The sequence below is a fragment of the Pistacia vera genome, unplaced genomic scaffold, assembly GCF_008641045.1.
Source record: "Pistacia vera cultivar Batoury unplaced genomic scaffold, PisVer_v2 Contig154, whole genome shotgun sequence".
Lineage (NCBI taxonomy): Eukaryota > Viridiplantae > Streptophyta > Magnoliopsida > Sapindales > Anacardiaceae > Pistacia > Pistacia vera.
The window spans coordinates 265965-338053 of NW_022195619.1; the positions used below are offsets into that span (position 1 = coordinate 265965).

General features: G+C 37.1%; 4 protein-coding genes across 7 annotated transcripts; 3 read left to right on the plus strand and 1 right to left on the minus strand.

Annotated features, from left to right (window-relative positions):
* Positions 1-2386: 2386 nt before the first annotated feature.
* Positions 2387-4969, plus strand: LOC116124636 (protein trichome birefringence-like 9). Its single transcript, XM_031410359.1, has 4 exons — positions 2387-2822; positions 3760-4149; positions 4231-4389; positions 4586-4969. Exons 1-4 carry the CDS (start codon positions 2422-2424, stop codon positions 4911-4913), a joined length of 1278 nt encoding a protein of 425 aa, XP_031266219.1. The 5' UTR covers positions 2387-2421; the 3' UTR covers positions 4914-4969.
* LOC116124635 lies at positions 4461-16956 on the minus strand. Of its 2 annotated transcripts, XM_031410357.1 has the most exons (19): positions 16719-16956; positions 15379-15871; positions 14153-14244; positions 13431-13595; positions 12936-13329; positions 12094-12212; positions 11927-11999; positions 11625-11845; positions 11489-11533; positions 10893-10965; positions 9613-9804; positions 9016-9119; positions 8827-8908; positions 7657-7806; positions 6562-6687; positions 5911-6081; positions 5207-5266; positions 4937-5110; positions 4461-4842 (listed from the first exon to the last, which is right to left on the minus strand). In XM_031410357.1, exons 1-18 carry the CDS (start codon positions 16757-16759, stop codon positions 5003-5005), a joined length of 2709 nt encoding a protein of 902 aa, XP_031266217.1. In that variant the 5' UTR covers positions 16760-16956; the 3' UTR covers positions 4461-4842; positions 4937-5002. The 2 variants fall into 2 exon arrangements, with proteins under 2 accessions (XP_031266217.1, XP_031266218.1); XM_031410358.1 differs by lacking the exon at positions 11489-11533.
* Positions 16957-18769: 1813 nt separating this feature from the next.
* Positions 18770-21783, plus strand: LOC116124649 (small RNA-binding protein 11, chloroplastic-like). Of its 3 annotated transcripts, none has more exons than XR_004127239.1 (5): positions 18770-18979; positions 19204-19272; positions 19794-19900; positions 19992-20216; positions 21507-21783. XR_004127239.1 is itself a non-coding variant. In XM_031410371.1 (4 exons), the coding sequence occupies exons 1-4, from the start codon at positions 18865-18867 to the stop codon at positions 20139-20141; spliced, it is 441 nt and encodes a 146-aa protein (XP_031266231.1). In that variant the 5' UTR covers positions 18770-18864; the 3' UTR covers positions 20142-20545. The 3 variants fall into 3 exon arrangements, 1 of the variants encoding a protein (XP_031266231.1); XR_004127238.1 differs by having other exon boundaries at positions 21510-21783; XM_031410371.1 differs by lacking the exon at positions 21507-21783 and having other exon boundaries at positions 19992-20545.
* A 27658-nt stretch (positions 21784-49441) lies between these two features.
* On the plus strand, positions 49442-50670 carry LOC116124654 (probable F-box protein At2g36090). Its single transcript, XM_031410375.1, has one exon. It carries the CDS (start codon positions 49560-49562, stop codon positions 50583-50585), a length of 1026 nt encoding a protein of 341 aa, XP_031266235.1. The 5' UTR covers positions 49442-49559; the 3' UTR covers positions 50586-50670.
* Positions 50671-72089: the final 21419 nt, after the last annotated feature.

Below are 72089 nucleotides of genomic sequence, written 5' to 3' on the forward strand. Positions count from 1 at the left end.
GATAGCTCGCACAATACAACGAAGGTACGCGACCTACCCAGGATATCGACAGCCACTGCATTAAACCTCTTTAAAACCTGAGACTGCCGGAGACACAACAAAAACCTTACTAAAACCTTAAAACATCCAATGTGGCCACTACAGTAGCCACCTTTTGACGTAAAAATCAGAAAAACAGAAGAAAATAAGGAAAAGAGCCTTACCGGAATAAGAAAATGTTGGGAACTCATGAGAAAGACCACCACAATGACGTAAGAATAACGGTGAAGGAGAACTAGAGTCAGTATAACTTTTGGAGTGACGATTCTGAGGTTTTTCGTCACCTTTTATAGTGGTTTGCATGGGAGACGAAGGGGCGAAGTTTAATCGTGGCCGTCGATTTATAGTCGATCTTGACCCTTCAATGATCGAGCAATCTCAACCCATAGACGTGGCCACATGTCGACCATCCGCGAGGAGCGACGAACCCTCAGATTGCTATAATAATAACCGTCACCGCACGTCGCCTCGACTTCGCGTGTGAACAACTGTCGTTGCCCACGCGCGATGATACGTAACTAACAAAGGCTGTCGCATTTAATGCGACACCACCACGCATAAATTACCTGTATGCCTTGACTGCTCATATTCTGAGTTTTGACAAGTACCATGAGGAATAAAGATCCAAGTGTGAGGTACGTCGGCCAAGCACAAGGTCGATCATGGGGGCCCGATCGGACACGCACTCGGAGACTCTTGTCGAAGCTGAACTTGACATCAGATCGAGCAATAGTCTTTGAAGCTCGAAACGAGCATCGAACACTAGGGGGTAAATGTTATGTGTGAGTTTTCTGCCAAGCTCTGGCCAATTCTAGGATATAGCTCGACTCAGAATGAGCTCGACAACTATGATTAATCGATCCAACATAAGCTCGTCGAGCTATAGCTCGACTCAGCATAAGCTAGTCGCGAATAATTCAATCAATCCACAGATTACTTCAGATCCCAGATATTGTGGGAATGACTGTATCAACAGTAATCATTGCACAATCACAGCGCCCTGTCGCGAGGATATTAGAATTATGATTCGAATAAGTTGTAATCCCTAAATTTTGTTTTTTCCTTCGTACCAATCTTGTATATAAACCCTCTCAGACAATGAGGAGGGAGTTACGAATTTCAGATAAAAAATCGCATTGTAAGCTCTCACAGCAAATAAAAAAACACAGTGGATGTAGGCTGTTAACCTGGCTGAACCACTTTAAAAATCTCTTTGTTCTTAGTTCATTTCATTCATATTCATCACTGATTTTCACTAATCACGCACACATCGATTCCGATCCCGGCAAGGTCGATCGGATCACGCTAGTTGGTGCAGAATTCTGTATCAACAATATACAATTAATTTTCAATTTTGTCTTTAAATGTGTTAACATAGTGAAATTTTTGGCCTATGGTGAAAACTCTATATGAGGTATTTTCGTATCTAATAATAAAAAAAAAAAAAAAAATTATGTTAATTAAAAACTATTTTCTTTATATTTTTTAGATACAAATGGTTTAATTTTGTAATACTATCTACTTTTCAATGGATAACATAGCTGATGGATTCAATCTTTCCTATCTAGAATTAAAAATTGATCACATGTAAAATTATAATAAAATAAACATACAATGGAAATAACGATTTACAACAATGAGCAATATTATAAGATAAAAGAAATTGGAATTTGACTAAAATTATTGTGGTGATGATATTGTAGATTCCTTTATTTGTGGAGAATCTAGAATTAAGAAAATTTATGATTAATTAATTTAACAGTGAAAGAGACTAATGCAAAAGTTTAAACAAGTCAATTAGCTCTACGCAATTGCCAATCGTGAATCAAATGTGTTTTTCATGCTAAATAAATTTTTTTACCTCAAATAAACCATAAGCCAACTCTTGATTTTAATAAAAAAAATCTCAGATTCAACAAGATTTGATTATGTTCATCTTATACACTTATACTCATAATTAATGGGTGTTGATTATTTTTTTTTTTTTTTTTTAAAGTTGCACTTAAACTGTTGGAAAAACCAAAAGAAATAACAAAATAAATTAATTAAGCATGAAACAAGTGAAAATTGTTTCTTAAACTATTATAATTATAGAAATAGACGTTACAAACATGCCATGCACGTTGTTTCTTAAACGTGATAGGCAATATAAAACCCTAACACCATTAATTACATTAATTAAATTAATTAATTAATTAATTGTTGTTCTCATCTTTTGATTAGGATTTAGATTTGGTAGCTAATTTACCATAATTTTAAAGTCAATCCCTATTTTTAGAAGGCAAATCCGTAGCCATAAATCTTCTCCATCGATCCCTCTCTCTTCTTCTTCTTCTTCTTCTTCTTCTTCTTCTTCTTCTTATTCATATTCATCCTCTTCTTATGGATCTTCCTCCCTCTAACTCTTATCAATCCATATTTGACAGGAACTTTCACTCTTTTTCTTTCATACTTAAGGCGAAATTCAAATATACACTAACCCTTTTTTTACTCTTAATTTCTTCTGTTGTTGTTTTTATTCTTTTAAGCTCTTTCGAAATCGAGCCTGAGTCTCTTTTTCGTTTGAGTTTCTGGTCTCAAATCTTACCAAACAATAAAAAATCATCGGTAGGAGTTTGTGATTACTCTTATGGAAAATGGGTTCGTGATGAGTCTTATCCCCGTCAATCGTACGACGAAAACTGCCCGTTTCTTGATCCTGGTTTTCAATGCCGTCGGAATGGCCGGGAAGATGGAGAATATCTCAAATGGCGATGGCAACCGCAGGGCTGTGATCTTCCAAGGTATTTTTTTGATGCATGGTTGTGGTATGCATGCACGTGACTAGCACGTCCATTTCGGTCCTTGTGTTTCAAGTTTTTGTCATGGGGTTAGATAGAGACACCTCTTTGAAAGGAGTAGTGGATGAATAACTTTTATTAAATGTCAACATATGTAGTTTGATTAAAAGTGAGTTGGTATTTTCATAGACAGGTAGGCCGGTTGATTAATACTGGCAAGTCCACATTTAATTTGAAGCCAATAAAAGTCATGACTTCTTGTTGCCAGGCTGCTGAGATATATGTCTATCAGTCTGTACATGAAAATAAACAACTTAAATCATTTATTCATTCATCTCATGTCCTCTAAATCACCATTACTTCCCTTATTTTGGTAAGTCATAGTATGTATAATTATAATGTTGTACAATACAAATCAATATTCGGTTGTTTTAACGCGTGCTTTATGAACATGTTAACATCACTAACAGACATAATATTTGTTTATTTCAATGTATTTTATGTACATAAAGAAAAAAAAATTTAAATATATTGATTAGTTAAATATTTTGTCTATTAGTAATCTTAACGTGTATCTTAAGAAGATATATGGAGACAACCCATCAATATAATACAATGTCATGTTGAATTTTGTATTATCATATTGTATAGTTCTAATTAATATAATATAATGTCTAATATGATTTTTACACTGTACAAGTATTTATAGTTAATCATATTGTATATCCAAGTATTTATAAGAGAATTAAGTTAACAAAACGTTATTCTCCACTTTTAAACTTTATATTGAATTGGGACTAAGCTGAAGTTGGTACGGGAAAATAACCATATAAGCGTATTTAACATCTAGACTCTAGTGTACGGAACTTAAAAGCAATTCAACTTCCTGTCTTTTGGTCATCTCTTATTATTGTATTTGCTTTGTTCCTGCAAATCCCAGATTCAATGCCAGTGATCTTTTGGAACACAGCCGGAATGGTCGTATCGTGTTTGCCGGTGATTCGATTGGGAGAAACCAGTGGGAGTCCTTCGTTTGCATGCTTGCACAGGCAGTTCCCAACAAGTCTACAATATATGAAGAAAATGGAAAACCCATAACCAAACACAAAGGCTTTCTCTCTATGCGGTTTCAGGAATATAACATGACAGTCGAATATTACAGAGTACCTTTCCTAGTCGTCATCGGTCGCCCACCACAAAACTCATCACAGGAAGTTCAAAGGACCATTAGGGTCGATGAGTTACACTGGTTTTCCAGGAAATGGATAGGAGCAAATGTCCTAATCTTCAACGATGGGCATTGGTGGAATGAAGATAAAACTTCAAAGATGTATGAACCATTACTTCCCTCACATAAATTTTCTAGGTCTCAACTCTCTTACAGGAAATTAATGGCATGTTGTGTCTTTAGGGGCATCTATTTTCAGGAAGGAGGGAAAATAAATACAACCATGGATGTGATGGAAGCATTTCGAAGGTCTCTGCAAACACTGAAGTCGTGGGTAATAAAGAACCTAGATCGGGAAAGAAGTCACACTTTCTTTCGAAGCTACTCTCCGGTACATTACAGGCAAGAATTAAATATCTGTGCATTTTAGTTAAAATACCGAACATAAAAATAAATTGTTCTAGTAGACATCAAAAATAAGTTTTAACCTCTTTATATACATTCAATCAAAGAGGGTAAGAAGAATGGTTATATTTTAGAGTACGCAGTATTTGTCAGCAAGAACAGCCAGAATTAGCTTTACATTTGAACTTTGCAGGAATGGCACATGGAATAAAGGCGGTTTCTGTGATAGAGAGAGAGAACCGGAAACAATCTACACAAGGCTTGGAGCTGAGGCCCTCAATAATCATTTCATTTCAGATGTAATCAAGCAGATGAGAAATGAAAACAGGAAGGTTCAGTTCTTAAACATTACATATCTGACAGAGTTCAGGAGCGACGGTCACCCCTCGTTCCATCGTGAGCCAGGCACTCCTACTAATGCTCCGCAAGACTGCAGCCATTGGTGCCTACCTGGAGTGCCAGACACATGGAATGAGCTTCTCTATGCTTACCTATTATCAATGGAATTCAAAACAAAGTGATTTTACCTGGGCAGAAAAATTACCTTGTATTGAGAGTTTGATTCAATTTTAGGGATGTATTGTAACAAACTGTGCTGGTGCTACTCATACTACTTCACAACATTTTCATCGGGGTCCACTTCACTGGTTTCCATTTCCTTAACTTTATCAAGCTGCCTCAAGAGATCCAACCTTTCTGGTCCATACGTGGAAGGTATCTGTTTGAACAACACAAAGTGGCTTTGCGATAAGTGTGGATTTGAAATCTGAAGAAGAATTTCCAACAAAAGAGCAGGTAGGGTGAAAACACGTACCAATGCTGGCACATATCTCTGAATAGCAGCCAACATGGCTGCATGACCAACTGCAGTAACCTGTGGCACAGAGGGTATCCTCAAGATTATGTCATAATGATCAATGGTGAAGAGACTGTAAAATAAAAATAATGTTTTCCTTGATCAAATATTTTATGCATGGATTGGCACAAGCCTAAATTAGAACTTCCATATATAAAATCATTCTTGTCTACTATTTTACTGCTTCTTGGCAGTAATAAACTAATGTGTCCATCTATTAAGGAACTGTACAACAGGGTCTGTTACAGCCATGTGCTAAAAGTTAACATACCAAAAGGCCAGGATGTGGTGCGTGGCATTTAGATAAGCTAATTCCAAATGAGTACAAGCATCGAGAACCTAATGACCCACCACAATGAAACTTGTCTAAATCTGCCTTACAGGAGGTGTTCAAAAGCTCTATTAGACAGTTGAACTTCCCAAATTATTAAGATTTAAGAACTTAATCTGAGAACCCAAGCAGATAGGTAATGGAAAAGTGTTTTAACACATAAATCGTACTCAAATTAATGGATCAATGATGGTCCTTTTGCTTCAATATGAACAAAAAAGTAAACTCACATAATCGGGATGAAGATTTAGAAAATGAAGCATCACACAGCAACTAAAGAGATGAGGAAGAAAAATGAGTATAAGCAGAAGATCAAGAATAAGAATTTTACCGGCAGAAGCATTAAAACACCAATAGGTACTACAGATGCTAAGTCAGTGAGAGTTCGCCGGAGAGCTTGCTTTTCTTTCTCTGTTAATTCATCTCCAACCAGTGCCCTCCTAAGCAACACCGTGGCAGCAGCAACATCAATAGCCAGAAGTTGAGTTCCTTGCCAGACATCCTGCTCATTAATTCACAACATATACCCCTAAGAACAGGCGATCAAGGTAAAGAGCCAGAAAACTCTAAATTCAGAGATCAACTTCAAGAATAATCATCACCAAACATCAAAGAAAGCGCCCATATGTGGACAAGTTAAGGCTCAATTCTCAATAATCACCTCAACAAAGGAAATAAAGCTTAATAAAAGCAAACACTCATCTCAGGGATTCCTAAAAGTTGAGAACAAACGCAAAATTTGCAACCATAGATGCATTAATGGGCACAAATATAATGGGGTGTTAACAAATGGTTTTAAGAGTTTCCACCTTTTCTTTTCATACTCCACTTCCCCAATGCAGTTAGCACAATCATCTATTTCAGCTTTAATATTTAAAACTAAATCAAATTTCTTTTGTTTGGATTAAAGCTAAAGCTACAATATAACACTATCAGACGACAATCATCTTTTGATTGGTGGAAATTCGTAAGATATTCATACCGTGCTAGTTTCTTTTAGTTTGTCAATTGATTTTTCAATGATATTTTCTTTCTTCTGATCCTGGACCAATTGAGTGTCTCTAGCTTCATCAGTGTGGTTAGCACTATCATTCATAACCTTGACATCCTGCAAAAGGAAAAATTATAATTAGTCAGTTAGAATGTGCTGCCAACATCATAACAATATCAAGTCAAAAGTAAAAACACATTCCTCTCACCCTTCCCACTAACAGACTTTTTTTAAATAAAGCAACAGAACTTATGCTTGAATGATATGCCCTCTTTTGGTAATAGCAGTCCCCAAGGCAAAATAAAGAGGGCATTATCTAGGTGTCAAGACAACAATGATTTACTAAAAAAACATCAACAATTTGGTATAGATATCTCAAAGTTTATGTCTATACACATCACCAAATCCTGCACAAGCTTCAGATTTAGGAATTTGGTAGCGATCATATATTTCCCTACCAGTCTTGTTGAAGATCAGAGCAGATTGTGTTATACTTACTAAATAAAGCAAGTCAGACTATCAATCTTGTAACTCAAAATCCTCAGGGTTCATTAAGTTACAATGCCACAGAAAATTGGGGGAGACCAAGATGCCAAGAAAAAAAATTGTTTATCTGAGAAAGACAAACAATGGGGGAAATCATAAATGAAATTCATATAATGTCAAATAAATTAATCAGTAGAATATCCCAAGAGGTATGACACATGGTGTAGGGTTCTAGGATTAGTATATGAAACTGAAATTTATTGTTTATCAGGTGCAAATTCGTAAATCAACCTACAAAACCAATTGGCATATAGGAATATTCAATCCAAATAGAAGAGACACCAGAAGGGATACATATATTCCACTAGGCCAATTCTCTTTAAAGTCACAAAAGGACTATTATTAAAGGAAATGCATATAAAAATATCAGAATATTGCAAAATTGAAAAATACAATGAATATAACGCATTGTAATATTACATAGAATAAGCTCCTTGCCTTTTCTCATAAAGTATGGTATTCAAAATGACACCTCTAATAATATAACTAAATCCAAAACATTGTATGAAAAAACTTGGTTCTCAAAATTATGGGATATACCTCCTCATTTTCTGACCGATCAGCACTTCTTTGAACTCTTTTCTCAAGTTCTATTAGCTCATTTCTTAGAAGTTCAAAGCGGCGAATTTCATTGGACTCTGAGTTTGCAACATCTATGTTTGAAGTTGTCAGCTCAATATATTCATTTCCCTGCACACACCAACCAGTCCAGCTATTTTTGTTTTAACAAAGCTCACCAACTATTAACAGAAAAATGATATTTGAATTTCATAAACCAAATAAAATTAAACGAAGTTTGGTCTACAGCATCAACATTATTATCCCATGAACTGAAGAAAAACTTCTGCAGCTGATAAATCCTCATAAAAGCACTCCAAAGCAATGTACAGGTAGTACTAAGCTTCTTAAGTACGTTTTATTTACTTATCCGAGAAAATTACATGTGAAAGGAGCTTCTTTCAACTTCAACTGAAGTGATTAGTCACTCCACAATGGAGAATTTGGGATAAATGACTACTTAGTAGGAAAGATGCTCTAACAATATCTAGACTTTGGCGATTATAGGTTATATGGAAAGAAATATACAGTACATTTCCTATTTATATAAGCAGAACAGAACATTTGGCAAGTAATCTCAAAAGGCTGAAAGAAAAATGTTAAGATAAATCACAAGTCATTAATAATCACTTTCGATACTTGAGCATATAGTTGATATTAAGAATTCGAGGGACAATAGCAATATAGGAAAACTTCATCAATATTCTAGGGAAGTTTCATCTATTAATTGATAAAACATTGAAAACTCCAGCGAAAGGATACGTTGTGGCTTTACTAGCTTGTACTACCAAGAGGCAATCAAGCCAAGTTTATACATATACTAGCTCAAAGTCTCAAGAAATAAGAAGCATACACAAACAGTAAGCATATTATCATGAATGGAATTCAGAAAGATAGTCTAATGTCAAAAATGATCAGATTGTAATCCATACAGTAAAGATCAGACCAAGAGATCAATGGCATTAATTTTCATGATAGATCTGTATTGATGCAGGCAGTAACCAGGACGCTCTGACACAAGAATTTCTAGATTTCAACTAATCCAACGGGCAACAGACTTCTAAAAATAATTAAAGAAGTACACAATAGGATACTGAAATAATTATGGCAAAGACAACAATGCTAAATGACTTGTAAGGAGACCAAGCATACATATTCATCAACAACGGATAACTCAGACTCAGGCTTCCTGGTGGGAGGGCGCATAATGAAGCTCAACAATCCACGAGATTTACTGAAAAGAAAAAAGTAAATTAGAAAAAATAGCAGTTCAATGTGGCATAAAAACAATGCCCTAAACAGGAAGGTTTAAGCATGTTGGCAACTGCACAAACTTCATACCTCTTGGCCCTATCTTGCATTAAGTTAGTACTTCTTCTCTTTTTGCCCTTCAAGTATATTTGCTGTTCGCCAGTAGAAGACCGGGTATCACTGTCATCATCTCCCTGGATGACCAGTGTAACAATGGCAATAAGAAATATTTTCATACTTCAAAAAAGATACTGAATGTACATAAATGAGCCCCATAAATGGAAAATTTGTGAAACACTATTTTCTTTTTGCTTTCTTTTTGTTCTTAATTATTCGGATGAAGTATTAAAATATTGAATATATGGACAATTGTTTTTAGCATCACACTTTGAAGAAGTGTAGGAAAAGTCACATGAGCAATCGGACTATTAATAGCAACATCAAGTTTCTAAAGAGGATGTATTGGACCTAGTGGGTTCCTGGTCTTCAGGTATATGACTAACAATTTATTCATTGAAATCATGTTAGTGATAGCAATAAAAGTCACTGACAGATTATCGAATGCTGTTATCTTGAAGTACAACTAATATTGACTTTTAAGAGAAAATGAATGTCTCAACTGGAAAAATAGCAAATAAAGAATGTTTTTGGGTGCATGATTGTAAAATAAAACAAAGTGATTAATACCTGCTTGAGAGATGCTGCTTTTGCTCTGAAAGATGCCTCTAGGAACTCAGTCTCTTTCTTAAGTTTTCTTATTTTCTCAAGGTCAGAACAAGCAGCTTTCAATTGCTCTTTTCCAGATGTAGAACTTGCCAAATGCAATTCTTGAAGCAATTTTTCGAGTCTTATCAAAGCTTCTTCAACACTCTCCAATGCCTAACATTGAATGTAAATGACACCACATAATCAGAATAAAAGGACATAGCAGAGGGACTGGTGCATAGGATTGATAGACCCATATATGCATGTTAAACACCAAACACCAATACTGAAAGGCCAGCGATATATAACATATTGCAGTAGGCAAAATTTGAGACATCTTAAATCTTGAAACTGATGAATTCAGCATTAATAGTCATTCTTCCAAATATATGTAAATAAATACAACTGCTAGGAGTTCTTTAACTGATACTTAATTTTAATATCAAATCCAAAAATCATGTAGTGCAGTAGACCAACACAGCAGTTCATGTACCATACTTTCTGATCAGAACCTTTTAATTTCTGAGTGTTTGAACAAGATTTTGTTTCCTGATGGAAATTAATTGAACCCTTAGTTTACATATTTTAGAGAACCCTTAGTTTACATATTTTAGAGAAAATAGCATCAAATGGTCCCAAAAATCCGCAACAGCACATGGAAAAATAAATAAAATAAGAAGGAAATAAGACACCACGAGCATAAATGCTAAGCAATGATGCTCAGCTTGTGAAGGATTTTATTGCATATACGTATGTCCTGGATGTCCTTCCACAGAAACCAACAATTAACTTCCAGCCGTTTAGAGGAGGTAGTGCCTTTCCAGTTGTTTTTTATGATTATTATTATTATTCCTAACATAAAGTCTCCACAATTTCATCAGATCAATTTATTTAACCAATATAAAAACCTAAAAGCACACCAAAGTTCCAACTACAATTTCAACAACTTAGCTAAGTTAGCCTTTACAATGTGATGGAAAAATCTTCCACAAATATAGCAGCCCAAGAAACACATCATCTGATTAAACAACGATGCTACTTCACAACTGTTAAGCTTTGTTTCAAGAATTATTTTAAAGAGTAATTTATAATGCACAGTTGATGACTAATTTATCAGCTAGAATGCTGGTATTGACATTTTGAAATCCCTTGCTAGATTTTAGCCAGAAGAGACATAACAAAATTCTGAATTTCACATTAACATGATCCTAATAAAATATGGTAGATTTTTAAATGAATATATTTTAAGGGAAAAGATCAACCTTATCAAAAGAATCTGAATCTTTCTCAGCTGGTGAATGAATTCCAGATTCAGTGCTCTCTGTCATCTCATTTCTGCATGGCATTTTCTGAGTAAGGATTAACTGAAAGCACTAACAATTAAAAAAGCATAATGTTCCTATAATTGTGACACTTATTTAACAAGAGAAAAATGGGGTTACAAGATTTTCCATACTACAGAGTTCAAATTAATAAACAACAACAATAAAAGCTCTTGAAAAAAAGAAAGAAACCACCGCAATACAAAATTGGTTCATGAAATTCCAATAGAAGTTTATCAATTTAACAACACTGCCTCTTAGAATCTTATCCCAACTATAATAGAATCTTCCTAGGACTCTCCTCTTACTCTCAGTGGTTAAATACAACCACCCCCAAACTAGTAAAGCATTCTGATAGCGCTTCAAGTATCTAGCAAGTTGTAAAATATTGATGTGTAACTGATATTTCATTGACCAGCTCACACATTCAGATAATATATTACTGATTCAGTATCATATCCCTGAAAGAAATAGTGAACCTATGTGTATATGAGAGAAAGAGAAAGAGAGAGAATTATTAAAAAAAAAAACCTCACTTTGACATGCCAAGTTCTTTCATGCAGTCCGTCAACTTGTTATGCCTAGACATTAAAGACGGAAGATTGTTAAAATTACTTTATTTATATTTGATCCTGCATTGTTCTATAAATAATGAACCATAAGCTCAATTACCCCCTAGACAAGAATTTTGCTGCCTTAACATTGGAAGGGTTCTCCAGCCATTTACTGTATTTAATAAAGCTCTGCATCCAGTGAGAACAAACATCTAATACTTGGGGGATAGCTTCAGCATTAGGGGGACCTTCTTGTTTACTTTTGTGGACATGGGACTGTCTTGGGGTGCCAGAGTTACCAGGATAAAAAGGAAGCCAATCTAGCTCTTCACAAACTACCTGTTGATTGAAAAGCATAATGAGTTACAACACTTCAACATGAAGCATGTTTATGTGATGGGAATAACCATACATGCTGACCTCCACATACAATTGATATGAACTGATTGATGAAAGTTGAGGATAGTATAACACACTGCCTCCAATAAGGTACCTACATCAAGGAACCAAACACTAGTATAAACAGAAACCATATGACACAACAATAGATCTGAAAGAAAAGAAACTTGTGATATACCAAAAATTACCTAATGAAGCCTTCAAGAGGATCGTCTATGACATCAAATCCATTTACAGATAAAAAGGACTGTGTACTTCTGCCTAAGGCAATAAAGAATCCAAATATTGCCAAATCTCTCTCCAAAACCTGCAATAAATCATTGTTTACTTTCAATAACAGGTTCCACGCATTTAACACATTGATAGTGCATCCACGCAAAAGTGTACAGGAATTCAGCATTGTCACCAGTCATCTATCATGTTAACCGTTTTATTAAAAATTGATTTTTAATTTTAACTTTTCCAAGTGGAGTAAGAAGATTCAATAATATAGTGTTGGAGGAGAAACATACTGTTTCCTTTTACACTTGTAGAACATTTCTATATTCTCTTTTCCTAGTCAGGCCTACCAGAATAGATAAACCTACAGAAATAATCAGTGGAAGAAAAGTAATGGTTAGGGAACATCCAGAGATTGCATGCTGCAGTTTAAGCATTTTGGCACATATGCATATTTGTCACGAGAATTTAATTAAAATCAAAATGTATGGAACAAATAGAAGATGAATGGGATCACAACAGTTCCTAATTTATCTGCTACTCTTCTTCCCTTTTCTTCATCCTTACATATCCTAACCGTTATTCATACGAGATAACCAACAGCCTATATTGGTGATTATTTTGACTATCAATAAAATCTCCTCATTATAATATATTTATGTTTCAGGGATGTGAGATTGAGGTCTAACACTTCAGTTGTCCAAGGAGTATATCAGTATCAAACATATCCTGGTTCAAACTTTTCATTCAATAAGCCAGCATTTGAAGGCTTGGCAAACACACAGATTGTCTCTAAAAGCTGATCACTAACCTCAATGCTTTCGGATGTTGTCAGTCTTGACCATATTTTCTCCCTATCTATAGCTCGCTGAAGCAGCTCCTGTACAAGATCAACCCAAAAAATCACCTCTTCAGAACCCCGATCATTTTTCACTCTACATGTTGAAGCCCGAGGACCAAAATGGACAAGAAATTCTCTGCCGAGACCAATATCCTTTACAGAATAATAAGCTTCGCGTATGGGAATGATATCAACCAACATGTCCATCAATCTACCAGTTATATCTGGAATCATGGAAAAGAACTGAGAGCAAGAAACTTTGGCTGGACCAAGCTTTGTGATTGCAGCAATGCAGGTCAATGCAAGCATGAGGAGTGAAATGTCGCTGGCATTTCCTGAGCCCAAGGACAAACCTTTCCCAGTCCTGAATTCAAATTTAAAAGTAACATTGTTACCACAAGAACTTTTCAATCATCAATAGATTTATAAACTTCAACAAGAAGTAACATGGACGTAGAAACACACAGAGCAGTAGCAGCAGCAAAACGCTGGTCCTCTTCAAAATAATTCACAAAGGATGTCACCACCACTGGAATTAGCTCAGACCAAAACCATTCATAAGCTTCAGGTTGCTTGGCTGACAGTTTATCTCTAATTAAGCTCTCCAGAGGAGCAGATTGTCGCAATAAGCTGCAGCAGTAAAATGGTAAAATCAAATTGATCAGATCAAAGGACTAATTAGATCTCACACTAACAAATAATCTACAAATAGCATCAAATGGAAACACATATAAATCAACATTACAATCAGATTTTACTTTAAAGAAAAAAGGGGATAAACACAGCCCATAACTGCACAAAATCATTGATAGTCCCACTGACTAGCAAAGTGCAAGTTTTTGCTGTGGTTAGGATAATTAGAAAATGAATGTCAGTGATGCTCGTTTCAAAATTCTGAAACTTCGTAATCAAACTTCCAAATAACTGAAACTTGAAAGACAATGAATTAATGGCAATAATGATGTAACATATAAATAAGCATCAGTACTCAAATAGAGAAACACGTATCATATCCTTGTATCATCAAAAGGATGGGAGCTCAGTAAGACCCACTAAGCAAAAGTTCTTGTTAGGAGAGTTTCTGATAAATGATGGAAAAGTAAAAGTTTTGGACAGACAAAAGGCTGAAATGTTAAATGCCAATGAGAAATGAGGACTGATGGTCTCAAGTACAATATATTCACTACCTTCTTTGGACAAAAACATATGTATCCCTGTCTCTATCATCACCCCGGGATGAAATCTCACTTGCAGCTTGCAATAAGGAATATGCAGAAGCCTGAAAATTAATGAAACTCCATAAATTCTAAATGATGTTTGCAACTAAATAAAGCAAAGAATGGACAAGTTAAAACCTTGGCTTGTGAATTAGCACAAATGGTTCACAATCCATTCCCAGCAGCAGAAGAAAAAAACAAGCAAAATAGATAAATAAATAATAGTGTTAATGTTCTATTGCAGTCCACCTAATCAAACATATAGAATTTACGTGAGAGAAATTTCAAAACAACCTGAAAACATGTTAAGAAACAAGTCTACCAAAGAGAAGCAATGGCTCTTAAAACAAGGTTTTAGTAGCAAAAGTGCCTACAATTTACTCATTGGGCAATGGATAAGCTTTTAATGGTTATTTGGTCAAACTGAAAATCATGAAAGAATAACGTAGATTTTCTTTAAGTTTTTTTTCCCCCTAACAAAACAAAATCAAATATAACCAAACAAATAACACTTTGTTTTTCCAAATCTTAGAAGAATAGTAGCCTAGTTAAACAAAGCAAAATAGTGACGATCAGATCATCAACCATATTATACAGAAAATATCAAACCAAGAACATAATTGAAATAAGAGATATAGTACAGTGGTTGTTACTTTCCACTAGTTAATACAATCAAATAATATAAACAATGTGGTCTCAAATCCTAGCATAAAGACTCAAAAACATCAAAGACAAACAGTAACAGGTTAAACAATTAACAGAAGAAATATGAATAACAGATTCTTACAATTTCCGACCCACATACAAATCAATGGCATAATAGAACAGGCACGAGACAATGAGGTAAGGTTTGTCGTCTATAAACGAGAACATGAAAATCATGGGAGTGCATCTTCTCACAAGAAATACACATCAACAAATACAGCCAAATGGCAATGCTTTTTCCAAAAAAAAAAAACTACTAAGGAAGTCACAAAGTGATGTCAAACACTCAAAACTTTTTCAATTACAACTTATGGATTTCTTAAGACAAACATATAACAAAATGTGTTGCATTGTGGAGATGAAATGCAAACTTGTATGCCGCAATCAGTATATAATATATAGTAACTATATGAAACACTGCATGCTTGTCTTTGAAGCACCAAAACCTAATGTATTGTTAAACAATAAGTTTCAAAAGTTTGTAGAAAAACCTGATAAGAAAGTGCTTTTATCCATGCATTCCGATCTACACCCAGCCAAGCTGTTGATAGCCAAGGCAAGTTTGACAATGAGCCCTGCTCTTTAATAGCCAGCTCGAAAACTCTGGCTGCGTCATGTAAAGATTGAACAAGTCCATCACAGTAATCATTGCCTTGCAGTGATTGATTTAGTTTGACCCTCAATTCTTCAACATTGGTACTGGTACTTGCTTGGGGACTCCCATTGACAGTTACACCATCATCTGAAGAAGCAAGGAGCAAGAAATGTCCCATTCTTCTTGATTTACAATAGTTCGCAAAAATTTTCCTACAACCCACCAAGTGGTGATTAAGACTATAATTTCCTTTCTCTAACATAGCAAGTCTCAGAAGGTTTCTCTTCCTTGCATTGCCACAGTTACTCAATAGGTAATCCAACCCAGCCCCTCTTCTACAGGAAATACGTGTTCTGATCGAATTTCGTGACAGCCATGGATTTGACGAACTGCAAATACAAATATCAAGATTAAGCTATGATTAAAGGTTGTCTCAGCCGTAGGATTTAAGCAAACAATGCTTGTCTTTTAAGACTACTTCAATGGGCTTTTAAAGCTTGCATCAAAACATCTTATTTCTTTCTTTATTCCCTTTATTAGGTTTCCCTAATCCATTCTATAACTATATAAGCAATTAGTCAATGGATTTGTTCATAACGTCCCTCCCATGACCTTGTTTTCAACAAACTAGGACCAAAAAATAAGACCTTTTTCTTTCTATTATAACCGAAACAACATGCTTGCAGGTAACACATAAGATGATCAATGGAGAAGCAATCTGTAATACCTAATTAAATCACAACATTAAAATAACAGCCACTATAATAAGCATACTCCTGTTTGGTTAGTGAGAAATTCACGGAAAAGTAACTAACAGCTGTTAGATCCCATTTTTCAAACACATTTTCAGCATTACAATTCAAAAAAATAAAATAAAAACATAGAAAACGTTTTTAGTATCGTAGCCAACAAATATCATTTAGAAAACACTAAATTCACACTAATATGTTCCAATGTTTTTGAAAAAAAAAAAAAAGAAAAGAAAAGAATAATTTAAAAAAAAAAAAAAAAGACAAAGCTATTCCTTTACCCCTCCAAATTATTAGTAACAGTCAATCTTTATTAGCTCTAAATCTTCAAAACATAAAATTCATTTCAAATTTCAATTAAAAACTGTAATTCAAAATTAATTTATAAAACGATACATAATAACAGCACTAATTAATTCAAAAATCAAAGACTGAGAGCTTAATTAAAAACCGAAATTAAGAAAAAATAATTAGGAAGTGAGAGTACCTAGAAGAGACGAAAGAATGTTGATGTAACTTAACGGCCATGTAACAGAGAGAAAATCAGCAGGAGAGTAGATGTTTGGTAAGCGGGAAAATGGAGAGGAAAGTTGAGGAGAGTGAGGGAGAACAAAGAAAGAAAGGGTGACGTGGCAGAGAGAGTTTTATCCAAATACGTGGTAAAACAAATGATCACATAACAGATATGGCCTGTCTCTCTGAGAGTTAGGAGGAGTCGTCGAGATTTTGTGTGATACGGTGTGCAATGTGTATGGTCTTCAGTTCTACTTATGGCTGTTGTTGCTGATAGAGTCACCAGCTGGTGACATTTGTAGGCCACATAATCGTTCCACCTTAGAAATAGTATGTGTTGGTACTTGGTAGACCTATCAGTCGGCCCAATAAAAATATGGGCCTGGGCCGATCACGACACCACGGCCCAACTTGGGTTTTAACGGATTTAGAATTTTTATTTTATAATTAGAAAATTTAAAGAAAATTCTCAAATTATTAAATCAAGAGAATAACACATGGCACTATTCCACTGGGTCATTTATATAGGTAAGACTGTCCCATGTGAATATTTCTGTTAAATTAATATTGTAATTTTTGTAGAAAATATATATATTTTAATAAGTTAATCCTACGTTCTGTGATAAAATAACAAAAATCTCCTTAAGGTTTTGAAAATAACAAAAATTTATTATTATTCAGGTTTAAGTATTAAAATAAACCATAAAAAAGTAATTTGATAATATTTACAAACTTACAATAACTTAAATTTTAATAATTTATTAATTCCTCCATTTCAAAATGAAAGTCGTTTTAATCTTATTATTTTTTTTCAAAATAAATGACGTTTACCAAAAAGTTACGCAATCCTCTCTCTCTTTCTAAAGGAATTGCCCTGTCTCCTCTCTTTTGCTTTTTCTCTGACCCTCATCTCCTCTTGCACTTTTTCTTTCTCTCCAAAATAAATGATGATGCTGGATAATCTAAGTGATTAACGCATTGGAGGAGAGAGAAATTCGTTTACATTCAAAAAATTAGTTTATTAAAAACTATGCAATTGCTTAAAACCACTTTTATTTAGAAAGAAAGAGTAACAATTTAGTTATTATTTTAAAAATCTTAGGAAGGTTTTTGTTATTCTACCATATCTCAAAAGGTATCTATGTCTTTAATCCAACTTAATTTGATAAATTCAGAACGTATAAATAGCGTTTTCTAACATTAAACAACAAAAGAATTCTATGTATTCATTAAAATTGGATTAAATAATAAAATTTTTACTACCATCAAATTTTAATTAATAAAAATAAACTAAGTTTCATTATTTTGAAAATCTTAGAAAAAATTATTGTATGGTTGCGTTTGGATCAAGGCCATATAAGATAATAGAGGTAATTTTCATTTATTTTCCGATGTTTAGTTTGCAAGTAATAAAATATTATGGAAATCTTTTATTGTAAATAGTGTTTATTATTAATAATGTGAGGGCAATTCGATACCATCCCCCAACCCTTGAGATTAAAACATTATTAGGATAATATAATTTTTATATCTATTTTACCTTTAATTAAATATCATTTCGGATACAATTGCCTTCAAATGTCTACCAAATAACAATTATTAGCTCCTTTACATTTGAGAAATTAGCTAAAACACCACAGCTACAAAAAAGTTTAAAAATTAACAAAATATCACCAACCACCTAAGACCACTGTCACCCGTTACTCACCACTGTCGCCCGCGACGTCAGTCGCCGTAATGGTTCGCGGCTAGTGGGTCTGGTCGGTCGTGTGCCGATAAGGCCTTTTCCAATAGATCCATGGGCAAAAACGACCAGATCTAACCATTTCTATAGCGTTTCATAGTTAAAGATATGACCGTGAAATGACCATGAAATAACAATGAATTTTTTATCCATGGTCGAAAATGGCTTTGTCGGAGTACATTCGACCATATGCGACCAATCATGTGCCATTTTGTCTACTATCGACGGTAGCTTGGGGTGAATGACGATTATTTTGTTATAAATTAAAGTTTTATATGATTCAAAAAATAATAATAAAATATTATATTATATTAGTGTTTATGTAAACTCTCTCCACCGTCCTCTCAGCGAGTTCTTAGTAAAATCAGAATCTCACATGGCGGCGCTTAGGAAGATTGTTAATTCCTCTACTGCTATTACAAACCCTTCCCTTATTCCTGCATCGCTTTTCATATCTTGCAGAGCTATTGCCTCCAAGCTCTTTGTTGGAGGTTCTTTTTCTCTCTTCAATTTCATCCACTTTCATTTCAATTTTCAATTTATATTTTTGTTACCTTAACTTCAATCTGTCAATTCACTTATTTTAAATATTTGCTTCAACTTTAATATTATTGCCTTGTGCGTTTCTTTCATTTTTGTTCTTTATGTGTTCGACCAATTGCCTAAATAACCTCATTTTTTAGTATGCTTATTGAAAGCTCTTTTGTGCTTGCAGGTCTATCATTTGCCACTTCAGATGAGGGATTATCAGAAACATTTTCTCAATATGGTCAAGTTATTGAAGGTTTAATCACTACTCCTTTCTGCCATGTTAAATGTTTAATTACCTTTGTCCAACTTAGTCATCCTATTCAATACAATTTTATTCATAGCGGGTAATTTTTGCTGTAGTTACTCATATTCAATATAATACTGTTCATATAATATTATTCATGTGGGTAATTTCCTTTTTAGAGTTAATAGGCAATAGTAAACAGTAATCTAGATTTATGAAAAATATAAATGCTGGCTACTAAGAATTTTCTTTGGTTTATGTTTGTAAATTATCAGAAAAAAAAATTATTTATTTACCTTGTCTGAAATTTGATCTAATTAAAGGTTTCCTTGAGCTGAAAAACCAAAAAAAATTTTTTTATGTAAAACTGAAATGGGTGGAAGTCTTTAGGAGAATTTCTTGAAAATTATAAATTGGGAAGTTTTCATGGAAGTATGCAACGAGGTTAAACAAATTAATGGAATGTCGCGATTGTATGCATTGAAAAAGAATTTTAACATTTCGTTTTTGGGGTTTTCTTCCTTTGGCAGCCAAAGTTGTGATGGACAAAGTTTCAGATAGATCAAAAGGGTTTGGATTTGTGACATTTGCATCCGAAGAAGAAGCCAAGAAAGCCCTCACTGAGTTGAATGGACAGGTAAGAATAATTGAAGATCCTTCTCTTACTACAAAAATGCTATGCATTTTGAGTTATCTAATTAATTTGATGAGTTTAACATCATTTGCAGACAATTAATGGACGTGTTATATTTGTGGACTATGCAAAACCTGAAGCCAAAGCCAGATTCGATAGTGGCGGAATACCCATAGCAAGAGGACCTCCAGAACAATTGTCTGATAGAGTCAAAGTCGATTTCTTCAATCAAGAAGACAATTAATAATACCTAAACATCACATCATATAGAGTAAAACATGCATCAGAATTCTAGAATCGTAAAATTCCCATCATCCAGGTATGTTTTTGATAATGCCATAGATCAGTAATTTTTGTGGGTGTTTTATAGATAGTGTGAACCTTATTATATCTTTGCAATTTTTGGTTGGACAATTTGTAAAAATTGCAAGATTTGCGCTGAATTAGTTGATTTTTGAAGTTTGCCATGTCTGGAGAGCTACCCTTACTTCTTGGTTCTCGCTTTTCTCTTTGATTATTTTATTGAAACTTATTTTAGTCAGTTAATCCATTTTATTTGTAAATATACAGATTATATTCTTTTTGGATGATTACTTGTGATTGCCATATGCAAAATGCTAGTAAAGATCAAGTCCATACTTTTAAATCACTAGAACTTGCAATTTGATATTTTCCAATTTGCGTGAATTAATATTTTTTTTATTATTAGAAAAAAATATTGCATTTAAATTGTTTGTTACTAAAACATGATAGTGAGGTGAACTTATTTTCTTTTCTAATTGATGCTTTGTTTATAACTTCAAAAGAAAATAAAAAATCAATATTGAGAAAGTAAATGAAGAAGAACAAAATTAAGTAATGATAAAAGAAATAAAGTTACAAAACAATGGTTGACTAAATTCATTTATAAGTTTGAGCATCTGATATTTAATTTGTAAATATAATGCTATTAATTAGGGTCTTGGTTCATGGGGAGCCTAAGGCTATTGCCTCATTTGTCTTCTGCCCCTTTTGTTGACAGCGGCATTATCCTCTATCATCATTTCCATTGTGTTCCTATTTTTCATAGACAGGAAAACTCAATATCTTAGAATGAAAACATATAAAATAAGAATAAAAGTTAAAATCATAAAGTAACAATATGAAAATAGAGGGAGAAAGATAAGTTTTTTATGAAGAGTAAATTAAATGTATAAGAAAGTTCAAAGGTTTGAGAATTAAAATCAATATCTCATTGTAGTATGTTGATACCTTTTGCTTTTCAACTTCTATGGATGCAGCAAGTAGGTTTTGACATGAGTAAGAATCATCCGTAAGTTCTTTCCGAATGGCATTTTCAACTTCAATTTCTTCAATTTCATAAAGGAGAAAGTTGATGTTCTAGTTTACCAGGAGCCTTAAAGAGAATTATACAAACATTGAAAAATCAACACCTCGATTGTGCCATGGTTTAGTGTGACAGATTGTGCCATGGTTTAGTGTGACAGATTGTGCCTGACAGAGGATTAGGAACAGATTGATCAATCCATTTGCATGAGTTTCACTATCTGTGTTTGACTTCATAACTCTTTATCTGGTATATGAATTTCAACATCTACATTTCTTATAGCAGGAGGCTTAACTAATGCGAAACACCAGCAAGAATTAAGCCACTGCAAAGTCCGAGTATTCATAAAACTGAAAGAAGCGAGCATTGGTGCGAGAACCTCAATCCTACCATGATATGGAATCGTCAAAAAAATTGATACAATCAACTCAACAAAGTCAAGGCCCAGAGATCCTAAAATTCTCAACTCCGCCGTATAAACACGAATGTAGATGCAAACTCTTCAAATTCGGGCAGTTTGAGAGAGGATCATGTGGTTCTAATGGTTTTTTGTATCAAGGAAAAAAAAAAAACATTTATGGACATGCAAATGCGTCAGCCACAAGAACTGAAACTTCCGCTCTGTTAAGATTTCCGGGTCATCACAGGCAATGAATTTTTTTTCTGGTGATAAACGAAAGAATACCGAGTTGCCTCGAAAGTTCAGTTTTTTAACATTGTGTGAGATGAGATAGTCGGTGAATTGGTTCATGAAGGGATGATCAAAATTGTCAGAGTTAGAACAAGTAAAAGTGAATTGATCGATGTTAACTCGGTTACGACGTGAAGAACGAAGGACTTGAAATGTGAGGGAATATGAAAATTCGTAAGGTCAAATGTGAGGTGAGGGAGAGTTTTCCATTGGTCTCTAAATCTCTTAGAAAGCACACAAGTTTGAACCGCGAATTCAATGTCGTTAAAGGAAAGAATGAAGTATTTCATCTGGTAAGTAGCTTAATCGATCTCTCAATTTCTTGGCTCTTGTGTAACCCCTCATCATGTAGCATTTCACCACATGATGATCATCTTTCTTCGTCTTCGCCATGGTAGTTCACTTTTTAACTGCAATTTTAGGATATTTGATCAATTTTATATAAAGTCATTTTCATGTTGACAGAAAATAAAAGGCGTTTGAGAACAATTTTCATGCCTTCAAAAATAATATCTAATGAAAGAAACCCCAGATCAAGCCTCCACAGCGTATTGCGGAATTCACGCAATTTTCTCTTGGGGTTTTTTTTTTTTTCCCTCTTTCTTTTTATTGCAAACACTATCATGAAAATATTATGTGGGTAGAATCCTAAAAGATTTGTAATTCCTTTTATTTAAATAATGTAACATTTTATTGTTGGACTAAAACTCTCTATATATTTTAATTTTTCCTAATTTAATTAGGAAATTATGAAACTTTTTTCCCGGTTGCAATAATATCTATCTACACATTATAATTTACCCGGAAGATTAGAGATTTATAGTGAGACTTCATATCCTTCTTGTAAGTTAGTAGGTAATTACTGTAACAAAAAATAATATGGATACTTTATATTGTGTTAAGATCTTATTATTTAAATTTTTTGAATAATAAATCCTTTCAATTTTGTATTCTACATTTTGTTTGCTAAATGAATCCATAAATATTTAACATTTTATTTACTATATTATTTCATATTCCATTTGATTATTAATGATTTATAATACCTCACTTAAAATACATAGTATCATTTAATTTAAAATATTTGGTGCATAAAATTATTTTTGGTGCCATGTACACTCTCAATTATGTTCGATCGATCCACTTTTTTTATCACTTAATTTAGTTTATTTCGATGGCGTAAAACTCCAATTAATTCGTCATGGGAAGACTATAAGGCAAATTGTTAATCGAACAAACCATACTGAAAAGTAAAGGGGATGGAAGAATATTGCAGATTTTACTTGATCTGTATTGTGAAAGGAAGCTGCAAAATGAAGGGTAAACATATGATTATAATAAGTCCTTACCCTTCATAATCATTGTATTAAAATAAACACACGAGAACAAATTACATAATTTGAAAAAAAATAAAAGAGTAAAAAATACAATTTGCATGATCAAAGATAGAATTCTAGATATAATGAACAGTGAATACCCAAACTAAAGTGGCGTCCGAGAGGCTAACTGTTGACAAACAAATTGCATGGTTGGTCTCGATTCAGGATTGGGATCTAAAGCAAGAAGGATATGAGTTTGTCCTTGGACATCAAGTGAGGGAATTGCAAGTTGTGGATCCAACATTTCCCTTAGAACTAAATTCACATTGGAAGATAATGGTGGAAATGAGGACAGAAAATCTCTTGGATAATTCCCCTTGATTGTTTTCAGTGCTAACACTCCAAAGCTAGAGACATCATATTTTTTTAGAAATGTTCATTGTGTAAGCAAGCTCGGTGAATATAAGATAAAAATGACTGTGAATCATCCAAATTTTTTAAATTAGCTAATAATAGAAGTTGAATATGAAAGAATCACATACTTAGTACAACATATCCATATGTTTCGACAAGTTCAGACCAGTTGGATGAGTCTTGCTTGAAAAATTTGGCAGTTCCAAAGTTCAAAACAAGAGCTTCAGTTTGTGATATTCCAAATTCAACAACACATTCTTGCTAAATATGTCTTGATGTACAATTGGCAGGAAGCGATGGTGGTGCAAGCAAGACAAGGCATGAGCTATGCCTTCTTTAATAGTTGCTCTTTTCTTCCAACCCAAGGCGTTTACTTCTACTTCAATGTTTAAGATTACAGCCAAACTGCCATTTTCAAGGTATTCGTAAATTAAAACAAGCGTCGACCATGTGAATAGAAACCACAAAATTTTACAATATTTCAATGTTGTATCTCTGCCAATACCCTTATTTCATTTACGAACTCTTTTTAATATCCTGTCTCTCCAATAAGTAGTGAGTGAAATTTCTTAACCGCTAAAATGTCACTCGATGGTAGTTATGCCCTATAAAAAGTTCCATATCCACAACTACCAATACAATATCTAAGATCGAAATCATTTGTAGCTTATGATTTCTTCTTACACAAGTTTTCCTTGAAAATTTAATATTGTAAGTAATCCACGAGTGCCCAATCTACTCTGGTGTCTTTGTAAGTTCTTTTTCCTTTGACAAATGAAGAATTTTCCAATTAACACAATCGAAAGTACATGTCCTTCTAAAAGAGGGAACACAATTGGCCAAATTTTTCCTATCGCATGTTTGTGGGACTTAAAAAGCCTTGCAAGATGGGAGTCTCATATGGCATCACCACACAATCCTTCATTCTCTTGCAATGCTTCAACCAGAGCATTTCAAAATGCTTTACTATTAGGAATCGAATCCTACAACTCATTATGAGATATGTCACTGCTTGACAAACCATTCATTCCTTCAAAACAACTTGGAATTAAACCAGAAAGCTTATTGCGAGATTGATTTAACTTCTCCAAACTATTCAAATCATAAATTTCAAATGGTATCTCTCCTCTGAACAAGTTTTAACTCAAATCTAGCTCTGACAATTGACCTAACTTCCCCAATTCAATCAAAATTTCTTGGTTAAGTTGATTGTTAGCCAAATTCAAGTAATACAATTTTAACAAGTGGCCAAGGCTTTTTGGGATTGACTTTCTCAATCTATTTGTGGACAAGTCAAGGTACCCGAGTTTGGTGAATAAACCAAATTCTAGAGGTATACCACCAGAAAGTTGATTCCTCTTCAAAATCACCTTGATTGGACAAGCAACTTTCCAAGTTCCATTAGAATCTCCCCAACTAAATTATTTGAAGAAAGATGAAGTAGTTGTAACCAAGTTGAGTTTCCAATCTTGGAGGGTATGCTCCCACATCTAAGTAAGTCACATTGGGGTGGATGCCGAAATCTTCTGAGAAATTTCCACTCGGTTTTGTTTAAGGCGGACCCTGACTCCAGTTTCTCAAGCTTTTGGGGATTTGACCTAGAAAATGGTTGCTGAACACACTTAATTTCTCAAGGAGTAATGCTATAGTTACCGACGGGTGTGCACCGAATGACGTGACTAAATCCTGACCGTTGATTTATTATCAATTAATATTAATCAATGGTCAGGATTTTGTCACGTCATTCGGTGCACAAATTCGGTGTAAACTTTTCGGTAACTCTATCACTTTCCTTTCTCAAGTAATCCATTTTGACAAATATTATAAGGCAAATACCCGGTGAAGTGGTTTTTTTCCACTAGAAGTACTTCAGTCAGCTTCATTAAATTTTCGATTTCTTGGGGGCAAAAATTTGATATCTTCTTATTGCGAAGATACAAATAATGTAAGTTACTCAAATTTCCATTGAAGAAGGAACGAAACCAGTAAATTGATTTCGATCCAATATTACTTCTGAAAGAGATTACAAGTTTCCTATCTCATGAGGAATGAAACCAGAAAACCAATTATCAAAGAGATATAAAAATTCTAAGTTGCTTAAATTACCGGAGGAGAGAGGTATAGAACCAGGAAATTGAATTATGTATAACGCTAGAATGGAAAAATATTTCAAGTTTACTATCTTCTGAGGAATTGACCTGGAAAGACTATTGTTGTATAAGGATAAAGTTTGTAACTTGCGAAGATCAACTATGGAAGGAGGAGCAAAACCTTCGACCATGTTATTACTTGAGTATAAATAAGAAAGATTTTTCAAATTACCTCTCTCTTTAGGAATGGAACTGGAAAGCTTGCTATGGAAAACCATCAAATACTTTAAATTAATTGCTTAGATTGCCAAGAAAATGAGGGATAAAACCACTAAGCTGATTGTTGCACTGCAAATTAGAAAGAGACCTCAAATTTCTCATGCTGAAAGAAATGATTATTTTTTTTGTTGTTTAATTGTATCATGTTCTTAGGATTATTTGTAAGGATTATTTTAGCTTTAATTTTCTTCTGAACTTTCAATTTAATTATCCAAATTTTTATTTTAGGAATAACGATGGTGGAGGTATATAGCATAAGTGAAGGGAATGAAGTATTAACTTTTTAAAATAGAAAAAAAAAAAAAATGGAATAAGGGGCATTTATGACATTTATGGGATGCCATAAGGTAAAAAATTAATTTTAATACTTTAAACTAGGTGGTTATAAGAAATGAGATTTCTTCAGTCCATTAGTGAGGTGCCAATAACTCTAGTCTCAATTATTTAACCGTTGTATTTGCAACTTGAAATTCCAAGAAACCATGGAGTGTACGGAAAATCCTTCAATTATGTTGAGATTTACGCTTATCTAGTGTTAGGGGCAAAAATTGTCTTCGGCCCAAATAGGATAACACTTCTGACAAAGAGGAAAACCTAGGCCTAGTCTCGACGCGGCTCAAGCCAGAATTCCCCAGATGAGGCCCATGCGGTATGAAGTACAGTCGGCCCAAACCATCTGGATCCAGGCCTCCCAATCCCAGTACATTTCCCAGGCCCACGGTCAAGTTCAGAGCCCACGGTCGCCTACAGATCATACTCCTACTCAAACACTGACAAAGCAGTCCACTACAATCTCAACTCCTCCAAGGTCCGCATCAGAGTCATACTTGGACTGCCTTTTTGTGTCAGGATAATAGGGGCAAAGGATATATCCATGAAGGAAGCGGATTACTATAGAACTCCTAATCCCACCAGGATTGGGAGACCAATCAGTCACTATTTAAACAGAGGCCAGCCCCCTCACAAGGGGATTATACTACACCTTCAGACCCTGGAGTTCCCGCTTGAGAACTTCAGATCATAGCCGTAGTCACAGTCCTCGACTAGACTTCTGGTAATCTCCCTACTCCCTGGCCCTCACTAAATTAGCCTCTTTCAGCCTTGCTAACTTGACAGCACTCCGACACCCTAGTGTTTTCCGTCGCTTCACGTTTGTTTTTCTACATGTGCAGATGCAGCAGATCGCTAATGGCCTCAACCTCATAGGATCAAACCCTCGTACCGTATAGATAGATTTTTACGTCTATAGTTTGGCGCCCACCGTGGGGCCTCTAGCAATCATTCGGCTCAACGAACCCTGCTATGTAAAGGAACTTTCCATGGATGACAATTCTGACAACTCTAACCCCAGCCTCGAGGCCAAACTGGAGGCTTTGACCGCCCTCATGCAACAGAACTCAGATAAGGTAGCTGCACTGGAAGCTGAGAACACTACCATCTAGACCGAAAACGCCTCCATCAAGGCCGAAAACTAGTCTCTGAAAGAGAAGGTAAGTCAGTTATATGACCTTGAGCTTTTGCCTTCTTAGGTACCACCCAATCGATTTCGCGCCTCGGTTTCATCTATGCAACCTCTCCAAACCCCAGAGCCCAGACTCGTGGCCTTAGATAAAAGGTCGCATCAACTATGTTCATTGGTGGTCGACGATTCGGTCCTGACCCATGGAGAAAAAGATCTGCCAGGGAAACCCTGCTCCACCGAACCATCACAAGATCAAGGTGTCCAAGTGACAAAAAGCCTAGTCCAACAAGAACCACCCATCTTAGCCGTCCTACCTCACCTCCAGTCAATCATCCCTACACAAAACCCATTCAGCTCGCCTCACCCTCGCGGGTCGAACGGCCACCCACATCAAACCATCCCGCTCGAGTCCATCCATCCTGACAGACCGAGCGAGTACCAAACAACCCCCTTAACTATTCATGTAGGGCGAAACACTCGATCAGTTACAATGGGAGTCATCCAACTAGAGGGAGTGAGCGGTGATCCAAGCTACCAGGCGATACATGAAGGAATGATCTACCGGGCTACACCACATGGAATGACCCAACAAAATTTACTGAATGCAATGGCCGACCGAGTTAAACGGGATCACCTAGTGGTATCACCCTCTCCCATGGAACAGATTCTGGCCAAGAGACTGGCCGATGTAGAGACAGTGATGAGGCGCATACCAGGGATACTGATCCCTACCAAGAAGAGCAGACCCCACTGCTACGCCGATTCACCTTTTGTAGATGCAATCGCCCTAGCCAACATGCCCCACAAATTTATTATCCCTGGCATGAAGCCCTATGATGGCACAATCGACCCAGATGATCATATAGCCTCGTACAAGTAGCGAATGTTCACTATTTCGATACCCCAAGCACTAAGGGAAGCCTGCATATGTAAGAGTTTTGGTTCAAGCTTATCTGGTCCAGTACTTCAGTGGTACACAAATCTCCCGAATGGTTCCATCGACTCATTCGCACAACTCACCGACACCTTCGTGGAGCAGTTCGCCGGTAGCAAAAAACTCAAGAAACTATCAGCTAACCTATACAGAGTATACCAGAGAATGGGGGAGCCACTGAGAGAGTATGTCAACATATTCAACAAAGAGAAAATTTCCATCCTTTCTTGTAACCCCTAGACAACCGTAGATGCCTTCAGGAAGGGTCTCCTCCCAGATGGAGAGTTATACAAAGAGCTGACAAAGCTTGGCTGCACCACGATGGAGGATGCCTTGGCCAGAGTAGTGATTCAGATAAGGTGGGAAGAAGATGAGATGAATTGGGCTGTACATGCCAGGTATGACCTAAGGCAGAATGATAGAAGGCCAGAATTTAGATCAATTGAACCTCGTCACCAGCCCCCTCCTCGTAACCAGAACAGAGTAAGAATACCATATGACCGCAAGCCACCTAGAACCGACAATAGATAGGTCAGACCGAGCCGATACAAAATACCAGAATACAACCTCAACGTCGAACCAGCCCAAATGGTGGCGATCATGAAAGGAATGGGATCTAGTGTTAAGTGGCCAAGCAAGCTCAATGTTGAAGTAAGGAGAGACATGACCAAGTGGTGCGAGTTTCATGGTGATCATGGACATAACACCCCGGACTGTATTGCCCTACGTTTAGAGATCACCGCATTATTGAAAATAGGACACCTCCGAGATCTGCTGACAGATAAAGGGAAACTCACCATCAGCCAGAAAAGCACCAAAGAAACATCTCCACCCCATGAGAGCCCACACAGAAATGATTCTGCTCATTAATCTCTGGAGGGTCAGAAATCAGCGGGGACAGCTACTTCTTAGCCAAACGTTATGCTAGAGCCAACAGCGACCATGAGATCTAGTCCATCCATCCGGCTTCTTAGTCACATTCCCATCAGGTAATTCAGTTTGAGGATGATGAGTCGGTCACCTTGGCCGCTCCCCATTACGATGCTCTAGCCGTCTTCCTCCAGATCGCCAACATCCTAGTCAAAAGGGTATTCATAGACGGGGGGTCATCAGCTAACATTTTGTTCTATGCAGCAGTGAAGGATATAGGTCTAGAAGAAGAAAACATCAACAGAAGGCCGACCCTACTGGTCGGTTTTAGTTTTGAGCAAAAGTACACCATCGGAGAAATTGTCCTTCTTATCTATGCTATCGGAGTAAACAAACAGACCGTCTTTCTACTGATCGACTGTCCTTCACCCTACAATGTCATCTTGGGTCGACCCTAGATCCTCGACATGCAAGCGGTCCCATCCACTTTCCATGAAACGATCAGGTTTCCTACCAAATGAGGAGTACGAGAAATCAAGGGCGACCCGAAAGCTTCCAGAGATTATTACAAGAACGCCTTCAAGGGCAAGGGTAACGCTTCATATCAATTATAGTCCCATCCAACCCCTTTGATCGAGCCAGATCAACTATCTATAGAAGAGTTGGATGAAGTGCAGATACATCTAGATGACCCCGAGAGAAAGACACATATAGGTTCCTGCCTTAGGCCCGAGACAAAAAAGAAGCTGATAGAATTCCTCAAACAGAATAAAGACTATTTCACTTGGTCCCACGTCGACATGACAAGAATCAGTCCAGAGGCAATGGTCCACCACCTTAAGGTAGATCCGACTCACCAGCCAGTGAAGCAGAGGAGAAGGAAATTCGTGCTAGAGCGCAACCGGATCGTCAATGAAGAGGTTGAAAAGCTACCGAGTAACGGTATGATCAAAGAGGTCCACTACCCTGAATGGCTGGCAAACGTCGTGGTTGTAAAGAAAAAGAACGAAAAGTGGAGAGTCTGCATCAACTTCACAGACTTAAACAAAGCGTGCCCGAAGGATTCCTTCCCACTCCCACATATCAACATGATGGTTGATGCGATCGCAGGCCACGAGCTCCTTAGTTTCATGGACGCTTTCTCAGGTTGCAACCAAATCTTGATGCACTTGGACTACCAAGAGAAGACAGCCTTCATCACAGAAAGGAGAACCTACTGCTAGAAGGTGACGCCATTCAATCTGAAGAATGTCGGGGCTACCTATCAACAACTAGTCAACAGGATGTTTGTCAAACACCTCGGGGACACAATGGAGGTTTACATCGACGACATGCTCATCAAGTCCCTGATAGTCGAACAGCACCTTGACCACCTCAGCCAGGCGTTTGCCATCCTAAGGAAGTATAACATGAAGTTGAATCCGACCAAATGCTCATTCGGTGTCTCGTCAGGGCTATATGGTAACTCAGCGAGGGATAGAAGCCAACCTTGACCAGATCAGAGCGATCCTCAATATACCATCCCCAACTTGCATAAAAGACGTCCAGCGCCTTGCAGGACGAGTAGTCGCCTTAAGCCATTTCATCTCCAGATCCGTCGACAAGTGCCACCTTTTCTTCCATGCACTCAAGAAGTCCAACAAGTTCGAGTAGACCCCCTCTTGCGAGGAAGCTTTGCAATTGTTGAAAAGGTACCTGACCTCCCCTCTGCTCTTTTCCAAGCCTGTGGACGGGGAGAAGTTTTACACCTATCTGGTTGTCTCAGAGACAGCAATCTCAGCAATGTTAGTTCGGGAAGAGGATGCGAAGCAGTTACCAGTCTACTATGTAAGCAAGTCACTCCTCGACGCAGAAACACGGTACAGTCAGCTGGAGAAACTAGCCCTTGCACTCATCCATGCATCCGAGAAGCTCAGATCGTACTTTCATTGCCACTCCATAATCGTGCTCACCTCCTTCCCACTCAAGAAGATACTGCACAAACCAAAGCTATCAGGCCTACTCACGCAATGGACAATAGAGCTTAGTGAGTTCGACATATCATACCAGCCTTGTACTGCCGTCAAGTCCTAAGCATTGGCAGACTTCATCGTGGATTTCACACTGTGCACCACTGTCCAAGCAGAAAGAGAGTTATTATGTATGAATAGTGGGTCACCTTCCAAGTAGACTCTCTTAGTGGATGACTCAAGCAATGTGAATGGGAGCAGGCTCGGGCTCGGGCTCAGGCTCGTACTGACTACACTAGAGGGAGAAGTCATCCAGCAGGCAATACAATTTGGGTTCAAGTGCACGAAAAACGAAGTCAAATATGAGGCTCTCATCGCTGGACTCTCCCTGGCCAAAGAAATCGGAGCAAGGAGACTGGAGGTGAAGTCCGACTCCCAGCTTGTGGTCAACCAGCTGCAAGGCACTTACAACACGCGACTCGAAGATGACAGCCTACTTGAACCTAGTCAAAGAACTACAAGCCCAATTCGAAGAATTCTCCATCGCCCAAGTCCAAGAACGGAGAACTCTCACGCTGAGGCCCTTGCTAACCTCGGCTCAGTGCTTCAATGTTCTTCCCAGTCGTCCATCCCTCTATTATTCCTACAATGGCCAGCCTACTGGAAGGAACAATCAGCAAACAAGTCGCCCAAGAAAGCAATGGACATTGAGCTAGCTGACTGCTGGATGACCTCAATAGTGAAGTATTTGGAACACAACAAGCTCCCAGCTGACAAAAATAAAGCACGCTGCCTGAGAGCAAAAGCTGTCAGGTTCACCATATATAAAGGTCAACTCCTTAAGAAATCATTCTCTAGTCCCTACCTAAAGTGCACAGACCTTGAAGAGGCCAAACGTGTTCTCACCGAACTCCATGAAGGCGAATGTGGAAACCATGCAGGGGGGACGCAGCCTGGCTCACCGGGTGATCACCGCTGGGTACTACTGGCCAACCATACGTACTAATTTGGCTGCTTATGTTAAGAAGTGTGACAGTTGTCAAAGGTTCGCTCATGTCTCACACCTCCCACCCGAGCGACTCCACTCCATCCTCACATCTTGACCCTTCATGAAGTGGGGAATGGATATAGTGGAAAAGCTACCAACTGCACCCGGGCAACGAGTTTTCCTATTGGTTGTGACAGATTACTTCACTAAGTGGATTGAAGTCGAAGCCTTCGCACAAGTCAGAGATCGAGAGGTAAAAGCTTTTATCTGAAAACATGTTATTTGCACGTTCGGGATACCGAAGGAAATTGTCATCGACAATGGATCCCAATTTATCAGTTCAGGCTTCAGGGATTTCTACGACATGTGGGGGATCAAGTTTAGCTTCTCCACCCCCCGCAACCCCCAGTCCAACGGCCAAGCCGAGTCATCAAATAAAACCATCATATAGACCTTAAAAAAGCGATTGCAGAAAGCAAAGGGTGCATGGGCAGATGAGCTACCTGGAGTCCTTTGGTCTTACCGAACTACAGCTCGCTCGTCAACAGGTGAGACCCCCTTTTCCGTCACATACGGTTCTGAAGCGGTCATCCCGGCCGAAGTATCAGTTCCGTCCACCAGGCTCCAATGGGCGGACGAGAAAACCAACAGCCAAAACCTTTGTCAGAACTTGGACATCATCGATGAGCTACGCGAGCATCCGCAACGCTGTCTACCAGCAGCAGGTCATCCGGCACTACAACCGCAACATGAGGATCCGAACTTTCAAAATAGGCGACTGTGTCCTCTGGAAGGTCTTCCAAAACACCAAGGAGATCAACTCTGGCAAGCTCGGCCCCACCTGAGAAGGTCCTTACAAGATCACCAAAGAAGCGATGAAGGGTGCTTACCGACTCTTGACCCTCGAAGGTAAAGGCATCAACAACATCTGGAATGCTGTCCACCTCAAACGCTACTATTTTTAGGTGAAATTGTTCTATTTGTTTGTTTTTCTTTTATTTTTATTTAAAAGGGATGAGTGGTCTATCCACCTCCTCATAGACAGTCGGCCTCATGACCCAAAGTTAATGAAGTATTATTCAAAAAATTTACACCTTTGGATCGACCCTGCTCGATCCACAGAATTAGACCTTTGGATCGACCCTGCTTGATCCACGGAATTACACCTTCGGATCGACCCTGCTCAATCTGCGGATCTACACCTTCGGATCGACTCTGCCCAATCCACGAATCTATGCCTTCGGATAGACCCTGCCCGATCCATAGATTTACACCTTCGGATTAACCCTGCTTAATCCGCGGATCTACACCTTCAGATCGGCCCTGCCCGATCCATGGATTTACACCTTCGGATCGACCCTGCTCGATCCATGGATTTACACCTTCGGATTAACCCTGCTTAATCCACGGATTTACACCTTCGGATCAGCCTTGCCCGATCCACAAATTTACACATTTGGATCGACCTTGCTCGATCTACGGATTTACACCTTCGGATTGACCCTGCTCAATCCATGGATCTACACCTTTAGATCGGCCCTGTCCGATCCACGGATTTATACCTTTGGATTGACCCTGCTCAATCCATAGATCTACACCTTCGGATCAGCCTTACCCGATCCATGGATTTACACCTTCGGATTGACCTTGCTCGATCTACGGATTTACACCTTCGGATTGACCCTGCTCAATCCATGGATCTACACCTTTAGATCGGCCCTGTCCGATCCACGGATTTATACCTTTGGATTGACCCTGCTCAATCCATGGATCTACATCTCTGGATCGGCCTTGCCGATCCACGGATTTACACCATCGGATCGGCCTTCAAATCGACCCTGGTCGATCTATGGATTTACACCTTTGATCGACCCTGCCCGGTTCATGAAGCTACATACTCAGTCGGCTAGACCGAGTGAAGGGTTCTTACACCTCAAAATCGACAAGTCATCGACCCAGCCTAGCAGAGAGTCTTCATGACTTAGCCACTAGGCCGTACCAAAATCACAACACAGCATAAAAGTTCAACCCCTAATGCATATACGAACAAATAAGCAATTAACAACTCATTCACCCATCAGGAAAGCATCAAAAACAGAACAAAATTTATTAACATATAAACAGCCTTAAGCGGCTTAGTTCAGAACTACAATAAAGGGCACACGCCAAGAAAGGGCATCGCAGGCTCCAAAATACATGAGCAAAGCAGAAATAAAGCTAAGTGTCATCGATGCGAGTTGTCTTTCCCATCTCCGACTTGGTCACCCCATCTCCAACACTAGTACCCTTCCCTGCAGCCTAGTCGTTCACATCCCCAGTAACCGATGGTCCCGACCGGCTAGCAAAATTGAGCACCAACTCATCAATCTGCTCCTCCGTATGCTCAGCCCCCTTCTCCAACATCTCTTGCATGAGTTGGATGTCCTCATTCGGATTCCAGTGGAAAGTGTTCTCGACCTTATACTTGAGCATGAGCTCCCCTCGGGCCCTAATAATGGCATCTTCAACAATGGTGAGGCACTACTCCTTGAGAGACTTAACCTTTACAGTCTTCTCGGCTAACTCTCTCCTCAGCCTCTCCAACTCACCCTCGGTCGCCTTCAGACGCTGTTGGCTTTCCTGCTCGGCCTTCTGGGCTGCCGCCTCCCTCTGGCGCAAACTGGTGTTCGCCTTGGACACATCCTGTATCCTCTTCTCTTGCGTCACTACAGACTTCCTCAGATGCAGACTACCCGTGAATGCCTGCACAACAAAACATTGTCATCAGTACAAACTGTGATGAACAAAATTAAATAAAACTCCTACCCTACCTGAAAAACACAGGATACCCCCTAGTCAGCGGCCGCGACTGCCCCCATCTGGTTCAAACGGGTCTCGTCTGCCGGGAACAGGAAGGAGTCAGCCAATTTGCTCATAGAAGCTGCGTCAGAGTAGGTCGACACGGAAGCCAGAATATGGAAGGTGAACATCTCAGTCTCTTCATCCAAGATCGCTATCTTGGACGACCTGGCTCTGGTGGCAGGCTGACGGCTCGGCGGTGTCGCCACCACATCCTCCACTCTTTTGTCCTCTCTAGTCGAGGATTCCCTCTTCCTCTTTTCCCAACACCGGGTGATGGACTGGCTCACACTGGGGACTATCAACTTCTTCATCAATCTCTCTGCAAGTGCAAACTCTCCAGCGGTTAATGGGTTCACCGTGGACTCACCATCAGTGGTATGATTGCAGTATCGAGTTAGAAGCACATCTCAAGTCTACTTTAACAAAAGGAAGGGAATACCTCACTGAATTGCCTCTACTCTGGCCCAGAAATGGCTGGTCCTGAGGTTGGCCTCCGCCAATATGACTCGCCAATCCCTCTGCACCTTCGTAATGGCTAGCACCTTCTGGGTCTGTACATCCAAGCCGTCTCCGCGCTGCCTGGCCCGATTGTACTCAAGCTCTATAAAGAAGAAACACAATAAGATTTAGTAATCAAAGTACAAAAAAGGACAAGGTTCTCACCAATGGCTCGCCAACTACTCGAAATATTGCCCTGACCTCTCTCCCCAAAGACAGTCTGGCCCCTCACAAAGAAGTACTGATCCTTCCAGTTCTAGTCACTGGACCGGAGGCTGGTCACCAGATGAGATCGATTATGCCTGAGGTTGATCAGATATCGACCCTTCTCTTTGTCGTTTTCCTTTAAAAAATACGAGTACAGCAGCTCGTGCAGCCCAAACGTCACCTGGTTCTGCACACAGAGATCCTCCAGAGCCATAAGCAACCTCCAACCGTTCGGCATAATCTGTGATGGGGCAATCATGAAGTGGTTCAGCACCTCCCAAACGAGGCGAGGAATAGGCAACCTTAGCCCGTCGTGAAACCACTTCTCATAAACACTCATCCAGCCTTTTGCCTCTCAATCAACCCGCTCATACGACCATGGTGCTCGAATCTCAACAAACCCGGAATGTGATACATAGTCCAGATCCGCCATACGTCGCTATCCTTAAGCATGGGCGGATAATCCCTACTCAAAATCCCACTGCCCAGTTGACTCGGCTCGTCCTTAGAGCTACTACTGGACGAAGATGAACTACCAGCTCCTTTGGAGTCTTCCCCACTTCCCTTATGCCCGATCGAACCACTCAGACCAGCAGTACTTGTCCTTGGGGCAGCTACACTAACACCGATCGGTACACCAATTGAAACGCCCCCCTCGGGCATCATCACTGTGGTAGGGGCACGTTCTTACTCATTCCCAACATCTGCCCTAGTCCCACTCGAGCTACCCGACTCTGAATCTGACATGTCAACCTATTCGCCCTACTCGACCAACCGATTCGATCCTACAAACCAAAATCCAAAATCCTAAGTGTCACACCACCACTCACCCTGCACCATCGACCGAGCAACACCGTAAGAGCCCCTTTTAACATACCACACGTCCTTCGGCACTGATCAGCCTATCCCCGTAAACGTACCTCGTCTTAACTTTCACAACCTAAGTTAGAATCCTATTCGATCCTCGCAACCGACCGACCAACCTGGTCCCAGATTCAGCTCTAACTAGCACACGCTTGCCCCAACCAACTGACTCCAATTCAGAGCCTCACTTTTTCCATAGTTTCACTCGCCCTAAACTACTAGCTACTCCAGGAAAATATGACAGTCGTGTATCCACTCGCTCGTCCTAAACGACCAAGCATCTAATGAGCCTTGCTCTCCCTATAATTGCCCAACCACTAGGTCGGTACAACTGAGCGACCTGCCTCTCCTAATTTTTAACTATTGTAAACTAAACCTTACCTACTTGACTCAGTCGGGCAAACCGAGACGAGACGAGCCAAGCCTAGACCCCCCAAAACTCGTTTTCGTCTTCCTTCGTTTTCCAAAACCCCAAAGAAAACTCCAAAGCTCCAAAATCCAGCCACCTTTGCTCAAATCACTCCCAATGTTCCAGAAAAACCAAATTAAGCCACAAAATAGCCCCATCGAAAACTCAAATCGCCCTAAATCTGACCAAAGCCTAGTAGGTCTACACCAAAGCGAAAGAAAAAACCTTCCTGTTTGCCTCTTAAATCAGCATCAAACTACCCTAAAAACAAGCCCAAATCTTCCCAAAACACCACTCAACCTCCCCAAAAAACAGCGCACAAACACGAAGAAAACAGAAAAAGCAAAGGAGGAGGAATTTTTACCGTGAAAATGGCCCAATCTTGAAATATCCTTCGAAGCAGGGACGAAAACCTAAGTTCCAAAGAAAAAGGAAAACGCGAAGAGGAGAGAAAAATGGCCGATGAAACGAACAGTCGCGAACCCAGACATTTTATTAGTAAAAGCTGTCAGGTGACATGTGTCACCACACGAATGGACATCGAAAGTCGAGAGTTTTTAATTTTCCCGCCCAAGTTTAGGTATCCCAATCGTACACGTGTCAAAAGATGTTCAGGCCAGTCGCACTCGATCCCCGGGGTGCAACCATTTGTTCGGGTTGCCCTACCGAGTGGGATTGACATCACCGTAGCTAGCCACCCCGCCTTAGATACCCAGGAGCACACCAAAACACCTCAGTTAAGTGTAAGCTTCACCACTCGGTCACCCCAACCGAACGAACAACTACACTAAACGGCTGGCTCGGACTCGACCAATCCCAAAAGCGTCGTAACCAAGTAGGGACTAATGTAACCCACTCGGCTGTCAACACCGGCTGAGCACAGCTCTAGACTCATTCAATCACCCATTCGGCCATGCGAACCGAGCGAATTGACTTTCAGTAGACCTTCATTCTATACCCGATCGGACACCCCGAGCCAGTACATGTGTGTTGGATTGTTAGTCTGTTCGGCCCCAAACACCGATAACGGAATCCCATTGGATTGATCAAACGCCCCGACTCGGATAAGGGCACCGAGCACGAGCACGACCACGAGTCGCCCCCCATCCGACCAAACAATCATACCAAAAAACTGACCCAATTGCGGGCACGACCACGTGGCTAATCTATCGACCACAAAGGCCGACCGAACATGCCTCAGGTGACGCCTGCTCGCTAAGTTAAGCACTCTTTAACTCAGAGAGTGTGAGGCAAACTGTCAGGGCCAAAAATTATCCTCGGCCCAAATATGATAACACTTCTGACAAATAGGAAAACCTAGGCCCAGTCCTGACGTGGCCCAAGCCAGAATTCCCCAGATAAGGCCCATGCGATATGAAGTACAGTCGGCCCAAACTATCTGGATCCAGGCCTCCCAATCCCAGTACATTTCTCAGGTTCACGGTCAAGTTCAAAGCCCACGGTCAAGTTCAGAGCCCATGGTTGCCTACGGATCATACTCCTACTCAAACACTGACAAAGCAGTCCACTACAATCCCAACTCCTCCAAGGTCTGCGTCAGAGTCATACTTGGACTCCCTTTCGTGCCAGGATAATAGGGGCAAAGGATATATCCATGGAGGAAGTGAATTACTACAGAACTCCCAATCCCACCAGGATTGGGAGACTAGACAGTCACTATTTAAACAGAGGTCAGCCCTCTCATAAGGGGATTACACTACACCTTCAAACCCCGGAGTTCCTGCTTGAGAACTTTAGATCATAGCCGTAGTCACAGTCCCCGACTAGACTTCTGGTAACCTCCCTACTCTCTAGTCCTCACTAAATTAGCCTTTTTCAGCCTTGCTGACTTGAGCATCGGGGTGCCTACGGCAAACACCACCCCGGTGTTTTCCATCGTTTCACGTTTGTTTCTTTACATGTGCAGGTGCAGCAGATCGCTAGTGGCCTCAACCTCACGGGATCAAACCCTCCTTCTGTACAGGTAGATCACAAATTCATAGCCAGAAAACTGCCATTTCATGGCCAAAGATGTGGCCATGAAACACGGCCAAAGATGTGGTCGTTTCACGGCCAAATCTAATATCGTTTCACAACCACATCTTTAGTCGTGAAATGGCCATAGATTTGGTTGTTTTTTGCTATGGATTTGTGATCCATGGCCATTTTTGGCTTTACCGACACACGATTGGCCATATATGGCCAGTCGTGCACCATTCCGTCGACTGTCAGCAGTAGCCAGCGGTGGTGGCTAGCTACCGGCAATGGCTTGGGGTGGGTGGGGGTGATTTTGCTACAAATTCAAGTTTTATATGACTGGGGTGTTTTAGCAAAATTTCAAATGTAGGAGGTTAAAAGAAGTGATTTAAAAAATAATAATAAAAAATACTATTAAATTAATATTTAAAAATGAGGGCAATTTAGTAATCTATATAACATATTCACCCATTTATCCTCCTAAACAAACACATTTTCTAAACATTCCCAGAAATCTTCAAAGTAATCTTTCTTTCTGTTAATATAATATACCCATATAATAAAACATTATATAATCCAAACGCCCCCTTCAGGTAGTCTATTGTTATCTCTACTTTAATATAAAAAACATTTCAAATGGTTATAAACATTTTATATTTATTTAATAGATTTAAATTTTATAACTTAATCAAATGGAGCATAAACTGTTAACCCTTAGGATGTTTTTGATTCAAGAAATGTTGTTATTATTATTATTTGAACTATTTTTTAACCCCCTATATTTGAAATTTTGCTAAAACACCCCAGCCACAATAAAAGTTTAAATTTTAACAAAATCACCCTCACCCACCTAAGCCATTGTCGGCCGCTGGCCACCATTGTCAGCAATGGCCTAAACGACGCATGATCGACCAGTCGTGCGCTATTCCGACCGTGGTTGTCAACGTTCAGCAATGGTGGCCAAATATGGTCATCTGTCATGGGTAATTCGGTGGAAGTGCAAGGATAATAATGTCCTAAAAATTTTGTGTATAAGGATAAAACAATCCATGAATATTCTTATAAAATTGTTTTCGGAACAAGGGCATTACTGTACAAAATTTTTATTAATTAGGAGTAAAATTGTAATAAAATTAAGATTACCAAGTAATTTTATAATACCTAAGAAAGGGGTAATATTTAGATTACCACCTATATAATCTACCGTGATCATGGCATACCTATGATTTTTGCCCAAGGGGGGCTTCCTCGGCTCCGCCATTATATGCCAAACAATTAGTGAAAACTTTAAAAAATCATCAAATCTTAAGCAAAGAAAATAATATAATGTCAAGAACCTGAAAGAAAAGAATGCAATAACATAATGCTTTCTTACTTGAATAAATCTATAAGAAGCAAATTTTTGAGTAAATGTGTTTAGTAAACCTTGAGCGAAACCTTCTTTTACTTATTTATTATTATTATTTTTTTGGGCCCCGGGGGGGGGGGGGGGGGGGGGGGGGTTTTCCAAAGATTATAATATAAATTTTCATGACTTTCATCAGACATAGCCTAAGCTAAAGTCAACCAAAACTTAAATCAAGTTAACGTTACGTTAACTTTTAATACAAATTAATAAAAAATAAATAAATAAATAAAAGGGAACTTTCTTGGTATTAGCATAGATAGTAACTCATTTTTCTTTAATAATTTTGAGCAACTTAACGGTGACGTTTAAAATGTAGAAAAGTGATGGGTGAAGGGTGAAGAATAACGTCCTTTAAAATAGTTAAGGTTTTAATTTGGGAAAACAGAAAGATTCTTAGACACAAAACACAAAATAAACTCACAAGATCCATGTATGTTTCCCTCAAATTAGAATAAAAAACAAGCATAATTCAACCCTAAAGTAAACTAAATTGAAATAAACAATACACATATCTAAATTTGATAAAACAGAAAACGAAGCTAATTATAGCACCTTGAATATGAAAGCTTCAATAATTTTAGTCTTCAAAAGTTTTAAGAGCGAATAACATGAGAAAGAGAAAGAGAGGATGAAAGAGCAAAAAATTCTAGGGATAAAATCATAGAAAACAGGTGGAGTCGTGGAGAAGAAGAGTGGAGAGAGTTTTAAACTTTTAATATGATGTAAACTTGGAATATGTATAATAATAGTAAGTTTTTTGTGGGTCTGGAAATCTCAGAGTAGACTTGGATATATATATTAATAACAATTTTCTATGGGAGCCTAATATACGTAGTAATATATATATATATTATATATATATATAATATATATATATATATATATATATATATATATATATATAAGGGTAGGTCAAAGAGGATGGATATGCCCTGTCATGATTACTATTAATATTGGAAATTACCAAAATCTTTTATTATTGAACAACAAAAATAGGGCTTCGTTTGGTGGTTTTTGGGAATACTACTTTATATTCCCAAAAAGTTAAACAGTAAAATACCCAAAAACTCACAATATTATTCAACTTTTTTTAAACCCCTCAAATTTATTAATTTAATTAAATATTTTTAAAAAATTACAAAAATACCCCAACAACCACATTACCAGATTCGGCTACCACTACCGGAAAATGGCCGGAATCTGGTAGGATGGCACACTACCGACTGAATTGGCTGGTAGTGCGACGATCTAGCCTTTTTCGGCCAGATCTAAGGCCAAAGATATGGTCGTTAACGACCAGATCTTTGGCTGTAACCAGTCGATAACGACGGCCAACAAACGGTCGTCGTTGACCATCAACGACGACCGTTTGTTTGCCATCATTGACGAGCAAATACGGCCAGATACAAGCAAATCCAGCCGGTCATGCGTCGATACGGCGATTCCAGCCACCCTCCGGCGGTGGTGGCAGGCTGTCCGTATTTGAGGATGGGTTGGGGGTGTTTTTGTTAACTTTTAATGTTTTATTATAGGGGGTGTTTTGTAAAAAAATAAATATAGAGGGGTATTTTGTTAATTTATAAATCCTACGCCATAATACCCACCTAATTCAATTTTTTTTTTTTTAACTTTTTTCAAAAAACTTTTTCCAAAAACACAAAATTGTGAACCAAACGGAACCATGGTAATGTCAATAATATAAGATGACATTATTAGTGTAACGAGGATAACCTCCCACCAACAGCACCCTTAATCTATTTTCTTTAAATCCAATAAATAAAGATTGAAGTCAAAAGTTAACATTAAATATCAGCATTAAACTATTGAATTAAAGATAAATAAGTTGTAGAAACTTTAATCTTATTTCAAAGCACGAGAACTTGACTCATATCATGAATAATATTTAATTAAAAAAATAAAACTTTTAAGATAAAAAAGGTATTCAGTGTGCTTTTTATTTAAAAAATACCATTTAGGCTTTGCTTAAAAATCACATTCTTAATTTTATTTATGAATATATATTTAAGTGAAAGTGCTGTTTAAAAAACACTGACAAACCTAATAGTCAAAGAATGATAAAGAATAGTCTACAATAATATTTTTTTAACCCTATTATTTCTAATATGCGCCGCCCTTTTCAGCCCATGTCACAATATAGCCTGCTAGAACCACTATTTGCTCTCACTGAAAGTAAAGTCAGTAAGTAGAAGCAAATTTATATTGACAAAAAGCAAAACATCAAAAATATTAGGTGCAGCACAATTGACCTTTTATTGTCCAAAAGAAACAAGAGGGCAGGTTAGGAAAAAAATCAAACGAACATAAAAATAAATGTAAAATCCAGAAGGCTTAAGTTAAATAACTACAAAATAAATAAATAATGAGTAATGGTAAAATATTAAATATGGGTTTGGATCGGGAGCCCTTCTTTCTTTTAAATAAGTTTTGACACAATTTTTTAGCTATTAGACTAAAGTATTTAAATATTTGAGATTACATCTTAATTATGGTATTTCCAATGTGTACTAATTATACAAGTTTTATTGAATCTCAAGTTCTCAACCACCCAAAGTTCTTAATTTAATCGCTAAAAAATTATGTTATATTTTGTATCAAAAAGGTGGTATTACCGAACCTTCTTTTATATATCCCAATCATACATGTAAATCCTTTTAATTATGAGAGAACACTAAATTATTATATATAGAATTTCGATAACATTACTAAAATAAAATCTTAGTTTGTACTAGCATGTTTCATATTTTTATAATATTTCGTATAATAAGTGTTATAATTATATGTCATGAAAAAAAAAGGAAAAAAAAAAAACATTATTGTATATTATTGTGATTATCATATTTTTTTGGAATTAGGTTTTTTACTCCACAAAATTGTATTAAAAGGCTTTTGTTATTTTTTCACAATAATCAATACACAGCCAGTAGCCAACAGAGATATAAAGTTGTCTTAGGTTAAATTATAGAAAAAAAAAATGTGAATTAAATAATACCAGCACACTTTATGTTGTGTCAAGAACTTTCAATTTAAAATTTTTGAATAATGTTATATTTCTCAAGTTTATATTCTGAATTTTATGAAATTATTGAAACTCAAAAACATTATATATATATATATAGACTCACATAATGTATAATATAGTAACAAATATTTTTCCAGAGTTTCTAGAATAACAAAATTTTATTTGCTGTTAATAAACTGTTAGTATGTCGTTAACATTTACGCTGTTATGATTTAGTAAGTATTACCAAATTGTCTTCTTATTGTCTTTTTTTTTAATACTTAAAACTTAATGACTAAAGAATTTGTGTTATTTTGGAAATCTCGAAGAGATTTTTATTATTTTATCATACCTTATGGAGATTAATGTCATTAACTCTTTTTTTTTTTTTTTTTATTACAATATAGATAATAAAAGGCTAAAATTTCTTTTAAAATTTAAAAATCTGAATGCTTTATACAGTAAAACCTCTCTATAGTGATACTCTATATATGAATAAACTCTACATAGTCATAAAAAATTATATTCTCAATTTGGGATAGTTATAAATAAGAATAAATTCCACATTGTAATAAGTTATAATTTTTCTAATTTCCGTCTTAAAGAAAGTTGCCTCCACATAGTAATAATTATCTATATATTGCAACCTAAAAAAAAAAATATGGTATGTTACATTCAAGGTTTAAGATGAAATAAAATATTTATCTGAAGTTGTTTGGGATAATAATTTATGCTTTAGAGTTGTTACCATATCTTTTAACTTGCGGGTACATTACTCGCTAGCATGAACATTTTCTTGTTAAAGCCAAAACATTTCTAACTTCTCAAGCATGTTTAGAGCTTCTTGACATGAAACTTTTTGTATTTCCACACTATCATCCTCATAATTATTTCCTTTCTCTTCTAGTTTAATTGTAGAAATTATTTCTTCTTTTATTAAAGCATACATGACTTGTTACTCATTTGGATGATTAAGGAAGACATTAATATTCATTCGATTAGTGTAGTGAAGTTGTCGAATCTGATCACTCAATTCTATAATGACTCTTTGATTCTCCTCATTCACTTCATTTGTAACTTGTAATTCATCGACATCGAGGGTCTTAATTTTGTAATGCTTAAAACGATTGGCAATTGTCTATGGCTTTACAATTCCATGAAAAACAGTTATCTTTGTTGGTTTCAAAGCACAATCTTCTATCCGTTTCAAAAGTAGGCAATTGAAGCGTTGAATTGAAACCATAATATTATTAAAATATGAATTGAAATCCTAATATTGTACTACCAAAACATGAATTATGAAATAAGAAATTTTTTTAACTACACATCTATTAAATTATAACCTCCTTATAGTAATAAAATTAATTAGTCCCACCATCATGACTACTCTTGAAATTCATGAAAGGATTTGCATTTTGAAAGTTCCTCGTCTAAACAATGATTTTTTTTAGGGTTATTATTAATTGAAGGATATTTTTTTTTTTTTTTTGAAAATAAATAAAGAAAAAAACACAAGTTTCATTTGTATCAATAAAGGGATACATTTATCAATCAAAAGATAATAGTCTATCAAGGGTTTATTTCATGTACATGATTTTGAGATCTATTAGTATTAAACTCATCCGCTTCGATAATAAAATATTAAAAACATTATATCCTCATAATATCACCCCTAAATACATATATTAATACTTATTTGAAAAATACAATGAAAGTCATTTTTCAGAATTAATGAGAAAAATAATTTTAAAAAAAAAATATGTGTACTTTGATAAATAGATATTATCCTATTTTGTCTAAAGTTTTTCAAGTTATCATCATCGGTTTAATACAATTAATTAATATTCTGAATTATAACTCGGAGATAAATATATTAATTGAAAAACAAAATGAAAACCTTTTTTTATTTGTGTGTGTGTATTAATGGGAAAAAAAAAAAAATCATTGGCCTAGTGAGAGGAAGTTGATCTAGCCGTGGCAACCTCCTAGGTTCGAATCTTCCTTGTGACGGAGCTTTTAGGAGGCGGGATGTGGTTGGGATTCAGTTTCTTTGTAAACTGTAGTTGTCAAAAAAATTATTTAATTATATATATTAATTACATATGTAATGCTTTTTTTTTAAGGTAATCATAAATCAGTTTTATGAAATTATGATTAATTAATGAAAGAATTATAACTTGAAGAGGATGAATAATCTATATTGCTTGCATGTGTAAAACTTTAATTAAATGAGTAACTCAAAACACAATTAAAATCAAGAATTATAAATGCATCAATCACCAAAATTATTAAAATGTGAAAACTAAAGTTCATCGATTGTAGTTGACCTTTTACCTTCCTCTTAATTAGTATTTGAAACTAAATATTTTTGGTTATTTACAATAAAAACAATGTGCTTTTTCAAGTGTCTCATGAACAACAATTGAGACACTTGAAGATAAATTTTATAAATTAATTTTTTTTTTTTTGTCTGTCTATTTCTTGATTATATTGTTTTAGTAAATTTATCGAGCCAATACAAATTTTATAAAGTATTATAATTCTATATTATAAATTAATGCTGTATATTAAACTATAAATTGTTATAAGATTGAAAATAAATATTAAAAAAGAAGATTCTAAATCTAAATTAGGTAGAAAACTCCAAATCTCTAAACAAAAATTTAACTCTAGATTAGATTTTTTTAGTAACAAATAGATATATATTTTGTCAGACGATTCTAGCTGCCCCAAAGAAATATTTTAAATTATTTTGACACAATGCAAAACCAGTTGAGCTACAGCTATAATTGGTCAGTTACACTTAAAAAAATGCCTGGATTCAACAATGCAACTATTAATTAGGTGTAATTCTAATAAATGACAGCTTAATTACTCGTTTTAATTTGGTCAACTCACACATCCCAATTTATGTTAATCCATTAATTAAAGAGTAGACGACATTTTCCCACTAACGTTTGCCTTAATGGCACTTTTCCACCCAAAGTTAATATTCTATTACTATCCAAAGTTAGGCAAAATTTCTCTCAATCACCACCATTTGAATCTTTGATCTCCTCTCTATAAAACCCCCTCACTCTGACACATGATTTCTCGCCAATTGACGACCACCACAAAGGTAGGGTTTTTTTGTTTTTATCTGATTTCAGCGGCGAATATTCAATCGATTACCACTATTCTATCCACCAACTTCCACTTTACGAAACCCTTCTTTCTTTGGCTCTTGATAACTTGCTGAACGCTAACTGAGAAAGTATAGTGTATTTTGGGTATTAATAGAATATAAACTTTGAGAGGAAAAGTAGTATTTTGAAACTTTTTATGTGGGAAAGTGTCATAAGACAAACCTTGGGTGGGAAAAGTCGTTTACTCTTAATTTAATTCATTGCTTAAAATTCAATTCAATCCAATTCTATATTAAAATCAAATAAACCCATTTCAATCTATCTAATTTAATTTTAATCAAGTGTTTATGTGTGGGGTATTACTTAATCTAATTTGATTGAATATATTGGCGTGTTTAGATTTTAAACACCTTAATTATTTAGTATGGCAAATGATATAAAATGTGAAATTAATTTTAATTAATACTTTGGATTACATCATGGGAGATATGAACTTTGAAAAAGAATATTATTGTTAATATATTTTGGTAGTTGCTTCATTTAAACAAATATTTATGTTAACATCAAAGCCCTAATCCTTGAAATTGAAAATTAGCTAAACATCAATATCACTTACATCAAATGAAATTTTATTTTAATATTAACACGGACCACCAGTGAAATGTAGTCCATGCATATATGAAAAGTCATTTAAGCATCATTTTTAATGGTCTGATTAAGTATCTTAATTAGCTTAATTATGAATTAATATAATTGACTATTTCTGATACCCTTTTTGGATGCCCATGCATTTGAGTCATTTTCCACAAGTGACTCCTAATTACAATTAATTGTCCCAAAATTACAATTAATTATCTACTTACTTCAAAGCCGGCAACAGCAAGTGTTGTGATACATAATTTTGGATCAATTAGTCAATTTGTTATTTTATGTATAAATAACACATTCTTTGGGAATCTATAGCTGTCTGTATTATGCTAAAGCTTCTTCAAGTTATATTATACTAATTTATATTAGCATGATTATGATGGTTTAAATCTAATTTATTAACTTTCTTTTAAATATATCTAATTAATAATGAGAAAATTGTTGAATAAATACTAAATTTATATTGTTGAAAACTCATAAGTGCATAACTTGATGTCCTCCTAGTAAAAGATAAGAGTAAACGATTTTGCCCACCCAAGGTTTGCCTTAATGACATTTTTCAACCCAATTTTTTTTTTTTCAAAACACCACTTTCTCACCCAAAGTTTATATTTCGTTAATACTCAAAATACACTTCACTTTCTCAGCTGATGTTCGGTGAGTTTCTAGGAGTTAAGGTAAGAGAGGTTTTGTAGAATGGAGGCCGGTGGATTGAATGATGGTGACCGATGGAAATCTGCTGCAAACGGGAAAACCTAACTTTACGGTGGCCAGAATTCGACGAGAAATCAAGTATCGCAATGAGAGGGATTTTGTAGAGGGGATACCAAAGGTTCAAATGGTGGTGGCGGAGAGAATTTTCGTTGTCGGAATCAGTTTTTGGTAGTAACGGAATATACTTTGGGTGAAAAAGTGGTATTTTGAAATTTTTTGGGTGGAAAATGTGATTAAGGCAAACCTTGGGTGTGAAAAAGTCGTTTACTCAAAAGATAATTATTGCAAGACTTGATAGAATCTGATCGAACTCTCGTTAATAAATACTAATTTATTTTTTTGGACTTTACACAAAATTCTGTTAACTCATACAATGATTATCTTTTATTAATGAAGAGTTCAAGTTTTTATTTAGGAAAACTACAGAAACAACTTGTTTGTATAACATATGATTTTTTAAAATCTAGATTGATCTAAGAAACTAATACAAATAAATATGAATCTAGTTAATTAAAATTTATATAAAACCTCTAAAATTAAAGGGATTATATTTATATGATCTTGAACCGTGTTGAATACGTAATGGTTTAGTACATGCACGATCCACCAAGTTGAATATTAATTAATAATAAAGTTTCTACAGAAAATACTGCCAGAAAAAAATCCAATTTAGAAGCTTGACAATTTGTATCCACGGGCACTCAACTGCTAATTAGACAACTAATTCGCTTACTAAAAATAAAATTATAATATCCATCTAATTTGTGATACCAAATTTGAAATTATCCGTCCACTTTCAGCCAAGCATTGATATATTAATTTAACTCTAAGATATATTTAATATTGGAACAATGATGTAAACCCATCACCGGTTTATTTATTGTTTATATAGACAGAATGTAAATATATACTATTAAATCAATCATAATCCATGAATTATTTTTAAATAGCATTGCGATTAAAATATTTAGATGATGATAATTATTGTATTAAATTATTCAAACCACAAATATTTTAAATAAAAGCAAGCGCTACGTAGTTTCTACTTTGTCCCTTGGACTATATCAACGTTCAAAATTACCTAAATCCAACCTGGTTACTCTTATAATTACCAAAATGCCATGGATTATTAAATTTTTTTTTTTCATTAAGGCTAATGTAATGTTTGAAATTTACCAGAATGCCACAAGCTCCTTTTTTTGTGAATAAGCTACCACCTTTGGGCTTTGTTTCAACTTTCATGTTATAACAATCAACTCACCTTCTTCCTACCAACAAATTTAAATTATTCATATTATTATAAAATTTATATCATACTATTTGGATTCGATTTTAATAACAAAAACATATTTTAAATAGTTTTATACTGTTAAGCAAATTAATTATTTTTTATTTATTTATTATAGTATAAAAATAATAAATGTTAATTAATTGGTTCCTACCAAATTTACAAGAACAAAAGGGAATGACAGGATTGTAATTAACTTCAAACAAAAAGTCATTTACAAAACCGTCATTTCATATAAACTCTCTCCTCTTTCACTCCAACTCCTATATAAACTTCCGACTCCAAACCATTTTGAATCAAAGTCAAAACTCATCAAAAGGTTAAGACTCCGTCAGCCCAACATGGCTTCCTCCGTTGAAGCACCACCACCATCATCCTCCGTCGTCAATGGTTCACTCTCCGCCGTCCATTCAGACATCTTGGAAACTCATATCTTAACACGTTTAGACGGCCCTACTCTGGCCTCGGCCGCCTGCGTCTCCTCCCAACTCTCTTCCCTCACCTCTAAACAATCCCTCTGGACAAACATTTGCCATTCCACGTGGCCCTCCACCGACACGCCACGTATACAGCAACTCATCTCCACCTTCGCTCCTCACGGCCCCCGCTCCTTCTTCTCTAATTCCTTCACTAATCCCGACCCCGACATCACCACCACCACAAACCATGATCACTGCCGTTCATCAGAGTTAATCTCGGCCGTTGATATTTACCATCGCAACGAGTTCGTTTTCAGTAAAGTTGTGGAAACTGAGACGGAGAGCGGGTGGTTCATGTGCTCACCGTTTAGGGTTGACATACTTGACCCGAAAGATATGGTTCCGACCCGAATACCGTACCCAGATACTGATAACACGTGTCAAGAATTGGAAGAGGATTTTATGCTGAGCTGGGTCTTGATCGACCCGATTGGACTTCGGGCGATGAACTTATCGACTTACAAGGCGGTGAGCGTACAGCGTCACTGGCTAAGTGGAGAAATCCAAATCCGGTTTGGTTCAATTTTATCGGGCGGTCAAAAAGGGTCGGGTTGGGAGTTGTCGCATTGTGAGATTATGGTCACGTGCGGTGGGACCAAGGGAGGGGAGATGCACGTGAGCGAAGTGTGTTTACAGGTGGAGGATATGGATGGAATGCATTTGAATGGGAAGGATATTTTGGTAATTCTAGACAGGGGATTTGAGGGTAAAAGGGGAAATATAAGGGGGAGGGAAGTGAAAGGAAAGAAAAGGTATGAGGAGTATATGGAAAGGAGGAGAGAAAGGAAGGAGAAGAAATTGAAGAGAGAAGGAAGATTAGATATGTTATGTGTGGTTTGCGGAGTAATAATATTTAGCTGTCTTGGGTCTTTTATTTTTTGGAGATAAAAATAACTCTTCAATTTTATTTTTTAAAAACTTTTGAATTTTCCCTTTAACAGGGAATAAAGAAAGCGACAAAAAAAAAAAAAAAAAGAAAAAAAAAAAAAGAAGGAAATTTATAGTCAAACACTTTGTAAATTTCAAATTTGAAATGATGTAAGTGATTAAATTATTGAGATTATTGTGGAGACAATGATGTAAGGAAGACATTATTGAAGTTTATAATTTGATTTCTATATACATAAAAAATGACATATGCTTTCAAATAATCAAAAGCATTTTTTTTGGTTAAATAATATATTTATTGGATATGGTTTGATTAAATAGATCAAATGTCTTTTGGGGTATCAAGAAACTATATCTTAACCTACATATAAACTTAAAAGACAGTTTTGGTGACAATTTAATTCTGTCTTACCAAGAGAATGAAAATTAAAATCTTTGTGACCTATTGATCTACAATTCCAGTAACTCAAAAAATTACAGGTGTCCCCACCAATACAAGAAATGGTCATTAATACTCCTTGCAAGTTTCTGCCAAGGTTGTTTTATAAACTAAATATGAATGAATAGTTAAATTCGAATGACAGATTGATTTATTTTTTTGTAGCTTTTATAGTCTCATAGGTGTTAAGTTGTTTGTTTTTGCATATAAAAATATTTCAAAATTTTCATTTTGACTATACCCTTTTGCTATTAGATATTAGATTTCTTAAATATCTTTTTAAGTCTTTATTAGTTTAAAAAATGGAAGAGCTAATAAGTTCACTAATATAAACTAATTATATTAAAATCAATATTTCCAATTCTTTGAATTAGTATTATGTACGCGTCTTTTACAAATTTAACAGTCCAGCTTTTCAAGATATCTTTTCACAAGTTTTTCTCCATAGCTTTCTCATTTGTTGCACCTGTAGGAGATCATGAGAGAACCAGTTGCAATTTGAATATTTCAAACTGACATGTGATCTTTCACTAGCTTTTAGTTGTATAAATAATCTTGATTCTCTAGAAAAAAGGCATTGAGAATTTCAGTATTCAAAAGATAGTTTATTCTATCAGAGGTAAAGAGCTCCCCTCCATAAGCTCTACTGTTTTTGTTTTTACATTTTGTTGTGAAATTGAAGAATTGTTTGTTTTCAATTCATTACTACAGGTTTTTATAGATAGAATACACTCTACGTAATCTCCTAATTATGTCAATATAATATACCGACATAATTAGGAGATTATAGGATATCAAATACATTATGAATATCCAAAGACTAACATAATTAAGAGATTACAATATATTCCTGAAATATTTAGTAAATCTCAAGTTGGTGCGTAGATGTCACACATGCCCAACTTGTCTAACACTTGTGAGAAAATACCCTTGGAGACAACCTTGGTAAGAATATCGGCCAACTGATCCTCTGATCGAATCATGGGTAATTCAATAATCTTTTCATTCAGTTTTTCTTTGATGAAAAATCTATCTACCTCAACATGCTTCGTATGATCATGTTGAATTGGATTGTGAGCAATATCACATGCTACTTTATTATCACGATATAGCTGGATTGGTTGATTAGGTTGATAGCCCAAATCTTGCAGGAGAAATCTTAGCCACAAAGCTTCACAAATCCCAAGTGTCATTCCTTTAAATTCTGCTTCGGCGCTTGAGCGTGCCACAACATTCTGTTTTTTGCTTCTCCACGTGACTAGATTACCACCTACAAAAGTGAAATAACCAGAAGTAGATCGCCTGTCATCCGCTGCTCCAGCCCAATCAACATCAGTATATGCATTCACATTTTGGTAGTCCTTATTTTTAGTAAATAGGATTCCCTTTCCAGGAGCATGTTTTAAATACCTCAAGATATGCGTGACTGCATTCATATGTTGTTCTCTAGGATTGTGCATGAACTGACTAACTACACTCAATGCATAAGCAAGATCTGGTCTAGTGTGAGATAAGGACATCAATCTTCCCACAAGTCGCTGGTATCTCCCTTTGTCAATTGGTACTTGATCAACTTCGACTCCCAATTTCAAACCTTTTTCAATTGGTGTATCAGCTGGTTGATATGCTGACATACCAGTTTCCTGCAATACATCCTAGGCATACTTTCTTTGTGATAGAAAGATACCTTTATAAGATCGAGACACTTCAATTCCGAGAAAATATTTCAAAGAACCTAGGTCTTTCATCTTGAATTCTTCTAACAAGTACTTTTATAGAGCCTTCCTTTCTTCTGGATCATTTCTTGTCACCACCATATCATCCACATATACAATAAGTGCAGTGATCTTTCCTTGCTGTTTTTTAAGGAACAATGTGTGATCTGAATTGCTCTCATGGTATCCAAAAGACTTCATAGCCTTGGTGAACCTCCCAAACCATGCCCTCGAAGATTGTTTTAACCCATACAGTGACTTCTTTATCTTACATACCTTTTGGCTATGTTTCCTTGGTAAAATACACCCTGGTGGAGGATCCATATAGATCTCTTTAGACAATATTCCATGTCAGAAAGCATTCTTTACATCAAACTGCTGTAACGGCCAATCTAGGTTTGCAGCCAAAGATAATAAGACACATACTGTGTTGATTTTGGCTACAGGTGCAAATGTCTCTGTATAGTCTATCCCATGAGTTTGAGTGTACCCTTTTGCTACTAGTCTTGCTTTAAATCATTCGATCATACCATCAGCTTTATACTTCACAGTGTAAACCCATCGACATCCAACAGTCTTTTTTCTTGGTGGACGATCAACAAGTTCCCAAGTCTCATTCTTCTGTAATGATTTCATCTCTTCATTCATTACAACTTTTCATTTTGGATCAGATAAGGCTTCCTGCACACTATTAGGAATAGATACAGTAGATAATTGATTCACAAATGACAGATTTGATTTTGCCAGATGATGGTTAGACACATAATGGCTCATGGGGTATTTGACCTTACTAGATAGCTCAGGTTCGTATGTTGGTTTAGGAATCCATCTAGTACTCCGTGGTAGTAACTGTTTCCTAATTGGTTCAGACTCAATTGGTTCAAACTCTAAAACAGGAACATTCTCAACAAATGATGGTTGTGACATACCAAGATTGAGAGGCTCGGACTGAGAAGTTTCTATGAACGGGTTTGATACCACCTCCACATCTTCATCATCCACTTCATTTTCTTGTCGAACAACAGGTGTAGTCTGAGACTCATAGTCTCCCACATCTTGAACAACATAGTCAAGAGTCTGAATTTCTTCTTGACAATACTCCCCCTGAAGTTCAGACTCAGAAGAAAAATACATCAATTCTTCATGGAAGACAACATCCATCATCACAAACGTTTGTTGAGTTGGAGGATGATAACATCGATACCCCTTTTGATGAACACCATACCCAACGAAAACACATTTCAATGCACGAGGGGACAACTTGTTGCGCTGATGTTTATGGAGGTAAACCAAGGCGATACAACCAAAAACATGAGGCGGTAAGTTTGGGACTGTTGGAGCATTCACTACGTTACTAAGAGCCTGCAAAGGTTTTTGGAACCCAATGGAATTAGAGGGTACCTGATTGATTAGGTAGGCTATAGAAGTAAGAGTTTCTCCCCAAAAAGTAACGGTATGTGAGCTTCTATTAACAAGGCACAAATAACCTCCAATAAGTGCCTATTTTTTTGTTCAGCAACACCATTTTGTTGGGATGCATTGGGACAAGCAGTCTGATGAATGATACCATGTGTTGCCAAGTATCATTGAAGATCCTGTTAGGAAGCGATCCATTTATGTAGGGGAAAACAAAAACTTTTAACAATACGGATCTTTCCATAGAACCAAGATCAGGGCACAAATTTACAGTTTATATCAAAATAAGAATCTGTAGAAAATTAATCTAGAGTTTCAGAAATCATACGCACATTTGGAGGCTCCTCCAAGTTGTCTCTGAACGTATTTTGCTACCGACCCAAGTGTAGGGTCGAACTGACGTAGTCCACACGAAGATAATTGCAAGGAACTAAAGAGGGATTTGTGTAATAGCTGCTTCCCACTCAAAATATACATAATGAAAATACATATAAGATACTAAAAAGAGTTGGGCCCAAATTTTCTTTTATTAAACATATACACTCTTTATACAAAATTTGGATCATGTACAAAAGTTATCAAAAACATGGTGGACAGTGTAACCATTTCTCCTTGCGTGCCGACGTCCATCCGACCATGTCCTTACCTAGATCCTGCAAAAACATAGGAAACAATGGGGTGAGCAAAAAACAATGCTCAGTAAGTAAATCCTCTACTCAACTATCCCCGTAACTCTCTCTCTAATTCTTTCCGTACAATTCTCATTTACTCTCTCTTTTATACTTCTCTCTATTTTCTCTTTCTCATAACTCTTTTCTACTAACTCTATTTTGTAAGTCACGACCTCATCTTACCGGAGGCATGGCCAGGACTCGCTCCCGCTCTTCCTCTCCGTGACTTCTACTTGTTCTAGCCGATCGGACTCGGTTATGCATGGATTCAGAACCCTTGGCCATGTGAATGTATAAACTCTCTCTCGGGTACTCTCAGGTATAGCCCTCATCCGCATGTACTCTCATGGGCTACACCACTTTTCTCTCCCATACTTAAGCCACTCTCTTTCTTCGCGGCGTACATACGGGAATACTCTATCCATTACTCACGGGTTCCCCATCGCATAACCTACTATATTCTCCTTTTCACTCTTTTCTCTTAATGAAGCTCACACTCAAAGTTCTCTACTCTTTTTCTCTAATGCAATTAATGCATATGGATGACTCATGCTCATTAATACACTCATGTAATGCAATTATGCCATGTAGCAAAAATTTAAGGCTTTCTACTCTTATTCATGCTTCTCTTGAGCATTTCATCAAACAACTCATGTACATATAAAACTCTATTTTAACAATAACTTTTGTCTTCTCTTTAATCATCCAAAAATGGGAGGAAAACTCCCTTATATACTCTAAATTCCTGTCAAAGAAAAACACTCCTATAGGGTTTGCTCAAAACTTCCTTCAACTTCAATCAAAATTCAACTCAACATCATAAAAATCTCAACACTTCTCATATTCCAATATATTCAATACTAATCGATAACTATAATCTCATGTCATCTCATCTCAACAAACATGATACATACACATTCATACATAAATCTCTACTCAAAGGAGTTCTTAAATCTCTACTTGGGTTGGATTTACTTACCTTGTGAATAAGTGGCTTCTCTAACACTTCTCCTTCCCTTTTTGCAGCCTAGCTTCTCTCTACAACTTTAAACAACAATAGCAACATAAGACTTCAATCAATCATAAGCAAATTCCTATCTAAAGCAAGAATTCTTACCTTAGATGCTTTAGATGAAATCTCTACTAAAAACTACCCCAAAAACCTTAGAAACTCTTGGAAAATTGAATGAAGAATTGAGAGAACTTAGAGAATGAGAATGACGATGGAAATGGGTGAAATGAAGGGTTTACTACACTTAATCCCTTATTAGCTCAATTTACACTCAAACATTCCCATTTTACCCTTACTCTTTTTTAGAAATTCCATCTTTACCATTTAATTCTTCGCAAATACACCCTCCTCTCCAACACATTCTCTACTAAATTTTCTTACATTTTACTCTCCACTTTTCCTGCTAATTAGGGTTAGAATAGTCATTTTACCCCTATGGAGAATTCTCTAGAAACTTAATTAAACTTTTCTGCCATCCCTTCGCTGTGGTGAAGCAAGGTCCGTCACCCCGACAAAAACTTACAGAGCTGACACCGCAATTACAAAGCCAACGTCACCGCGGCGAAGACTATAATTCCAAGATTCCTCAAGTCTCAACCAATCTTAAGGCAAACACTCAACCAACCATGACAACATACAAACTCAATTGAAGCTGAATCGATGAATATTTAAGTAATACAGCAAATCTTAACTACGTACCTCAAGTGGGGCGTTACAATTCTCCCCCCTTAAAAGAATTTCGTCCCCAAAATTCACACGAATAACTCCGAGTACCAATTCTGCATGTCTTGTTTCACCTCCCATATGGCCTCTTCTACCTTGTGATTCCTCCAAAAGACCTTTACTAGTGGAATACTCTTGTTCCGGAGCTCTTTAACCTTCCAATCTAAAATCTGTACTGGACGCTCCTCATACACAACATTCTCTGCTAAATCAACATCTTCTATACTCAAGATATGGGAGGGATCACTTACATACTTCCGCAGCATCGAGACATGGAAAACGTCATGTACCTTGTCCATACTAGGTGGTAGTGCTAATCTATAGGCAACCTTCCTAACTCGTTGCAATACCTCCAATGGACCAATATATCTCGGTGCTAACTTCCCTCTACTTCCAAAGCGCATTACTCATTTATAAGGAGAAACTCTCAAAAATACCTTGTCACCCACTTGGAACTCCACTTATTTTCTCTTCAAATCAGCATAACTTTCTATCAATCTTGGGCTTGCTTCATTCTGTTTCTGATTAACTTGACATTCGCTATCATTTTCTGAGTCACCTATGGCCCAAGAGCGGTACTCAACTCGTCCCTTTCGCCGATTTCGTCCCAATGTAGTGGAGACCTACATCGTCTACCATACAAAGCCTCGTAAGGTGCTATTTTAATTGTAGACTAGTAACTGTTGTTGTAGGCAAACTCCACTAAAGGTAACATCTCATGCCATGACATCCTATAATCCATGCAGCAGGCTCTCAAGATATCCTCAAGCACCTGATTTGTTCTCTCTATTTGGCAATCCGTCTAAGAATGATAGGCAGTACTAAATGCCAAACGGGTACCCAAATTTCTCTGTAAACTAGTCCAGAAAGCTGAGACAAATCTAGAATCTCTGTCTGACACTATAATCTTGGGCACACCATGTAACCTGACTATCTCTTTAATGTAGATCTGAGCCAACTGATCCGTGGTAGTACTCTCCTTTACTGGAAGGAAATGGGCGGACTTAGTTAATCTATCCACAATCACCCATATAGCATTATATCCTCTCTGTACTCTAGGGAGACCTATGATAAAATCCATTGAAATGCTCTCACATTTCCATTCTAGAATACTAAGTGGGTGAAGCAACCTAGACAGCCTTTGGTGTTGTGCTTTCACCTATTGGCAAGTTAGACATTTAGCTACAAACTCTGCAATGTCTCTCTTCATACCTGGCCACCAGTAGCCTTTACTTACATCTTGATACATCTTAGTCGCTCCAGGATGGGCAGTGTATGGTGTGTCATGAGCCTCCATAAGAATTCTCTTTCTCAACTCATTGTCCTGAGGAATACACAACCAATTTCTAAACTAGAGGACACTATCTACCACGTGGAATTCTGTTACCTTGCCCTTATGCACTTGTTGAACTATTTTCTGACACCACTCATCGGCCACTTGCTTTTCTTTGACTTCTTCTAGTAAAGTAGACTGAAGCTCTAACCTGGCAATCCTTCCTGGAATCACTTCAATCTATTCTCTACACAACTCTTCCACTAGCTCTTTCTGCTTAGTGAGCCGGGACAAATAGGCTTTTCTACTCAAAGCATGGGCTACTATATTAGCTTTTCTCAGTTGATACTTGATCTCACAATCATAGTCCTTAACCAGCTTTAACCAAATTCTTTGTCTCACATTCAGCTCCTTTTGAGTGAAGAAATACTTTAAACTCTTATGATCAGTATAGATGTTACTCTTTGCACCATAAAGGTAATGCCTTCAAATCTTTAAGGCAAAGACCACAGCCACCAATTCTAAGTTATGCGTAGGGTATCTCGTTTCATACTCTTTCAATTGCTGAGAGGCATAAGCTATTACCCTGCCTAACTGCATTAACACCGTGCCAAGCCCTTGCAATGAGGCATCCGTATAAATATCATAATCTACACCCTCCTGTTGTAACACTAACACTGGAGCTGTTGTTAACCTCTTCTTCAACTCTTGGAAACATTCCTCACAAGCTTCTGACCATACAAAAGGAGTCTTCTGTTTGGTAAGAGCTGTCAATGGTTTAGCCAACTGGGCGAACCCTTCAATAGTAACCTGGCAGGCCTACGAAACTTCTGACCTCTTTTACTGTCTTCGGACTCTGCCACTCAAGGATTGCCTTTATCTTACTCGGATCTACTGAAATCCCTTCTTTAGACATTGTATGGCCTAAAAATATTACTTGGTTGAGCCAAAACTCACACTTAAAAAATTTAGCATACAACTGCTTTTCCCTCAACCGTTGCAGCACTATTCTCAAATGTTCATCATGCTCTTCTCTTGATTTGGAATAAATCAGAATATCATCAATGAACACCACTATAAACTAATCCAAACAATCATAGAATACCCGGTTCATCAAATCCATAAAAACGGCTGGGGCATTTGTCAAGCCAAACGACATCACTACAAACTCATAGTGCCCATACCTTGTACGGAAAGCAGTCTTAGCTATATCCTGCTCGGCCACTCTTACCTGATGGTACCCTGACCTCAAATCAATCTTGAAGAATACTGCTGCTCCTTTCAACTAGTCAAATAAATCATCTATTCGAGGTAGCGGGTACTTATTCTTCACTGTTACCTTATTCAGCTCTCTATAATCAATACACATCCGTAGTGACTCGTTCTTCTTCTTTACAAATAGAATTGGGGCTCCCCAGGGAGAATGACTCGGTCGGATAAAACCTTTATCTAAAAGCTCTTGGAGTTGCTTCTTTAATTCCTAAAGCTCTGTTGGGGCCATTCGGTAAGGGGCTTTAGATATGGGTGATGTTCCTGGTGCTAGTTCAATACTAAACTCAACCTCTCTTTCCGATGGCAAACCTGGTAAGTCTTCCAAAAACACATCTAAAAATTCTCGAACTATCGGCACCCTCCGAATTTCTGACTGTGGAGCATTACCACACTGTACGACATGAGCAATGTATCCAGAACACCCCTTTCTCAACATCTTTCTAGCCTTTACACTACCAATCAATATGCTTAACTGATGGCCCTCTCCAAAACTAAACTTATCTCCACTATCGAGCTTAAATCTCGCTTTCTTCTTTCGACAATCAATTTCTACTCCATACCTCCCTAGGAAATCCATGCCCAATATCACATCAAAGTCGGGCATATTAAACACTATTAAGTCAACTGCTAACTTCTGTCCTGGATCACTACGGACTCCCTTAATAACATCTCTTGAGTCAACATACTCACCCCATCAGGTAACTCTATCTTAATAGGTTGACTTACTCTAGTAGGTTTCAAATTTAATCTCTCTATCATTCCATGAGATATAAAAGAATGGGTAGCTCCAGAATCAATTAAAGCATATAAAGGAACAACATGGAATAACAACTGACCAGTTACGGCTGATGGACTGGCCTCGTTCTCACTCTGTACCATTGTAAATACTCTGACATTTGTACCTCTAGAAGTCTGAGCGGTCGGTGGAAGAGGAGCTTTATAATCTCTCATCAGATGCCCTGGCCGTCGGCACCTGTAACACACATTTTTGTCCCTCAAACACTCCCCTGAATGGTTCCTCCCGCATTTAGCACAAGGGGGAAACCCTTCTATCCTGGGCTGTTTGCTCTGCCAATCTCTTCTATTCTTACTTGGTTGGAACTTCTTCTTGGCCCCTTACTTCTCTGTTCCTTGTGGCATTTACTCTCTCCCTCTGTGGGGTGATGGATGGCTCTTTAGATACTGTTAAAGCCAACCCTTCTGCAATGTATTTGTTTACATAGATCTCTGCTCTTAAAGCCCGTGCTAGAGCTTCACTGTATGTATGAGGGGGCTCAGCTCCTATCATTACATCTCGCGCAATATCTGATCTCAACCTTTGCACAAACTTATCTCTCCTTAACTCCGGGATATACACTATCTCGGGTGCAAAGCGAGCAAGGGAGTTGCATCTTACTGAATATTCCTTCACTGTACTAGTCCCCTGCTTCAAATTAATAAACTCTCGGACCTTCTCATGTATTCGATCTTCTGTTCAGTACTCGGCCTCAAACAATCTTCTAAATTCCTCCCAGGTCATCGAGGCCATATCATGAGTCTCCTCCATTAATTCCCACCAAATTCGGGCATCTTTCTTAAATAAGAAACTGGCATATATGATCCTCTCTCTATCATTCATGGGAAACAGTGTCACCGTTTGCTCTACGGACTTAAACCATTCCTCTGCCTCTAGCGGGTCCCTCGTACCCCTAAACTCTGGTAGCTGGTGCTGGTTTGCAAGCCCCTGAATTGGATCAACCCGAGTTTGTACTGTCTGAGGTACCGACCCTTCTCGCTCTTGTCTTGTGGGCGGTACTCTACTAGGGGTCTCGGTTCTCTCTTGAACAACTCTCCTCTGACTCTCCGCTAATAACTGCTATACACTAGTTCGAATCCTTGTCTCATCAAGGGTAGGAGGAGTTGGTTCTGGTGGGTTAGAGGATTCTCCCTCGTTCATCACATTCTTACCCTTCTTCCTATTACTACGCCTCATCTACAAAACAACCACACTCGATCAATTCAGCAAACACTTAACGTAAGGAAAGAATTAACTTACACAGTCGGCTCTCGGACATCGTAGCGACAAGAATGGTACACTGTCAAATCCCAAAATCTCGGCTCTGATACCAAAAATGTAATAGCTGCTTCCCACTCAAAATATACATAATGAAAATACATATAAAATAGTAAACAGAGTTGGGCCCAAATTTTCTTTTATTAACCATATACACTCTTAACATGGTGGACAGTGTAACCATTTCTCCTTGCATGTCGACGTCCATCCGACCATGTCCTCACCTAGATCCTGCAAAAATATAGGAAAAACCGGGGTGAGCACAAAAACAATGCTCAGTAAGTAAATCCTCTACTCAACTATCCCCGTAACTCTCTCTCTAATTATTTCCTTACAATTCTTACTTACTTTCTCTTTTATACTTCTCTCTATTTTCTCTTTCTCATAACTCTTTTCTACTAACTCTCCTTTGTAAGTCACGGCCTCATCTCACCGGAGGCACGGCCGGGACTCGCTCCCGCTCTCCGTGACTTCTACTTGTTCTAGCCGATCGGACTCGGTTATGCATGGATTCGAAACCCTTGGCCATGTGAGTGTATAAACTCTCTCTCGGGTACTCTCGGGTATAGCCCTCATCCGCATGTACTCTCACGGGCTACACCACTTTTTTCTCTCATACTCAAGCCACTCTCTTTCTTTGCGGCGTACATACGGGAATACTCTATCCATTACTCACAGGTTCCCCATCGCACAACCTACTCTATTCTCTTTTTCTCTCTTTTCTCTTAATGAAGCTCACACTCAAAGTTCTCTACTCTTTCTCTACTCTCTTTCTCTAATGCAATTAATGCATATGGATGACTCATGCTCATTAATACACTCATGTAATGCAATTATGCCATGTAGCAAAAATTTAAGGCTTTCTACTCTTATTCATTGTAATGCCCCGCTTGAGGTACGTAGTTAAGATTTGTTGTATTGCTTAAATGTTCATTGATTCAGTTTTAATTGAGTTTGTATGTTGAGTTGGCTGAGTGTTTGCTTTGAAATTGGTTGAGTTTTGAGGACTCTTAGAATTGCAGTCTTCGTCGGTTGGCTTTGAGTAAGGCAGTGTCAACTCTGTAACTTTTCGCCGGGGTGACGGAAGTTTCTTCGCCGCGGCGACGAGCTAGTTGAAAAGTTTAATGAGTTTCTAGAGAATTCTTCATAGGGGTAAAAATGACATTTCTACCCCTAATTAGTAGGAAAAGTGGGGAGTAAAATATAAGGAAATTTCATGGAGAATAGGTTAGTGTGGGGGTGTGAGTGAAATGAATCAAAGAATATAGATGGAATTTCCAAGAAGGAACAAGGGCAAAATGGGAAAGGAAGGTTATAATATGAGCTAAAAAGGGTTAAGTGAAATAAACCCTTCATTTTCATCCATTTCCACCGCCATTCTCATTCTCTACTTCCTTTCATTTTTCCTTTCAATTTTCCCAAGATTTCTAAGGAGTTAAGAGAGCTTTTGGGTAATTTTAGTAGAAATTTCATCTCAAGCATCCTAAGGTAAGGATTCTTGCTTTAGATGTGAGTTTTGCTTATGGTTATATTGAAGTCTTATATTGTTATTATTGTTCTTGTTGTTGTTTTAAGTTGAAGAGAGAAGACAAGACAACAAAGGAAAGGAAAAGTGCTAGAGAAGTCACTTTTTCACAAGGTAAGTAAATCCAACCTAAGCTGAGATTTGAGAAATCCTTTGAGTAGAGATTGAGTAGAGATTTATGTATGTATAAGTATGTTATGTCATTGAGAATTGAGTTGAGATGAATATTAGCTTTGTGGTTGTTGAATACACTTTAATTATGAGAAGTGTTTGATGTGTGAAGAGAGATTGAAATTGAGTTGAAGTTGGAGGATTTTGCATGAATATTTTTAGGAGTGTTTTCCTTGGCAGGAATTATGACTGTATGAGGGAGTTTTTCTCCCATTTTGGATGATTAAAGAGAAGAGCAGAGTTATAGATAAGTAGAGCTTTGGTATGCACATGAGTTGTTTGATGAAATGCTTAAGTGAGAAACTGCCCTGTCACAGCCGTGACTTTCTAAGTAATTTTTGGGCATCTTACAGATTGAACTGGGTTTAGACCAAAACATAAAAGTTATAACCCTATCTCTAAGCTTTAAAATGAGACCAAAATAATCGTAGCAATCCGATGTGTATAACTCAAGTTATGCCTTTTTTAGTGTGACCTGCGCAGAATGACTGTCTTTGATGCACCATTGCATTTATGCTTATCATGAGTGTATTAATGAGCATGAATCATCCATATGCATTATTTATACATTATAGGAAGAGTAGATAACTTTGAGTGTGAGCTTTATTAAGAGAAAAGAGAGAGAAAGAGAATAGAGTAGGTTGTGCAATGGGGATCCCGTGAGTAAGGGGTAGAGTATTCCCGCATGTACGCCGCATTGAGAGAGCGGCATGAGTATGAGAGAGAAGAGTGGTGTAGCCCATGAGAGTGCATGCGGATGAGGGCTATACCCGAGAGTACCCGAGAGAGAGATTATTCACTCACATGGCCAAGGGTTCTGAATCCATGCATAACCAAGTCCGATCGGCTAGAATGAGGAGAAGTCACATAAAGCGGGAGTGAGTCCTAGCCGTGCCTCCGGTAAGATGAGGCCGTGACTACTAAAGAGAGTTAGTAGAAAAGAGTTATGAGAAAGAGAAAATAGAGAGAAGTATAAGAGAGAGAGTAAACGAGAATTGTAAGGAAAGAATTAGAGAGAGATAGTTACGGGGATAGATGCGTAGAGGATTTACTTACTGAGCATTAGTTGTGCTCACCCCGTTGTTTGCCATGTTTTGCAGGATCTAGGTGAGGACACGGTCGGATGGGCGTCGGTAAGCGAAGGGAAATGACTACACTGTCCACCTTGTTTTTGATGCTTTTGTACATGATACAACTTTTTGTATAAAGAAGAAAAATTTGGGCCCAACCTTTTTTATGCTATTTTATATGTATTTCATTATGTACATGTTTTATGAGTATTTGAGTAGAAAGCAACTATTACATTCATGCTTCTCTTGAGCATTTCATCAAACAACTCATGTGCATAGAAAACTCTATTTTAACAATAACTTTTGTCTTCTCTTTAATCATCCAAAAATGGGAGAAAAACTCCCTCATATACTCTAAATTCCTGTCAAAGAAAAACACTCCTATAGGGTTTGCTCAAAACTTCCTACAACTTCAATCAAAATTCAACTCAACATCATAAAAATCTCAACACTTCTCATATTCCAATATATTCAATACTAATCGATAACTATAATCTCATCTCATCTCATCTCAACAAACATGATACATACACATTCATACATAAATCTCTACTCAAAGGAGTTAATCTCAACTTGGGTTGGATTTACTTACCTTGTGAATAAGTGGCTTCTCTAACACTTCTCCTTCCCTTTTTGTAGCCTAGCTTCTCTCTACAACTTTAAACAACAATAGCAACATAAGACTTCAATCAATCATAAGCAAATTCCTATCTAAAGCAAGAATTCTTACCTTAGGATGCTTTAGATGAAATCTCTACTAAAAAACTACCCCAAAAACCTTAGAAACTCTTGGAAAATTGAATGAAGAATTGAGAGAACTTAGAGAATGAGAATGGCTGTGGAAATGGGTGAAATGAAGGGTTTACTACACTTAATCCCTTATTAGCTCAATTTACACTCAAACATTCCCATTTTACCCTTACTCTTTTTTAGAAATTCCATCTTTACCCTTTAATTCTTTGAAAATACACCCTCATCTCCAACACATTCTCTACTAAATTTTCTTACATTTTACTCCCCACTTTTCCTGCTAATTAGGGGTAGAATAGTCATTTTACCCATATGGAGAATTCTTTAGAAACGTAATTAAACTTTTCTGCCATCCCTTCGCTGCGGCGAAGCAAGGTCCGTCGCCCCGGCGAAAACTTACAGAGCCGACACCGCAATTACAAAGCCAACGTTGCCGCGATGAAGACTATTCTTTGCCCCGACAAAGACTGTAATTCCAAGATTCCTCAAGTCTCAACCAATCTCAAGGCAAACACTCAACCAACCATGACAACATACAAACTCAATTGAAGCTGAATCGATGAACATTTAAGTAATACAGCAAATCTTAACTACGTACCTCAAGTGGGGCGTTACAATTTACTAGATCCTCTTTAGCCTTAAGAACAAAGAAAGAAATGAAAAGTATTTGATTTTCAATCAAAAACTAAAACTAGCGTGGGAGAGAGTGTTTTGGGTTTGTGTGTTTTTCTCTTTTTCAATGAATGAGTGAAAATGAAAAAAACATCTCTTCCTTTTTATAGTTAAAACTTTTATTTTATAATAATATTTTAATTACCCTATTCCCATATGGAATAGGCTTGGGCTCCAACCCAAACAGCCATTGTTTCCAAACACTCCCAATTAGATATTTATTTTATTTTATCATTATCTCAATTAAAATCAATTAATATATATTTAGTATATTTATTAACATTCAACAATAATGATAATTTATTTAAATATATGCGAACACATATCTAAACGTAATTTCACTTATTTAATTTTTCTAACAAATTAAATAAAGGCTACGACCTTAGCAAATTTAATTGCACTGTAAAATTACCAAAATACCATTTCACCTAAAAAAACTAGAATGCCCTTCTAACTTCCTCGCTCTTAAATTATCTTCTATGTGTGTGACTCATAGGCTCCTCATCATACCGGTAGTGTATAGTATCACAATTAACATCAATTAATCGTCTCACTAATACACAGACCAAGATTGGCCCCTAGCAAGGCATCATGGCCACCCGATAGATTCGGATTCAACAAAGTAGCTACCTGTCAATGATATGATTACCGTACAATTCGATCATTTTATCATCCGTTATCTCGACGAGCCCGGGGCATAGAAATAGTGTCAACCTCCGGTTACTCTCGATATTGTATTCAGTTACTGGATCAATGACCTGTATTATAAACTGGATAGAGCAACAATTCAATCCCACTGTGGCCACAGTTTTAGTGTCATTTCCATTTACTGAATTGCGCCGTGAGATAACTTCTCCCATACTTAGGAGTGATGAATCCTCTGTCTATCCATCATAGTCTTGATATACACCTTGGTGTAGCCAATCACTACCGTATTGACAGCTCTGAATAGAACTGCGTTATGCTAGTGTCAAACTAAACCAATCGGTGCACAAGGCGCTCCGGTGATCTCAAGTCTAAGGATCACATGCACTACCATTCGTTAGAGGATTTGTTCCATAGACACTAGGGTTACCATCCATATGGAATCCTCTGGTGGGTCAGTCCAGTGAATTTGCCTACAGCAAGCACCCATGTGTTGCACCAGGTTGTCACCAAACAACCTTGACAAGTGAGATCAGTCATTGCCTTCAACACTATGATAACCTTACCGTATTATCTGTGCTCTTACTTCAGAATAATACTAGGGCTACGGACGTTTCTAGAATGGCCACCATATGTGCTCATAGGGTTCTCACTATTAAGATTTGAAACACTTGATACCCTCATCACGGTTCTACCATTCTAAAGATATATATCAATACATACAATGATGATTTACGCGATATAGTATAAAATGCCTTTTATTGATCAATGAACGTTATTACAAAGAGTCATTCTAAGGACATATATCAATACATACAATGATGATTTACGCGATATAGTATAAAATGCCTTTTATTGATCAATGAACATTATTACAAAGAGTCAATTCTACAATAATTGATTGGCTCTAGGGCATCTACTCTAACAGATTCGAACTATGATATTCTCCTCCATTGTCACTTCGGAGGACCTAAATTTGTGCATTATACTGCGTATAAACTATTTTGTGAAATCTCTAAAATGGAAAATTAACCTCCCTTTTGGATTTCATTAGACATACCCAAATCATCCTTGTACAGTCATCAATAAAAGTAACAAACCATCAAGATCCACCTAAAGTAGTAACTTGTGATGGCCCCCACACATCTGAATGTATAAGCATAAAATGACTTGGACTTTTGTTTAATGATATTGGGAATGGGACTCGATGACTTTTGGATAATTCACAAACGTCACAGTGGAAGTTACTGATATCATTTTTTTTCAAACAAACTTGGAAAAAGTTTCTTCAGATAGTCAAACGAAACATGTCCGAGGCTCCGATGCCATAACCAAATGTCGGATTTTTGTTTATCCCTTTTAGAGTAATCTACAGTCAAAGCTTGTTGTAACACGTCAGAACTTTGTGACTCTAAATCTAAGTAATACAATTGCCCCCGTCTAATACCACAACAAATCGTTTGCTTTGTTTGAATACTTTTAAACTCACAAAATTCAGGCCAAAAAATCACCACACAAGATAAGCTTTTGGTTATTTTGGCGATTGACAACAAATTATAATTTAGGGATGGGACAACTAAGACAGAATCTAAGTGTAAAGAGTTTTTTAGGGTTAACGAACCTTCCCCAATGACTCGGTTAGATTCACCATTGGCAGTAGAAACAAAGTTTTGTGAGGATGACTTAAGGTTAGAAACATGCCTAGAATCAAATATCATATGATCGGTAGCACCAAAATCAATTATCCATGCACTATTAGAAACAAATGTACATATATTTAAAGACTTACCATTATTTCCAACAGTAGCTACAAATGATGACGATTGTTGGACATTTGCTTTCTTTTCCACAACAACATCAGTAGAACTTTTCATTTTGTCGTTTTGAGCATGCCGGGTTTAGTCACCTCTGAGTAACTTGCTTCCAAATTTGGAACCGGTTTCGTAGAATTTCTCCACACATCCCCCCTGTTTTTTTGTTTGACTTTGTTGACCTTGACCTTTTTTTTTGGGAACTAGTTGACCCTTTTTTTTCACTATTTGACTTTTTTTTTTTACTTTTCCTTCTTTTTTTTTCCTTTGATTTTTTTTTGACCTTTTACTTTCACTTTTACTTTGACTTGACTTTTTTTTTTTTATAATATTACTTAAGAATAATAAAGAAAATAAAAAAAATGAAAAAAAGTTAAAAACAAACTCTCAGACAAACACAATAGGCAAGTCATGGTGGCGCAACAACAGTCAATTAGAGTCGCCGGAAACATATCGGGGTTGATGTCAGTAGGTCGGCAACGTTGGCAGCAATTGGAGATGGCAACGACAGTGGTTGAGACAACAGCAAATCGGCGACAAGACGATGACAGATTGGCAGTTTCTCGGCAACAAGCTTCAGCATTGATCTTGGTTTTTTTTTTTTTTTTTCTGTTAATCTGGTTTCTTCCCTTCTTGGCTAGACGATGGTAGTGTGGTGGTGTTTCTTGGTGATTGAAGTTGTTTAGGTGATTGGGTGATAATGTGGATTTGTGGCAGATTTGTTGAAGATGGTTGGTTTTGGAATTTTTTTTTCTTTTTCTAGGTATTTTGGTTGTTAGTGGCGGCAAAAGTTGGTGGTTGGGTTTGATTGGATTTTGGTGTTGGGTTGCGTTTGGGTTTGATTGGATTGTGGCTGGAAATATTTTTCTTGGGTATTTTTTGTTGATTTGCAGCTGGATTTGATGGCTGGTGGTGTTTTCTGGTTTCACTATTGCAGCTAGATTTGATGGCAATAGAGTAGTGGTGGTTAGGTTTGATGATTTGAGGTTGGTGTTTGGGCTGATTGGGATAGGCTAGAGGTTTGTGTATCGATGGTGGCTGATATGGTAGGAGGTTGAACATTGGTTGGATGATGATTGATGTTTAATGTTTGATGATGGTTGAATATTGGTTGGTTTTCGGTTGGAGGTTTGTGTATTTGGAAGATTTGATATGGTCAGGATGGTGTTTTCTAGTGACCGAAGTTTGGAGGATTGGTTGTTGGGTTGGATTGATTGCAATCGTTTTCTCCTTCTTAGATTGATGACGATGGGATGATTACTCGTCGATGTGTTTTTCGACGGTTGCTCTACAATAAGCATTTTTTTTTTTAGATCAGAGAACGACTCTGATACCATGTGAAATTGAAGAATTATATGTTTTCAATTCATTACTCTACACTCATGATTAGAGGTTTTTTTTTAGATATAATAAACTCTACGTAATCTCTTAATTATGTCAATACAATATACTGACATAATTAGGAGATTATAGGATATCAAATATATTATGAATATCCTAAGACTAACATAATTAGGAGATTAGAATATATTCCTGAAATATTCAATAAATCTCAACATTTGTTCTCTGGTCTCGTCTTCAACCACCAATACTCCACGCTTTTGTCTTCCCATCAATTCCCATAGGCCACCATAGGTAAAGCCAAGGGCAAGTTTAACATGTACATCCCAACTTGGTATCAGAGCCTCTCTATGGATCAACGCATGGAGACCTTGGAAAATGCGATTCAATCTCTCTCCAATGGACAACAAGCTTTGCTTCACCTGATGATTGAATTCATGTCCCAAGTAAACTCGAAGATCGATCAGTTTTCCAACCATACAAGGGGAGAGACCTCAAAAAATAGAGAAGTTTCTTATAATCCATCTAGTAATAACCACAATCATGCATCCGGTGTTACTTATACGCCTAAGCTTGTCAAGCTTGATTTCCTTGTTATGATGGCCAGGAAGATCCCATCAGTTGGCTCTGTAGGCCCAAGCAATTTTTCCAATTCCATAAGACGCCATTAGTTGAAAGAGTGACGTTGGCTTCCTTCTACTTAGAAGATGAGGTTCAACTCTGGTTCCAACTTCTCAAACAAGAGCATCACAACTTAACGTGGGATGAATTCAAACACCATCTTCATTCACGTTTTGGGCCAAGTCAGTTCCAAGATTATTTGGAGAGTTGACTAAGTTATACCAACTTGGTTCTATCCAAGAATATCAAGTGCAGTTTGAGAGACTTCTCGCGAAGGCAGGACCACTATCTATAGAGAGAAAAAATGAGTTGTTTTGTATGTTGGCTCAAGGATGCAATCTGCACCGAAGTTGTGGCAAACCGACTCACTACACTGTCCGAAACCATTAGCTTAGCAAGACTCTTTGAAGCAAAGGTAGCGCACAACAAAAAGTTGGCCTTCAAACAAAATGAGTACCACCAGCACTCAAGTTACCTGGTTTTTCTCTTGCACCACTAGTAATTCAGTTAAGAAGTTGAGTTTAGATGAGGTTAATGAAAGAAGAGGACTTTGACTTTGCTTTCATTGTAATGAGAAGTTGGCTGGGACATCGTTGCAAAAGATTATTTGCAATCCAAGTCATTTTGGAACCAAAAGATGAAGATGTCGACATGGATCTAGAGAGCCCTACTTATCCAAAGATGCCCACAATATCACTCCATACAATGGCTGGCATGTTGCACCCCAACACCAAGCGAATATGTGGAAGAATAAAGAGAAAAACAGTTCTAGTATTGCTGGACTCTGGAAGCTCAAACAACTTTATTAATGAAATTTTTGCTTCTTACATTGGTCTTCAACCTTTGACTCAAGGGAAATTAGAAGTGATGGTTGCCTCAAGAGAAAGGTTATCTTGCTCTGGTTGTTGCATTCAGGTTCCATTTACTCTCCAAAGAGTACCGCTAGTTGTGGATCTTTATATATGTTCTTCCACTGGAAGGATATTACATCGTCCTGGGGACACAATGGCTTCAGACTCTAGGGCTTGTCATTTGGGACTTTTCAAGAATGATAATGAGGTTTTGTCTTAATGGAAAGGAAGTTACTTTGCGTGGATCATTAACACCAGAAGATGGGGTTGTAGATAATTTCATGATTGAGAAAGTAACCTAGAAAAAGAGGCGAGGGATTCTTCTCCAAATCAAGGGACTTGAGATTGAGGCAACGAATGAGAAGGTGCTTCTACCAGTAATAAAACAACTCTTTGACTGGTTTTCTACAATCTTCAATGAACCCAAGGAATTACCTCCAATCAGGCTTCCTGACCATCAAATTCCCATACAAGAGGGACATAACTCAGTCTCTGTTTGACCCTATAGATACCCACATTTCCAAAAGATTAAGATTGAAAAGATTGTGTCGAAGATGTTAACTTCTAGAGCCATACAGCTAAGTACAAGCCCATATTCATCCCCTGTTATCCTTTTCAAAAGCATGACGGTTCGTGGGGAATGTTTGTCAACTACTGTGCTTTGAACAAAATCACAATAAAAGATAAATTCCCAATTTCAATTATTTGAACTCTTAGATGAGTTACATGGGGCATAATTCTTCTCTAAACTAGATCTTCGATCGGGCTATCATCAAATTTGGGTTCATTCATCAGATATCAAGAGAACAACATTCAGAACGTACTAGGGTCATTATGAGTTTTTGGTTATGCCCTTTGGGCTAACAAATGCTTCTTCAACTTTCTAGTCTCTAATGAATGAGGTGAGGTGTTCAAAAATTTTCTTTGAAAATTTGTCTTGGTGTTTTTTGATGATATTCTTGTGTACAATACAAGTTGGGAGGATCATCTCAAGCATTTGGAAGTTGTTCTTTCTATTTTGCAAACTCATCAATTGTTTGTGAAATTAAAAAAATGTCAGTTTTGTCAAAAGGAGGTGAAGTATTTGGGCCATGTGATAATTAACTGGGGTGTAACAATGGATCATGAGAAAATTGAAGCAGTGCTTAGCTGGCCTAAGCAACACTTCCAAGGCCTCAAGAGATTTTTTAGGCCTTTGTAGTTATTATAGGAAATTTGTCAAAGACTTTGGAAGAATTGCTGCTCCACTTAAAAAATGCTCAAAAAAGACAATTTTGGTGGACTTGCTCTGCAGAAAATGCCTCTGAGGAGCTCAAGCTGGTTATAACTCAAGCTCCTATTGTGGCACTCCCTCGCTTCTCAAAGAAATTTATTATTGAGTGCGATGCCTTTGAGACGGTGTAGGAGCAGTCTTAAGACAAGAACACCCTATAGCATTTTTCAGCCATGCCCTACAGGGAATAAATCTTCTTC

What these genes read in the sequence shown, in the direction of transcription:
- LOC116124636 (XM_031410359.1), top strand. Translation starts at nt 2,422, where the DNA reads ATGGATCTTCCTCCCTCTAACTCTTATCAATCCATATTTGACAGGAAC. An exon ending in CAGGGCTGTGATCTTCCAAG is followed by an intron (nt 2,823 to 3,759) that starts GTATTTTTTTGA and finishes TGCAAATCCCAG; the next exon opens with ATTCAATGCCAGTGATCTTT. An exon ending in TACTCTCCGGTACATTACAG is followed by an intron (nt 4,390 to 4,585) that starts GCAAGAATTAAA and finishes TGAACTTTGCAG; the next exon opens with GAATGGCACATGGAATAAAG.
- LOC116124635 (XM_031410357.1), bottom strand. Translation starts at nt 16,759, where the DNA reads ATGGCCGTTAAGTTACATCAACATTCTTTCGTCTCTTCTAG. An exon ending in TAAAAGCACTTTCTTATCAG is followed by an intron (nt 14,245 to 15,378) that starts GTTTTTCTACAA and finishes ATTAATTTTCAG; the next exon opens with GCTTCTGCATATTCCTTATT. An exon ending in TTTGCTGCTGCTACTGCTCT is followed by an intron (nt 13,330 to 13,430) that starts GTGTGTTTCTAC and finishes ATTTGAATTCAG; the next exon opens with GACTGGGAAAGGTTTGTCCT.
- LOC116124649 (XM_031410371.1), top strand. Translation starts at nt 18,865, where the DNA reads ATGGCGGCGCTTAGGAAGATTGTTAATTCCTCTACTGCTATTACAAAC. An exon ending in CTCCAAGCTCTTTGTTGGAG is followed by an intron (nt 18,980 to 19,203) that starts GTTCTTTTTCTC and finishes TTGTGCTTGCAG; the next exon opens with GTCTATCATTTGCCACTTCA. An exon ending in TCACTGAGTTGAATGGACAG is followed by an intron (nt 19,901 to 19,991) that starts GTAAGAATAATT and finishes CATCATTTGCAG; the next exon opens with ACAATTAATGGACGTGTTAT.
- LOC116124654 (XM_031410375.1), top strand. Translation starts at nt 49,560, where the DNA reads ATGGCTTCCTCCGTTGAAGCACCACCACCATCATCCTCCGTCGTCAAT.